Here is a 71,718-nt window from a genome sequence, read left to right on the forward strand (position 1 = left end):
GGCAAGTCCCACACATTTCCAGATTTTGTTGTGGGGCTACGTATCCCGGTGAGTGCAAAGATGTGTTGGGTAGTTTTGCATGTTTCTCTGACACAGTTCTGTTGCACTGACCTTGTAATGTCCTGTGGGTGCTTTACCTATGAGTTTAGCAAATGGAAGTCTAGGCACTGAGGTCAAAGGCAGTATGAACAAGAGAGTAAAAGCCATCAATGAAGCTAAGACAGGCTGTAGCAGTGGGGAGGGATTTGAATCACAGACATTCAGGCTGTCCGGCCTGTGCCTTCAGAAAACACTGTTGGGTGTCGTCCCTGTGCTGTGCGAAACTGACAGGTCCCACACAGGGTCAGCACAGGCTTTTGGGCAAAGCTGGAGCAAAGCTGTTGAGCACAGTTTCTGTGGGTAAGCTGATGACTTCGTAAACTGAAGTAAATTTTTATTTTATCAGAGCTTTTGTCTATACAGTACAGAGCATTTGTGGACTGAGGGAGCCTGATATCTGACCTGAGCCACAGTATGGATCAACATGATCCTAACATGCTGCTTCAAATGTCTCAGCTATTGCAGATACCTCCTCATGCTGTACACTGAAGATATATCCTTAGTTCTTCATGCTGCCACAATACTCCTGGAGGCATAGGCTTTCAGCACATATGTGTCTAGTGTTCTGTCTAACCCCCATTTGAGTGTACAGAAGTGGGGCTGACTAGTTTCAGTACCTGTTTGCTGCAACTTTCTGCACAAACATGTTTCAGTGAAACACCAATTTACATTTGCCAAACACTCTGCTCCTGTGCTCTAGCAGCAAAGCTAAGCAATTCTTACAAGTGTTTAATCATAACGTGGTAGGGTATTCCCAGGTACTCCTTTGGAAAATAGACATAACACATCAGCCACAATTGTAAATAAAATATTAAAATGTATGGTATAAAACTAATCAGATGCCTGTTCAGTAACTGGTAGTGTAGAGTTTTCATTTCTTGAAACTGCTAGGCAGAAGTTGAGGTGAAAAAGTTAATCTGAGTGAGCCCCTTAGTAATGAACCCCATTGCCATATTCTTTTTTATAATGCTGTCCCCTGATAGCCTTCAATGTCTGTGTATTTATACAATGCCTATCTAGAGAATCAGAGGGTGAGAGGAGTTTGAATTTAATCTGTTTTCTTTGATCTTCTTTGTGAAAGAAGCAAGACCATGGAGCTCTACACCCAGACTGGTGGCCTCCAAGGATCCTGGAGCCAGGGGCAGTATGAACAGTGGCAGGAGACCAAACACTTCACCTTCCCTCACACTCCCTCTTCCCTCTGCCTCGCAGAGAAACACAGCATCACAGATAAGGGCAAGTGACTGCTGGCTGCGTGGCTTCATGGTGGAAATCAATAGGAGTAAAAGATGCGGGTGAAAAAAAGAAATGTGTTGGTGAAAATAGCTTTAGTAAGGTATTTACTAATTGAAAAAATGGATGACCGCATTTCAGGAAATTTGTAGGGGACTGTACAAGAGCTAAAAGCTACTGTGATTTCCTTTAATAGTCTTAATGTTTTCTCCTTACTGGCTAAGAATTGCATTAAGAACTATTTCATAGCTTGTATATTCGGTATATGGTCATTTAAACTAGTATACGTGTTCTCTCGAATTTTGTGATGATACACTAAAATATTTTGCAGCTACGCTAGAAAAAACAGAGTGCGTGTTTTGAACTAATAGGCTAGCTCTGCTTTACTGGCACAACGGAGAAAGATTAAAAGTTATTAACTCTCAACAGTTACTATGGTTTCATGTGTATGTTCTTTATGGTTATTGTGCAACGTAACACATTTTTTATTACTATGCTTGCAGTACACAACATTACGTAGCCAGTGTAGCTATTGCAAATTCTTCTTCTGTGTTATTCAGGATCAGTGCCTGCAGGCTGACCTGCCAGGATGAATTCCAGGCAAGTCAACAGTTAAATATTTGGGAAGATCCATCCAGTCAGCAGTAGTTCAGTTAAATCTGAAAGTAGGACTTTTGCCATGACCTACTGATTCTGTGGTAATATCCATAGGCTTTGAAAGCCATTTCTTCAGTTCTCAGGCATAACCACGAGGCATATCCAACCCAACAGCTCATTCCTCTGCCTGCTGTAGCTCCTGTATCGCTATGTTAATCTAACAAAAAATTTGTGTTGAATCTGTTTCCTGTTCACACACAAAGACTTTGAGTTATTTGGCTTCAGTCAGAGTTAGTATTATCCTCTTAGGGGCTATGTGAATTTGGTATGAGTCATAGTTTGTTGACATATGGCATTGGAAAGAAAATCACTAAATGTCTAGCCAAATCTGCTGGTTATCAGGAAAAGTTTGTAAACTTGTGAGCATTGTTGGGAAGCTGTCTTCTCTTTTTATAGTGTGTCACGGTAACTATGTAAAAAGTGATGTATGATGTACACAAAAGGACTGTGAAATCTTATGCCTGCTCTTTGTAAAGATCAGCTGAACAAGTTAGGTTAGGAATAAAGAAAAAATTTTGATATCGTTCAGGAAAAAGACGCAGAAACTGCATTTCCAGCTACCTTTCACCTATTTTTCATTCAGGATAAAATGCCTGTCATTGCAACACTGCAGTGTAGAGGGAAGAATTAGATAACCACAAAACAGTTTTGAAGCAATGGCATAATTCACAGGACTGATTTTTATGGGGTGATCAATCCCCCTCAAAATGGGGCATCAGCAGATCTGAGGCAGCAGACATCACTGTGTAGGCTTGATACGATCCCTCCTGCTGTCATTAAGCTCAAGCCTTCTTCTGAATGTCATAAATTCTAAAGAAACAACCAAAGGGAAGAGGTTTTTCCATTTCCAGAGAAGAAGAGAACTTAGGCTTTCTGTACTTCTATGAAGTAAGAAGCCTTGCTTTATTTCTTTAGGAATTGCCATAAAACTCCCATTGCCTTCCTTGCATCCTCCAAGACACCCATGTTCCATGGCCAACACATGTGACTAGGAATTCTCAGTGGAACCACAACTGTGAAGATTAAACAATTAAATTACACTTCCAGTTATAAATAATCCTCATCTTGTCTACCAAGAGTTCTTACAGAAAAAAGAAAGACTTAAAGTATCTAATCTAGTTTTCCTACTTTATTTTACTGTCTACTCCTTGAATTTGATTAGAAATAGGTAATAAACTTTTCTTTCCCTTTAGTTTATAGACTTTTACTTGCAGTGCTACTTTTTATAAACAGATGTGCATAAATCTTCCATTTCTGGAGTCAAGTGATTTATCCAAGATTCTCAATTTATGGGTTTGTAGGCTCTGTGACTGTGATGAAAATCAGAGCATATTGACACGTAATTCAAAGCCTTAAGGAAAATAAAAGGATAAGAAATGTTTTTCAAGAGGCTTAATCCATTATTAGTGAATAGGCAGTATTTGGTTGTGACACAACAAAACAACTACTTCATGAAAGCTGAGGTTGATAAAGCTCCATTTTTCTAAAAGTGTAATATTTTTTCAAAGTCTTAAATTCTGGGGTTGTAAATTCTAGAAATGTCCTTTGAAATGTAACATTTATTCCTTATGGAGAATCTTCCTTTTTGGAGTTTTCATTGAAACAACTGAAGACAAGAAGAGTTCTTACATGCATCATGTCTCAAAGAGGCATTAAGGACCCAAGGAAGACAGAAAGACATATAGGGACACAAGGATTTTTGGAATAGGTAAGGTTGAACCTAAGAATTCTACTAACACTTTCAAAATCTCAGGATAGCAGATAATGAGAGATCCATTTACATTTATTAAAAAGGTTACTGAATTACTGGTCTTCCAGAGTAGACAGAAAATAGAAAAGTTTAGAAGTTTCATATTTCACAGTTCTTCACTAAGTTCTGAAGTGCTAGAGGTAATAGCTTTAAAAATAATAATATGAATACTAGTAATTTTAATAGCTACTAAGAATATTATTTACAGAAGCCTGAAAATAAGTTGTCACAGGCCATGGAAGTTCAGGTAGTAGCAGAAAGACAAATAGTTGTATCACTGAAATAATTGATAAACATATATGTGAATATATCAGGTGCTGAATATTGCCGTTGGCTACCCAGGCAGGGAAACCTGGCTCTTAGCAGTTCTGCATGGAAGTAGTAACAGGGCAAGTCAGAGCAGAAGACAAAGAAGAGTGGGAAAACCAGTTTCTCAGGGTGTGTGTTAGTCTATTTCAAATTTATGTTCACAGCCTTCAGCATCGGTGGATGAAGAAGTCATTAACACATACAGCATACAACTGCTGCTGCTCATGAAGGATAAATGCTGAATACGGCAGGACATGTGTCCAGTAAAGCAATTAACTGTATTTTTTGTTGGTCACTCAATTGTAGACTGGCACCAAAAAGACAGAACCTGGCAGAGTATGACAAAAAGTTTATGGGATAAAAACTCTAATTCTTTACTCTCAAGTAAATTCTCTCTAATACCTGTATTTGTACATCTTGACCCAGCTTGAGTGGGGAGCTTGGACATGGTGACCCCCAGAGGTCACTCCGCACCCCAACTGTCATCTCAGAGCCTTTCCCTTCAGTGACAAGAGGCAGGAACTTCTACCCCCAGTGAAGCCCTTGGAGGAGCTGAGTTGGGATGCTCCCTCCACTGGCACTCAAGAGCTCACTAGGGCTCCCCTGCTGTACTCTCGGGCTGCCTGTTTTCCAGTTTCCATCTTTAGTACACTGGCCCCTCATCACACATTGACCCTGAGATTCAAACCTACTTCCACCACTCCTTGCTCCTCTACCTGGTTATGCAGGCTGTGTAGAATCCTTGGTGCCTGCCCCAGGACCAGGCATACCACCAGAGAGCAAGGGATTTCAGCAGTGCCGAACATTTTCCAACCAGCTCCTGAAGGCATGTGCCCTGTGCTAATCCAGCTGGTGCCTGGTGAAGAGCACGGTGCTTTGGGGGCTCGGAGGCTCCAGCTCTTCTCTCAGGTCCCCCCAACAGCTCACCACAGTTTGCCCCAAGTGTCTCGCCCCAGGTGGCTTGAAAGCTGGGGAGGTGCTGAGGAGATCCATGTGGGCTTCCCCCACAGCTCTCTGGGCTTTTCTCTGCTCTTCTCAGCACCAGAAAAGCTCCAGCACTTTTCATGTCTCTCTTGGCAGGACATGGCATCAGCATCATCAAGCCAGACCTGCAGGAGAGCAGCTCTGCTGTGAGGGACAGCAGCATGAGCCAGCTGCCACGGGCAGGCCTGGAGGAGCCCATCAATGCCCCATCTACCTGGAACATGTTGAGGACTCAAACGATGTGCCCTTCTGCATCCACGGGTCCTGCTCTGCCTGCATCCAGCACTGGGCCAGACAGAGTGCGATGTGCCCACTCTGCAGGCAGCCTTTCCACCTGCTCCTGTGCTCGGTGCCAGCAGATGGCCACTACAAAGAGTACACGGTCCCCTCAAACAACCACTGCCACAGCACGAGGCCCAGAGGGGAGGCCTAGCGCCCAGCTGGCAGAGAAGCTGCATTGGCAGAGCACAGTGGCAGAGTGCTGAGGCCAGCTTGATGTTTTGCCGGCTCTTGCCCTTAATAAACATTTAGATGCTTTCCAGGGGCTGTTATTTTTTATTCCCAAACACCAGAGACCCATCCACTCTAGGCAATGCTTTCCGACACTGTGTGGCAGTGAGCTGCCCCAGGCTGTGTCCTGTGTATTTCGCAAATGGAGAACGAGCATTAGGAGCATTCTGCCCACCAGTGGAAACATACCGGGGGAGAGCACAGTGCATAGTTCTGACTGAACTTACTGGCTCCTTGAATTCCCTAAAGGTGTAATTCCCATAACTATGAGTGCTCTGGGGTCCTCTGCATCCAAAAAGATACAGCATTTTGTTGGGTTCTTCACTTCTTTACTGAGCTCCACTTCAGGGAATGGGCTATTTTGTATCTTGCAATATTTTTATGTTATCTCTAATAGCTTTGGACACAGAATGCCATGGAGCTAAAACTGACACTAAGACAAAAATCAGGTTTACTTAGATATCCTAGAAATACTATGGCATTTTAATTCTATCCCTAGAATCACTCTGAAATTAATGTGTAGTCCAAAGCAGTCACAGTATAACCCCTCTTTTTGCCACCACTCACCACAAGTCAGAAGATGCCTATAATGCTTTTTACAGCTTGAAAGAATGACCCAAAGCCACACTTAAGATTTTGTTGTGACAGACCAGGAGAGACAAAAAGTATGTCTCCAGCATCTTACTGCTACTGGATCCTCTCTGGTGTCATTTTCTGACACTTGTTTTATAGCTGTTTAGCACTTTTATTGCCCTACAATTCACAGGAAAGCTATTCCCTGTTGCTTGCTATAAATGCTGTAGGAAAGGGTGAGATGCTGGAGAAAGGCTATTTACAAGGCTCCAGAGGATTTCCTGCTGCCCAGCAGGACACCCACATGGATATGACCTGGCAGCATGGAGCATGGTCACCCTGGGGTGCCTGGGCTTGAGTGTCCCAAGGCATTTGATGGCTGCCCTGTCCCAGTTGCTGGGGAATAACCACAGGCAGAGGGCTTTGGCTTTGGTCTGTGCAAAGCAGACAAGTGCAACCATCACTTTTTTATTTATTGGAAAAGTTTGTTTGTTGGGAATAAAAGTGAAGATTTCTGCTGCACAAACTGCCTGCAGGAAAATCCAAAATCCCTACTTCAAATCTGAGGTTGCTGGAGCTGATAGAAGGTCTTTGTACTTTACATCAGGCAGAAGAAAAGCAGTGACACATTTTTTTCTTAGCCTTGGTCTCAGAAATGGGCAAACTATTGTGACTGAAGCTTTTGGAGTATGGGGGAAACTGATCTGATAACAGATGCTCATTGTGTAAAATTTAATTCCAAGTTGTTAAAGAACTGTAAACACAACTTTTCCAGCTTTTATAGCTGGCACCATTACTTTGTATTCATCAAACAATCATTGCTAATTCTGTGTGCCTTCTGTTCTCTCTGTATGCTTTTTGTTCTGTTCATATTTCTAGCAACACACAATGCCATCAAATTTGAAGTGCAGCAGCTGGAGACAAAGAGAGTGTCGTTAATGGAATGATTTTCATGCAAATACCATGCTCAGGAGCTAATTGTGAAGTTCACTTATCTGAAAGATGGAAAACTGCTAGGCAAACAAATGTCTTCACCAGGCCAGTACATTTAAGGTAGAAATATCTCACTGCTCACAATACTTTGACTTTCTCATCAGTCATTCATGAGAAGAGATGGACTATACTGAAGAAAAGCATTAAATCAAAGTGACTGAAGTCCATAACTCCTGCTCATGGGCAGCTCACAGATCCTTCTCCAGGTTCCTCTTTCACAATACTCCAGAGTCCCCAGGTGCTGCTGTTGTGTGGCCTCTGGCACTGCCAGCAATGCCAAGGGTGAAGGAAGATGAGGAGGAAGAAGGAGAAGTACTACCAGCCCAGGGCAGCTGACTACTTGGCTGGCTGTGCTTGCCAGAACTATGACTTTTGATGGACCGCAGTTGTAAGGGGCTTGTTATCTAGTGCTCTGAGATACCTGCTGGCTCACTTACAGAGCTAATGTTTTACAAAGAGAAGTCAGAGCCTACCAAAATCCTCTTAATGAACTGGGGATAAGTATTATGACTGGAAATTGCTATGATGCTTAAGTCCTCCCCATGGCTTTTCCGACTAAGCTACCTGTCCTCCACTGTGGCTGGTTTGGGTATGATACTGGAGAACCTCAGAGGGATTTTAGACATAATGATTGGTGTCTGAGAATGTCTGGACAGCCAGGGAATTACAGACAACTAAAACCAGTTTCCCTGCTGAATAGGAGTTAATCTGTTTACACTGGGCAAGTTTGTATAAAAATGAGTAGCTCCTGCAAAGGTAAATATCATATACAGTTGAAAGAATACTCTGATATAACACATTTTCTATGCAAACTCCAGGTGCAATTACAATAAAATTCAAATTTTAAGAGAAGCATCAAAAATATGTGCCATATGAGCACACAGTTGCACGTGTTCAAGCAGTTGCCTCTATCGAGCAGCAATGTCGGCAGAAATACTTGTATGATCCATTAACTGGGACAAAAATTAATATATATTTGTTTAGCATTGCACACTATCATGACACTCTTCTCAATAATGCATTTGGTGTTTGGTTTCTCAGGCCCACACTGGAAATGCAGCCCCAACAAACTAAAGATGTGAATTGAAAAGTCAAGAATTAAACTGCATTAAAGAGTACTATATGGACACTCCTAGCCAGAATTTCAGTTTCCTTAATTCAATCTGCTTTAGTTCTCCTTGAAAATTAAATAAACTAAATTAAGGCCACTTCAGGGTTTTTTTAAAATTCTGAATGAGAATATCCAGACAAAAGTGTAAAGAAATTAAACCAATACACCTTAAAACACTCATTCCATGCATTTTCTTGAGGTTGTGTCCAGAAACCTTACCTGATTCACATGTGGAGTTCAGAGATGATTTTAAAGGCTGACACCTACAGCTCCTTTCTTATAATCTACTTTTCTCTCTGTGTTGTTGCCCACAGTCAGCAGATGTTAAATGAGTGTCCATTCTTCAACTCACTGCCTTAATTAAAACTGCCATTATTTGCCACTGAGGTACCAATTTTGCAAAAGTAAGTGTGTGGTAAAAGGGTGGATATCTAGCAGGGAAAATGTTGCTTAATATGCAATATCATGGGGTTTTTTCTTCCCTCAAAGACACAAAAATGAGGGGTTGTTTTATATTCACAGCCAAATTACACTTGAGTGATTGTATAGGCAAAGAAATGAAGGAACAAAATACCAAAGAGGTCTCCCCCACATTAAAAGTGTTTTCTAGTTGGAGAACAAAGCGGAGAGGGAAGCAAAGGCTTAAGAGGGGATGCACCTTCAGTACCTAACACGGCAGTGAGTGGCTTAGCCACCGGACTGTCCCGAGAAACAAAGGGTGGATGCTGATGTGTCACCCAGAATTTTGTGACCACATCCTAGGGAGCACCTCCTGGGACTCTTTCATACAGTGCTGATGGGAAGCACCAAGCCAAGCACCAAGCACACAGACCTCTTGATTGTTTTCAGGGATCAATATGTGAGGATTTTGCAAAACAGGTCATGTCATGGTGGGTATTTTCAGCTTCTGGGTCACAAGATAAGGAGCTCAGCCTAGAAGGAGGTTTTGCAGGGGGTGACTGTAATTTTGTGATTAAGCTTATTCTTGGGTAGCTGACCCTAGACATGCCCCATGCAAGTGAGGGCATGCTGGGGAACACACAGAAAAGGAAAACTGAAGAATGAATTAAAAAAAAAATCATCATGCTTTGCAATAATTTTCTTTGAGGGATGAGTTTGTCTTTGACAGCAGTGCAGGTCAGTTACCTGTGGTGGCTGGTGAACATACATTACAAGGGAGAGACAGTTTTCAGTAAGACAAGTCCCTAGTATCACAAGAACCACTTCATGTTAGGGTGACCAAAAAGGCTTCTCCCAGGGTGCTTGTTCTGTTATGTTAATTTATCTCAGTTTGAATTCCCCGGTTGGCTGCCGGCCTCTACCCCTCGTCACCCCCCAGAGCTTCCCCACTGGTCCCCGTTCCCTACTCCTGTCTTTTCCCCGCCCCCAAATAAAAACCCTGAGTTCACCATTGTTCTCATACTTGCCTCTGCACCCTTTGACAGTGCAGAAGCAATAAATACTCCTGCCGGAACACACGCAAGTGCCCTTCTCGACTCTTTGCTACCGACTGTAATACTGAACCCACCCATGCGTCTGTGGGGGCACGTGGGACCCCACGGAGCTGGGACAGGGGACAGTATTAGTTACCCATATCACCTTTACCATTTTTCTTACCAACTCCTTGGATTATGGAAGAAAATATTTATATTTTGGACTATGACGCTACAGACTACCATTGCCAATTCTGTTTGTTTTTCAATGAGACATCGAAACTCTCTCCTTAACAGCCATTTACCATGAAGTACAGAAATTAGGTTGAAATTTGTTGGCTGTGAATGTTGAGTGAAAGTACCATGTTCACATCAAGTATTCACAAGCTCATTTTTAAATATTAAAATATTTAAATATTAAAATATGCCATATTCAGCATAAAATACAGTTTACATTAGAAACTTCAGTTTTCATGACTTGGAAACAAAAAGTGATGGGCCCTGAAATTGTGACAGCACAGAGCTACAGCTATAAAGCCCTAACTGAAGTGCTTACAGGGAGCACTAGTCTGTGGGATGGTTTCTGAAAACTGATGAGCTGCAAAAATTGCTGAGGACAGAGAATGCTATCTTGTTGTTAAAAAGGTCTAGTAATAAAAACAGGTAGGGAAATAACCACCTTTCTTTGCACTTCCCTTTTTGTTCTAAGGCTTTCAAGCCAAATGTTCTGGCAGTGCAAAGCTGCCATTCTTTGGTGTCTAGGAAGGTGGTGCTAAACTACAAATTATGGCAAAAGCTGTGGGAACTGCACTCTGCAGCGAAAGGACTTACTGAAGGTTGTTGCTGTTTCTTAAAATCCAGAAAGATTGTAGATGGAATGCTGTAGGAAGTAAAAAAAAAAGGTGAATAGGCTTAGGATACTATTATTTATCATCTCCTGATGAAGTTCCCAGTTCAGTGTTAGGAAAGCTCAATTCTTTCTGCAGCATCTCTCACTTTTGTCATGTGAGAATCAAGATCTGCTCTCAGCTTTGTGGCTTTTAGCCAAGCAGTTTATATTGTGGAGCGATGTATGTGCTCCCACTCACAGCACACAGTGCCATGGCTGCTGTCTGCATCATAAGAATGCTGTATCCAGCTCAGAGAAATGTATTTTATTCTTCATATGCGTAAAGAATTTCATACTGTCCTCGAGTCATGGATTTTGTTCTGCTATGCATAAAACTCTAGTTTGCTGGTTTTTAACTGGAGTTTAAAAGTGAGCTTCTGCTCCTGGTCATATTCTTCTGCAAGTCTGAAGATGTTTTCCACTAAAACTAGAGATTAATTGCAGTGCAGGCATGTGGGATGTCCAGGAATACCAGGCTTCAGCTACTGGACACTTTGACCCTTCATTATCAGCGCTAATATTATCAGTTTCCTATGAAACTTCTTATACAATCATGGATTTTTTAGAGGAATGGCCTGAGAGGAAGGTTAATAGTGTTTGTTTCCTTAATGTTGTGACATATTATCTAACAATATCTTTAGTCATCATTTTAATAGACAGAAGTGATGAGATCTTCCTCCTTTAAAAATGGTTTCAAGTACTTACTTGAAATGGGTTTAGAAATCAAGGATTTCTGAAAATGGATCCCTATGCGTTCTTCAAACTCATTGTTTTGTTCTGAAGGCTCCTGCTTACCTGCCCAGGCTGTCTGCAGCTTCAGTTCCTTACTCAATTCTCACAACATTTGGGACAGGTGATTATTATAGCAAAGAGAAAGACAAAAATACTCACTCCTGGTGCACAGAAGAGAAGGGTGGTAGAATTTATCATAGAATCAGTATTTTCTGAGTCCCAGCTCTGTGTTCATTACCCATTTGTGTGAGGAAAAAACATATCTGCATCATTACTAACATGTCCTTATTTCTACTAAGTAAATTATTTCAGTGTGAAAGTGTGATTTTCACATAACCCTGTATAAAGCAGTGGTAATGTACAGGCAGTTCCAAAAATATCCATGTTTTTTCTTGTCTTTAAAATCCCAGTGAGATCTGCATGGAGTTGCTGTAGAAGGCATGGCCTGAGGGACATGTGTGGTATGCAGAGGTCTAAAGGACCAGCCTGCAGTTGGCCTCCAGCAAACAGCCTCTTACTCCCTCAGAAGAGATGAATTAAGAGACAAGAACCTTCCTTGGGGCTCTAAGACTGAGTAGAATATATTTTTAGAAAGCCATCAGATGTCTGCCATTTGAAAGCTGGAGACTCCCACAAGCAGGACACCAGCTGGCACAGCAGGAGAACCCTTTATAAAAGTCATCACAATGACCTCAACAGGGATATGTATGTGCTGGTTGCTCCTGAACTCTGTGGCAAGGGACAGCAATGTAACCACATCCAAACGGGCACATAGCAGAGTATTTAATGCTCTCACACAGCAAGATCGCTCACTGGTTACAGCATTACCTGGCAATGTTCACAGAAGTGTGCTAAATCTAAAAACATTGATTTCAGTCCACGGAATACATATTGTTTTCTTGATGTTTCATTTTTCAGAGTATTAGTTTTTCCTTAATTTTGTGTATGTATTGATATTTATGTTGTGGTGGATAATTATTTTGGAGAGATTTTGAACACTTTGTTTAGGAAGCACGGAGCCAGTCCTCCATGAAAAGGAAGTCCCTATGTCACATCCCTTGTGTGAGTAGTACAGCATGACAGCCATAGCCTGTGAGTAAATGGGGCTGGCTGTGACACTGGTGGTTGCTTTAGGATTAATACTTCCCACATGAAAAATGCATGTTTTTACAAAACCAAAGCCATGTTCATATACTTCCACTTTTAATTCCATCCCAAAGGCTGACAACAACCAGCAAATGCAGGACTACTTTACTGGCCTTTACCATTACAATGCAGGATGGATTATAAAGAAGGAACTGCCATCATGATTCACTCAGTCCAGGAGAGATTAGAATTGACTGGCTCTAATCATAACACATTGCTTATCTGATTTCTTCATAATTCACCTTGAAGTATATGCCACTGAGAGATGTCTGGAGCTTTTGTACCCATCAGTCATCGAAGGTTTGGATGGGGTGTTGGGTATCAGTTAAAAATGAAGGTGTCAATCAGACTCAACACCTAGAATTCAAGACTTGTTAGTTCCATGTGGCTTACGAAGGATCACAGTGATCTCAGGAACATCCCTGGAGACCAGCTCTGCAACATGGCTTGGTCAGTAATGGGAGGTGTCTGCTTTGAAATGGCCCCAGAACCTGGTTTATTTTGATGTTACCTGAAAAGCTTTCAAGATGAAGTCAAGAACATAAATATATATATGTAGATAGGTATTACTTTGTCTACATAATATGCATTATATGACATATATGCTCCACATTACGTATTTATAGTGGTTTTATGCATAGGTCTATATGTGTATAAGGGCAATGACGCTGGTGAAGGGTCTAAAAAACATGTCTTATGATGAGAAATTGAGGGAGATTAGCTTTTTTTCTGCTAAATTAAATATAGGTAAAGAAGAGATGCAGACACAGATGTTAAGCACTGTATTTTGAAGAAAAAGAGAAATATATGCAGAAGCTGGCCAGACACCCCACAAAAAAGGTGTTAAAAGAGAAATTCGAGGAAAATAAATGTGTAGAATACAAAAAAATTAGCACAGGAGGACATTTTTCATGGATGTTTTCAGGGAAAAATAGTTGTGGCTTATTATGAGGCTTTTATGCTCAAGGCAGTTGACAGAAAGCTGCTGTTTTAAATCTTGAGATGTCTCAGATATTTCTCTCCACCACTATTATCCTCACCAGTGTCAGACCCCTGAATGTGGTGGCTTTGCAGCCACACAGAGGAGAGAAAGGCATCTGTACCTTGCCAGGTCTCACACCAAAAAGCTACTGGTGGCATTTTGCAAATCTGCACTCCAACACTGGGATTTGGCTTCATTTTATTAAAACATGGGATAATGCATGGCCTCAGACAGCGTACAAAATAGCAATTCACTTCCAGCTCCTCTATGGAGGTTGTAGCACTAATGAAGCAAATCACATCTCAGGGAATATAGCCATGATTTAGTATGCGCATAACTGTAATAAAATGTTGTTATGGCTGAGATTGTTAGGTTTTTAATGGAAAAAACAGGAATTAGGATTGAAATTGAAAAACAACCTAGTTCCCATAAAAGGTAAAAATGTGCTTGGATAAAAGGTTAATAGAGTTAATTGTGAGGAGTAATACAAGGCAGCAACTCATGTTAGAGAAGATAATTGTGATTCTGATAAAGGGGAATTGTAATTAAATAGAGGTTGGATAAACACGATTATCCTGGAAAGGTTTTCCAGCACAGTACCGGGAGGTTTTAAGATGTGGAGGCAGACGCCTGTACGTGATCTGGAAATAGAGACAACGCTGCTGCCAGCCCTGCTGGGTGCTCACCACTGCGGCACGCTGCCCACGCTGCTGCTCTGGCCAGCAGCACCAGCAAAAGGCAATAAATTGAGCTCATTCTGAAGTTTTGTTCACCTGCAACTCTAAGTGGCAAGTGATCTCCCTGTCTTCGTCACAACCCCCAATATTTCTCATTTCTGCTGGTCCCCATTTCCACCCTCATCCTGCCGTGGGGGGAGTAGCTCTGGGTGCTGGCCAAGGCTGATCTGCCACAGGATGGCTCTGGGCTGGAGCAGGTGAGGGCATCCCTCCCTTACTATGCTTTTTCCATAACATAATTTTTTTTACACGGGTATTAAAATGAAATGCAGTAGTTTGATACTCAACACTGAGAGGCAAACAAAGGCTTTCCACAGTGATCTATTTTACTAAAACAGGTATTTGTGCTTAATATTTTTATATGCTTAGTTACAAATGTTCCACAATAACCTATATGAGACGAAGAGAATCATATATAGCATATTCCTCCCAGGACAACCACAAGAATTCCAAAGAAGCTTTTTTGGTTGTGTTTCCTTTGTTTCCTTTAAATTGCAAAATATTTTTGCTACATTTTAAACTTTTAACTATACATCATTAAAAAAAGTATAAATATACTGAATTTGAATACAGGATGGTATTAATTCACATTTTTCTATAGTTCCTATATATTATTTTACATAACACATGCACATAAAAAACCCTGAGAACTTACTAAGAAAAACTATCAAATACTTCTGCTGTTCAATTATTTATAGTACTGTTTGGAATCACTGTATATCATGACGATATACATTCCCAGATGCCTAAGGAAAAATTCTACTGGAGTTCTATTATTCTCTATTTGGAGCACATGAATGTCTCTTGAGGGACTAAGCCTTTTCTCCCTTCTCAAAAAAAGAGGAAGAAGATCTTTTTGCTTTCAAATTTTTGTTTTTCCAGCACCAACTGTATTTCAGATCTTCAAGCAGACTTCACAGCCCCATATAGAGAGAGCAGTTATGAGCCCTTACTGTCACCTTTAATCTTGCCCCTTCAAAACTTTTCCCTTTAAATTTTCTCTCCAATCTCTGTGCTTGTGTATTTCCATCAGTTTACAAGCTGCAATGAATCCTAAAAGTGGGCTTGGACTCAAATGTGTCCTTAATGTTGCTTGGGCATAATCTCTAACAGGTTAGGTTGCTGACAATATCCATATTGGAATAATCCCGCCAAGTATTAGGGTGGATAGCATCCCTTGTCATAGTGAATGAGACTGAGAGCAAAGTGATTGAAATTACTTGGAAACTCCCAGCACATCTTCTTTGGCTTTTTCTCTCTGCAGTTGGCATGTGATGCAGTAATTGTCTTACTCCCATTCCTGTCTTCTCTGCTAGTTAAGTGAGTTTGTTGAAATCTCTTCTATCAGACACGCATTTATTTGCAGCTAAGATCATGACTCTATTGCCTAAATCAGTTGTTAAATTCTGTGCTGGAAATATTTAGGTATCAAGGTTATTTTTAAACCCAGTCATATACAACACCACTTTTCCTCCCCAGTCTAAAACTACACTTTCTTTGCAAGAGCTTCTGTTTATTGAAGCTTAGTAAAAGAGTAATCATTTTTTCGATATTTTAAAGTTTCCACTGAGTTCATTTCCTGGAGGGATATTTCTTTTTGTCACCATACAGCAAGCATAAACAGGACCTAGAATCAAACACAGGTCATGGAGATGACATAGTAACATTATTCCCACAAACCAGCTCTAAGGATATCAGCTGCCTATGCTACATACACAAGCTTTGGCAACCCACAAAAATCAGTGCTGGGATGGGAAAGTTAAAACAAAGTTGTACACCTACCTAAAACACATTTTGAGTAGTCTGCCACAGAGGGCTTCTGGAAAAACCACCTTTCACTGGTGACATATTTTCATTTCCCAAAGGAGAGGGGGGTTTCAAGAATATATACTTTTATTAATTCTGCAACAATCAAAACTGAACTCTGGAAAACGTTTAATTTCCATGAAAACGTCATTGCTTTGGCTCTGACTTAATGGCAGTGATTTTTTCCCAATGCTTTAGTAACAATACCATGAGACTTTTACATCAGAAAGTAACTGCCACATGCTGTAATTTTGTGTTTTCCCAAGAGAAGAAGAAGAGCTTTAAAAAGGAAAGAGTGAAATGGTTTCTGCTGCTGTTTACCAACAACTGAAGGAGAAGCTTTCAGTTACTTTGCTGTCTCCCCAGCCTAACATCCTCCAGTGAAAGGATAGAACACGGAGCTGCCTGCCATGGAGAAGGATCTCTGCCTGACTTATGGGTAGCACAATGATCCAGTGAAGCAGGGGCAGCTTCATAAGGAAAACTGAGGCTAACAGTCTTCAGAATTACAAAAGGGGTGTTCTAAAACACTATGTTTAAACTCAGTGAATGCAGCTGTTCCCCTTCAGTGCAAACTACCACCAGGAAAGGTGATACTGCAGAAGAGATCGATGTTCTCTATTCCAGACGTCTTGCTCAACTGATTGTCACCTCATTTTGATTAAGGTGTCTCCACATATGTGTTTGCATGAAACAGAATTTAAGAAAATTTTGCAAGCATGGATGCCAGCCTGGTTCATAAAGACCAACAGAACTTCAGCCTCAGAAGGAATATGGAAAGAAGTAATTAGTTCCCATAAGACTTCTGTTAGCAAAAAATGTTTTAACTTTTTTTTCTGCAGACAACCTACATCCCTATGAAGCTTTAATACTCCTGAAATTTCATGGGGCTTAAATAATCTTGCAGGTGATAGGTATCTAGCTAGTACAAAGGTGATAAATCAAGCTATGAAGTTCTTCTTTTCTTTCTTCACTGATGAGATATTCCTAGAAAAAGGATTCCAAAAAGCTTTCCTCCAGTGAGACTGGAAAGCATTTGAGCCTTGTATTTGTAATTTGTTCAAATTAAGAACACTAATATATCTAAGCTCAGATAAAGGTGGATTTCTTCTGCTACTTTTTGTCTTCATTTTATCAAGCATATTCTCAGCTTTTTCACAACACAGAGAAGTGGGGTCCTTTGGAGTTGCGTCCCCCATTCTTGAAATACAGAGAAGCATCCTGGTAAATCTGCTTAGCTAGAAAGGTGATGCAAGCAGTAAAAGAAAATAACATGGAGCACTTTATGGATGAAGGACACACCCTGATAAACCATGTGTGTTTATCACATGTAGATGCAGACAAAGTGGGAAAGAGAGAAGTTTAAATGGAATATTATGGTTTTCAAAGCATTTTGAAGGTGATGATATTTAGAGCTCGACAGTTTTCTTAAAGAGACACCAGTGAAGATCTCAATGACCATTTAGCTTTGTGAACATTTTCTTGTGTATGCCCATCTCTCTTACCACTGCATTTAGCCAGCGTTTTGGTGTCAGAGCTTAAAAAACAAAGTATGATGAAGTACCATAGTTCCTGGACACTTAGGTTATTCCACAAAAAAGGCAATTCCAAAGGAAATAACAAATGTTCTCCTGAACTTACCACTTTTAGAAATAAAAAGCCCCTCTATAAATATGGCTGTTTGCCAACAGGAGTAACTACCACTGCACAGTAAGAAGACCACCTGTGCTACACGATTCATCCAGGGGCACAGCCCATGTCACCAATCAGAAGTATGAAAAAGTCAGGACTTAATTACAGACACTGTGGTTTCTCTCTTTTCTCTGTGGAAGCGATGATGTTGAAGGAGGTGACCAAAAGGGAAGAACACTGTAAAGTACTGCAGCTATATTCACTGAATCACAGAATCATTAAGGCTGGAAAAGACTTCCAAGATCATTAAGTCCAACCAAATACCCCTATGTCAATTAAACCACAGCACTAAGTGCCATGTCCAGTTGATCCTTGAACACTTCCAGAGATGGTGACTCCACCACCTCCCTGGGCAGTCTGTCTGTTTCAATGCCTGACCACACTTTCAGTGAAGAAATTTTTCCTGATGTCCAACCCAAATCCCCCATGACACAGCTTGAGGCCATGTCCTCTTGTCCTGTCACTATGTGCCTGGGAGAAAAGGCCAACCCCCACCTTGCTACAAACATGCAGAGCAGCACAGCAAACACTGGAAAGAGCAGATGGTACTGATGTTCTGTTTGCTGGTAATTTATTGAGGAGACACCAATATTGAAGTCTTTATCTTCTGTTGTTTTTCATGGGTCTGTGTCTCCACCATTCCTACTCTTATATACCTAGATCTCTTTTGCATCACTAACATTCTTATTTTACCTTCTTACCTAAAAAGGTATCCAAAATGAAAACAGTAGAGTTCTGTCTACAGTTAAACTACCCCTTTCTTTATTGCAGTAGTAGGGGGAAATCCAAGCCAAGGAAGATAAAAAACTCCCAATCCAAACCTAAAACCTTGGAAAACTCAGGTTTTGGGTGTGCAGAAGCATTATTCAGCATTAAACTGTTTATTAGCAGGCATTATTTTCCTATGTCAAGAATGTCTGCCATGATAGCTCTGCTAGATTTCATTGGTTTCACTTTAAATCCCGTATCTGTTATTATCAAAAATCCTTAGAGGAGGCCCTGAGAGGCTACTTCCTGTAACACAGCCCTGAAGTTGCGGGACACAATTGGCAACACCACACAATCACGTGTAGACTGGCTACTCCAGCATTATCCAATGCTCAGTGAGATAAGGCAGCAGCTTTGATCGTTGGCTATCTGTTGTCCTCTATGACAATGGTTCTTCTCGGATAGGTCTCAACATCCACAAATATGTAGAGGGTCTCAAATTTTCCTGTTTCAAGATTCTGAAAAGAAAACAATTTAAGAGTGTTTTTTTCTCTTTGGTAGTTTAAGTTCAAGACTAAGTTTGTTAGGTGTATGAAGCAATTGTACATACCTCTTTGACTTCCACATGGACTGTTCCCTGTTTCCCTGATTCAGTGCCCTCAATATAAAACTTCAAACGCATATGTTTCAGTCCATCCTTTACGTATTCAATGTGACTAAAAACAGCAAAACAAAACAAAAACCCAACCACCCAGCAAAGATACAGATTATATGCTAGTTAAGACTTCAAATTAAAACTTACTTAGAGGAGTTGCTTACTTATTTTGTAAGAAAGTGTATTCCGGTGGTGTCCTTATGCTACCTTGGGTTCCTTCTCTACTGCTCCTCTCAAGCTTTACTGTGAGTGCCTAAGGACTAGTGGAGTTAGAAGAGCTAATTAGCTGCTGAGGATTAAGAGATGAAATGCTTAAATGTGCTCACCCCAGTCCTCCTCTCAAAACTGAAAAGCAATCCAGTGCTGAAGACTATGGAAATTCCTTGTATTTATTCTAAAAAAACCCCAGATTTGGAGCCTGACATCTAGAAAAGGACCCCACATCACCAAGACTTCCAGAGCTTTTTTAGGCACTTCAACAAAGTTATCAAGCCAAAACACACAAAGCATGTTTTTTCAAATTAATTACCAGGTTGGTTAAACCACATCAAAACAAACAGTTTACTATGTGCTTTACTTACTTTGGCAATAATTTTGTTCTGCTGAAATGGTGTAACTTTGGCACTGATATGAGATCTCCAACCTAAACGCTGGTATTTAGACTGGAGTTGGGTTATGCTTAAGTATTAAATAAATAGCACATCACTTTCAAAGTAACCACTTTGGGAAACTAATAGTCCGATGGGAGTTCTGGTGCCAGTTTTTGTTTCCTACTGAAATTACTAACTGCTGTTTACCACCAAACACTTATTTCCATCAGTCATGCCCAGGTACACACTGTGGATTAAACTTCCAATACAGTTTAAAGTGACTTGATGAGGTAGAGAGAGCAAATATGAATGAAGAGCCTTACTGCAGTAAATTTACATTCAAGGTGTTCATACACAAAAAAACCCTGTAGATTTTTGAGACATTTAAGATCATCCTTATACTGCAGATGCAAACTTTACAATCGTACACAGTTCTCAGCTCAAATATTTATTTAAAATACTATCAAAATCAAAATGATTGAAATTAAATACTAAGAAAGCTGATACATAATACATTTACTTATTTACAGAGAGGTGCTTAAAATGTTTGTGCACATCAATTTCATTTAGCAGCTTCACTTTAAACACTTTTTCAGAGTCTGGTGAAGAGATAAAGCTTCAATCAGTAAAAGTCTCTTTCCTCTAGACAAAATAAAAAATCTCAATTTCACGGTTCAACCTGTGTATCTGGGCCTATGTGTCTCATGCTATATGAAACCTCATTGAATATATTGCAGCCAAAGAGCGTAATAAAGGCAAAGCAGGGAGGTCTTACATTTTGTAAAAAATAGTTCTGTTGTTTCTTTCAAAAGGAAAGCAATGGACACACTCATGAAAGGTTTAGGTGACAGATGTTCTGTCAAAGGCACAGCAGAGATGTGGTCTCAAGTACCAAAAAGCATTCTGCATATCAGCTCAGAATAGTTTCAGACTGCAAACTTCAGCCAGATTCCTGCTCCACTCATGCATGCTTAGGCCTCTGTACTACTCTCCTCAGACTCATCCTATTTTTTGGGGAGACCAGGTACCGCAAAAAACTTCTATGTTCAATCAAAAGTGACAGGATACGTCACATACAGTTCGTCACTAGATCGAACTTGTGACCCAAAAATATCTTTGCTGTGCACAAACTAATGTCTTTATGGGGCAAGCACCAAGGGGTACCTGACATGCTGTCGTCTTCCTCTTCTTGTTGCCTCACCATAACCTTTGATAGAGTCACCAAAAACACCAATTATCTACAAGAGAAAAGAGGTTTGAGTTGTCAGAAGGGATCACACACAAACAGACATTCCAGTATCAGCTCACACCTCTGCTGTGAATGCATCTTCTTTTAACAAAATGCCCCTAGAGAATCTAACGCGTCGAGAATAGAAGAGTTTATGAAAGAGAACAGTTTAAGGAAAATTCCTCTGTATTCCAGCCCTTTTTTTTTACAGTCCCATATTAAATGTCTAAAATAAATCCTACTGATAGCTTCCATTTGTACTGTTCTCTGAGATGAAGACGTGTAAACTGACATATTGTGTAAAAAGGAGAAAAAACATGAAGTATTTGCTCATGGCTCCTTCAAGAAAATACGTTTTGAAGTTCAAAGTGCAAATGTATTCCCCTAGACATTCTCTAACAAACACTACTGAATAAGAAATCCAGTAATTTTTTTTCAGACCTATAAAGTCAGAGTGGATTAACTTAGTCTTAAACTTACTTTAAATTTGGTTAGAAAGGGAGGTTAAGTTTTACTGTGCAAGTACGGGAAAGAAGGTTTAATTCTACAAACTTGTTCCAAAGCAGTCTTCATTTTTATTCTAGCAACGACTTGTTGCTAGAATAAAGGCATTTGTGGTGACCTTGTTTGAAAGATTTTTCGTCTGAAGTAGTGTTTTTTAAAATCTGGTTTTACACTGATTTTCGTTTACACCTACTTATGATGACTGTGTGATCCCATGACTGTTCTCTGTCTCTTTTCCTGTTAGCCACAGGAATGCTAATTGTGCTTCAAACGAAGAATTTAAATTCCTGAACGTCAGTGCAGTGCTTCACAGAATGATAGAACCATAGTGAAGTCTCACAATAGAATGAGTGTGCTGAGAAAAGGCAGCAGGTTAGATCCACAGAACTTAGCGGGACCAGCTGCCTCTCTGACCTGCACAACTCAAGTGTTACATTTAGCAGACACTCAGGTATGTCCTTAAAACTTTCTGTATGGTGACACAAGCACATGCTCTGAAGGGCAGATTGTATTTCCATCAGTTTTTGTGCCGTGGCACGTTCACTTGGCTTCTAGCAGGCCAGTCCACGAAGGCTCAATGCTTGCAATGACTTCTCCTAATGCAGGCTCCGCTCTGGAGCTGACCATGCCAGCTAAAAGCACTGGCAAAACTGCTAAGCACCACGTGGGTCTTCACACAGCTTGTGAGATTCCTTGCGTGAAGTTTTGACTTGAAGAGAGACAGTAACTACTGAGAAACATAAACTTATGGCTAAAGTTTAAAAACCAACCTCAGGGTGAGATCTGCATTTCTCCAAGGCAGCTCCGTAGATCTTATTTGGACTAGAAGAAGAGAATAGCTCTTTAAAAATCACATAGAACAAACCACCTGTAACAGAAACAACAGCAGATGAAATGAAAATTTATCAAAACAGATGGAATTAAAGGAAAGTGTCTTCTGATAAAGAACATAATTTAAAAAAATAACCTGTAACACCAATTCCAACAAGCACCACAATAAAATAGGTAAAGTCTCTTCCAGCTTCTTTCACTGAAATTAAATAGAAAACAACACAGAAGTTACAACCTTGCATAATAAGACTTGTATGACTTTCTTACATAAATGCTTTTCTGTTAGTCTGCAGCTCAAATAACATTTTGGCAGAAGAAAAAATTCCAGTAAGTTTCCATAATGCCTCATCACTGTAAAAGAGATCATGGAACATCTCTTGTATTGTACAGGGCATGTTTACTCTCTGTGTTAAGCCTTATTAATTCCTGTTTGCTAGATGTTTTCAAGATCCAAAGTAGCAATTACTGCTACTTTTTTTTGGGTATATGAGAGCCAGATTTTTTAGGAACTAATGAGGTATTTAGCACTGCAGTATTTAAACTACCACCTCAACCCACAATCATTGCAATCCTTATGTAAAGAAAAGGAGAAGTAAAAATAAAAAAGTGAAAGCTTATAATTTGCACATACAAAAAAATAACTGATTTTATGAATTAGCAATCAATAGAACAATAAAAGGGGGAATAGTAGACCAAAGTATGTATTTTATTTATTAACATAATTAACTACTGTTTATCTGATTAGTTTTTATCTTTCAATTTTTATCTAAAGTACAAGTGTCAGTACACGCTGCAAAATACGTCATATAAAATTCTCTGTTTCAAAATATTTGAGTACTTGGAAAGAAACTACTATCTTTTAGTGATAAAGTGTGCATTTCAGTGGAGTACAAGTTATGGAGGAAATGTTAATAACTATTTCTCCTGCAATTTTCTAATCAGTTGAAGGTGTGTTTCATAAACCATTTCAAAGCATAACATTTCTGAGGCTAATTATGTAGTAACCACTTTTCACTGAAGTGAGTGAGACCAACCAAAGTGAAGGCAATCCATAAAGAAACTACTATCACATGTAGAGCTTTGACAATTTTTTTGGAGGTGAACTTGTTTCAACAGCCCTACAGACAGGCTGCATGTGATAGGTTTTCCTTCTGAAATGGAAAACTAGAGGCTATTACATCTTCTGCCTGATAATGACTTAAATCAACAGGCTGTTTAGAAAAAGTCACATAATTTGTTCTGATTGTGCAATGTACACGTAGAAATATAACAGCTGCTCCAAACAATACGATGTGAAAAGAAACCAACTTGGTGTGCTGAGTTTTTTTTTTCTAGATACTTGAGGTTTGAAGCTACAAAACGTCAGCTGCAGAAGGAACTGTCTCCAGCCCTTCTGAGCAGCACACAGCATCCCTCGCCTCACCTTTCTGAGCCGCCGACACCAGCGTTTCCTCGTTCAGCGCCCTTTGCACGGACACATCTTTGCTATTTTTGCCAGGTTTTTCAGCTCTGAGCCCTCCCGCCTGCGTCCCGATGCTCTGACGGGCGGCCCAGAGCAGTACCGGGGGCTGGTGCCGCCATCTCAGGCAGGACCCGGTCCCGGCCCCGGTCCCCGTGCCCAGGAGCGCCCACCCGCGACTGGCGAGCAGCCAGCGGCCCAGGCAGCTCCGCCCGAGGGAGGCGGGGATCGTCCCCGGCAGCATCCCAGGCACGGCTCCCGCCGCCCTTACAGGGGCACGGCCGGGGCAGCCGAGGCGAACGGAAAGTTTGTGCCGCTCGCCACCGCTCTCCCGGGGGACCTTCGGGGAAGTGCCCCCAGCGGCCGCTCCGCAGCTCAGGAACCCACCGGACCCTTTACCGCCGCTGGCCGCTGCCCCGGCGGAAATGTTTAGGACGGCGGAGCAGCGAGCGGCGGCGGCGGGCCCTGGGAGAGGTAGTTTGAGCGGGCGCCCTCTCCCGCCAGCCGCCGGGAGCGGCTCCCAGAGAGGTCACTACAGCGCCCGCCATGCCCAGCGCCGCCACTGCCACAGCCACAGCCCGCCCTCCGCTGGCGGGACTCCCGTCCCGTTTCACGGGGTGCGGCTGGGGGCTGCTAGCGGCGCCTGCGGTCCCTCTCACCCTTTTAAAGCCGTGTTTTTATACATACTTTTCTTGGTTTTGCACACATAGATGCGTTAAAGGGATGGAGCTGACGTTTCCACGGATGGAGACGGCAAGAGGGATCTGGGCAGGCTAAATCGATGGGCCGAGATCAACGGCTTAAGGTTCAACAAGGCCGAGTGCCGGGTCCTGTCCGCAACCCCAGGCAGCGCTCCAGGCTGGGGGCAGAGTGGCTGGAAAGCTGCTGGTGGAAAAGGACCTGGGGGTGCTGTTCGACAGCAGCAGAACATGAGGCAGTGTGTGCCCAGGTGGCCAAAGCCAATGGCTTCCTGGCAGGTATAAAGAACAGTGGGGTGAGCAGGACTAGGGAGGTGATTGTCCCACCGTACTTGGCACTGTTGAGACCACACCTTGAGTGCTGTGTTCAGTTTTGAGCCCCTCGATTTAAGAAGGACATTGAGGTGCTGGAGCGGGTTCAGAGAAGGGCAAAAAAGCTGGTGAAGGGTCTGGAGAACAAGTCTGATGATGAACGGCTGAGGGAACTGGGGATGTTTAGCCTGGAGAAAAGGAGGTGCAGGGAGACTTTATCACTCCCTACAAATCCCTGAAAGAAGGCTGTGGCCAGGTGGGGGTCGGCCTCTTCTCCCAATTAGTAAGTGATAAGACAAGAGGAAATGGCCTCAAGTTGCACTAGGGGAGGTTTAGGTTGGACATTAGTAAGAATTTCTTCACATAAAGGGTGATTGAGCACTGGAATGAATTGCCCAGAGTTGATGGAGTCACTGCCCCTGGAGGTGTTTAAGGAAAGACTGGACTAGGCACTTAGTGCCGTGGTGTAATTGACACCGTGGTGTTTGGTCATAGGTTGGACTAAATAATCTTAAGAGGTATTTTCCAAACTAATTCATTCTGTGATTCTGAGACCCGAGAACAGAGTGCCCGAGAGCCCCGGGCTCACGGTGGGGCGTGGGGCGGGGGAGCCGCCGGAATGCTCGTGGCGGCAGCGCTGCGGTTCCGCAGGGCGCTAACGCTTCCCGAGTGCCCCACACGGGCGTGCTCGGGAATCCAGCCCCGCCTTCCCCGAGCCAGCGCTCCCGGACACCGCCTCCTTCGGGCTGGCGCCGTCCCACCCCGCCCCAGGGCGTTCCACGGCGGGTGGCAGCGCCCACTCCTTCCTTCCCTTCCCTCCCTGGCGCCGGTGCGAAGCCGTCGCTGTGCCGCGGCGGAGCGGCCATGGCGACGGGCCGTGGCAGGTAACCGGGGGCGCGCCGAGTGGGGCTCTGCCGGCCCGGGGCTGCCTGCTCGGCCTTCTTCACCTCGTCCGGGGAGGGTGGTTTGTTGTTTTCCCTCAGCTCCCATTGGCTCCTCGGGGAAACCTCTTTCACCTGCTGCACGGCTCTGGTGTCTAGCTCTCCACCCTTAACGGCGAGGTCTGTGGCCATGGTGCTCTTGTCTCCCTGCCTCTGGCCCTGCGGAGGTGACACCTTGCAGTGGGAAAATGCTGGTGTTGCCAGGTGCACGGAGGCCTGGGTTTAACACTTCTTTTCCTGATTGGGAAGGGGAGCTTAAACATCGGTATGTCCTTCAGCTTGGAGAAGGTACTATAATGAGTATCCACAAAGTACTAGTTAGTTTAGTGGCTACTTTATGTGTGGTCAGGGTAGTTAGGCCTTTGTAATAAATAGGAGGGTTTCACTATGGAAGGTGTGATTACCTTAATTCTTACAGTACACGTTCGGCTTTCAAAATTTTAAAGCATTAGTCTTAGAGGCAGAGTTGAGAAAGCAGATTTTTGTGCTAACCCAGTTGAACAACCTTGGGTTTCACAGCAGTTTCGTTCCTCCTGCCGGCTTTTTTTTTTCTTTTTTTCTTTTTTTCTTCTTTTTGACCTGCAAATGGATTGGGCTAGTATGCACTTTTTAAAAACACTGAAATTGTTAGTTTAGGGCAAAAGAGAACCCCAACCAGCCCATGCCAATACATTATTGTAATTTCTGTTTATCGCCAGATATGCTTCAACAGTTGGAGGAGACAGGTTTTTTCACTACTTAAAACCTTGTATACATTATTTGAAATGTTACTCGAAAGACAATTGTTTGCTGACCGTCAAAAAACCAAGGCAGATTGCAAGTATTATAGGGTGTGAAAGTGAAAATACTGGTACAAAACTGAGCTCCACAGGCTGAAAGCTAATGAAAAAATCAGTTGAAGTTGTTGTGCCTCTTAGTTAAGAGCATCTCAGTTGTTCTAGAAGTTTCTAAAGAGGGGGTGTAACAGCTGTCATTCACTTTTTTCTTAGGCTTATCTGCCCCAGCTATGTCAATGTAATGTAAAGGCATTTTGTTAATGCTAATTTAAAATCTTAGCACACACAGTACTTGAAAAGTAATTTATGGATTGGGTTTGCTGTTTGTTTCTTCACACCTTGAAAATATTTTTGTTTTGAAAGATGCAAAAGTTCAGCAAGTTTTTTTTTTTAATTGAAGCTTTTAAAAAGAATAGCTATTACATTAAAGTTTTCAAGGCATGTGTGGGCAAAAGTTTTCTTTCCTCAGATATTTCTCCCTGGCGTGAAGAAGACTGGGGAGTGATGACATGAGCAAGAAGGACTGAATACAGGCAATGCAGGTTATGCTTGTCCAAGGTGGTGTGTTTTAAAATCCAAAATCCAGCTTCTTATATGAATTACTCCTCTGCCTGGAATCTGTGAAGTTGTGTCCCTGTGGAATATGCCCAAACTCTCTGCTTTCAGCATGGATTCAGGGCAGAATAGCCTGGGATGGGCTGCACTGGAACATACAGAAGTGATAGCTCTGCTGCTGTTGAACATGACTTGTGTCTCTAAATCCCTTTAATGGCTTTTGAAAAACACAGTCTGTAAGTGCCTCATCGTCTAAGTGTACTTGATAATGATACATGAGTAAAACCCTTGTTTGACATCCAGGTTGTGTTTGTTCTATGGCTACTTTTTTGTAGCTCTTTGTTTAGGTGGTCTATCAGTGGTTGGCACCCAAGCTGAACTGTGCATGTCTTTTTGTTAAGGTTGTAACAATTCTCAGTAAAATGTCTTGGAATTTTCTTTTTTTTACACATAGCACAGTTGACAATGTAGACCAGAGTTGTTAATTTCTTTCCATTTTATTTTTCTTTGAGCATAAATCAATCTTAAACCAAGAACAGTGTGTATTAAAGTACATGGTACCCATATATTTCAGTATATGGTACCCATATACTGAAAAATTAGCTATTCCCCCCCCCCCCCCCCCCCCCATATTGATTGGTTACCTAGAAACCCAGAGCTGGTTTGACCAGGTGTTGGAAAGTCTGCTGGCAATTTAAATCATGAGTAATGCAGTGAAAGGGGAGCTCTGCCTGCTCGGTGGCATCAGTGGGTATGAAGTGTAAGGTCCTGATTTAAGATTGAAACTTTGTCTCAATATTTCTGTGTGGTTTAATGATAGACTTTGCAATTTCAGTTTACACAATCCTTCCTATCAGAAAACTTGGAAAAATGTGTGACCAGTTGGATTGTAAGAAATTGTGTTAGAAATATGCCAAGTTTCTTTCTTTTCTATCTAAATTGTGATGTGCAAATGTTGCCAAAATAGGTTCTTTCACCCTGGTGTGCAGGAGGCCAATCCAGACACGGAGTTGAGGTATTTGATATATTTACAGTTCTGCACAGAAGGGGGTGCTGGGTGTCAAATCCACAAAGCCAGCACACCAACTATCAAAACCTTTTGCTATTTTATACATTTTTGCAAATGAAGGAATTAATTTTCATTGGCTACAAGTTACATAGTTCTCTAATTAATATTCTGTGTTCTATTAGGTTAGGGATTCTCTTGCTTTTCGTGCTAATTGGTCTGCATGCTCAGTCTTTCTCGAGTCAGTGGGTTTCTTGGGTCAGTGGTTGCAATCTCATACTTCTGGAAGCTGGAGCTGATTTCAGTGCAACTGCTGAGTTGGCTTCAATACTTTCTTCCTTATCTTAGGAGTTCTTCCAGGTATCCCTGTGGCCTGTAAATTCTGCATTCTTTGTGTCCACTATCAGTGGGCATCCTTCTTTCCAAGCTTTAACCTCCCCCTACGTCTGAAATATTATTGAAGCATGTCAAGACCTAAACCTTAACAAGTAATTCTACCAACAAATAATTTGTTTAACACCTGGACATCCCTTAGAGCTTCTTAGATGCTGTTTCATGGATTAAATCTCCTTTCTTGCTGCTTATGCTTGAAAGCGTAGAAAGATCAAAGAACATCCTTTCTTAAAAAAATTGTACGTACTCCACATTTTGCAACACTAATGAGCTATAAAAATATTGATATCCATTTTGCCTATTGAAATAACTCTTATCTCTCAGATTTGTGAGTATTTTAGCAGGGGAATATCTGAAATGAGACTTCAACTTTGTTTCACATATGATTCTGTTGTATATTCAAGGAGATTCTTTTTGAACCTCAGCAGTTTCTGAGGAAGTTTCAAGGCATTGTTTTTATCTGGTATCTTCTAATAGCTTAGCAAAGTTGAGCGGCTCAAAAATATCCCTGGACTAGTGTTGTGAAACAGAAGATTAATCAGTGAGTTTGACTTGCTGCTGGGGACTCTGGAGCTGGGTTGTGGTGGCCACATTGGTGCAGCTGTCTAAGGGTAATAGATCTCTACTGGATTCAAACTGATTGGGGGAGTGACACTATTGTCTCTGACTGCTGTGAGAGATTAATCACAGGAGTGACAGCTGTGAGTTTAAATCTGAATCTCCCTGATTTCAGGTATTTTAACTTGAGTGTAATTGTTCAAATCAGTGAACTGATACTAATGATTGCCATGTGATGTATTCCCTGAATCTTGCCTTGGTTGAAATGTTCTGTCTAGGTGTGTACAATATGTGTATTTCTTCATTTTGTGAATATGTGACTCTGAACAGCTTTTCCTTCTTACAAGTAGGTTAAGGACCCTTGCTGCCAGGCCTGGGCAATGTTCTGAAACTGTAAATGCTGGAATTAAAAGTCTGTATTTGACACCTCCCATAAAAACGAAACCAAATGTGTGCATTGAGAGGTGAGTATGTCTTTATGTTAGGGGTAAGAGTGGAAGACCCCCTGCAGACTCTAAGCCATCTTTTGACTGCTTGCAGTGGTTATATTCATACCTTGGAGATTTCTATGTCAAATGTTCTGAGTTAAAAAGATTCGATTTCCTGGTCTATTTTGGGATCCTGTGTTCACCTTCTAATGTTTTCTGGCATGGTTCTCCTTTGTGTTCTTTTCTAAGTTCCTAAGAAATGTGTAGGTTTTCCAAGTCAGGCAAAGCCTTCAGCAACTCCTTTGCAAGTTGTGGGCAGTGTTGTTCCTTGATAATAAAAATTGTGATTTTATTACTTCAGTGAAAGCCAGTTCTGAATTAAACTTCATATGTTTCTCTTGGTTATTGGTTGTCATCAAGTGTACCTTAGTGTATGGAGAGGCTGAGAATGGTGGATTGGGATGAGGGGGGAGGAATAAGTGGCTGCAGCATATTTGCTGCAAGGTAAATGTTTCCCTTCCTGTTTGATAGTGAAAGGGCACTTTCAATATAATTGGGAGTTGTTTTCTTTTTGAAAATTAGTTACATTTTTACAAAAAAAAAAAAAACCACCTAAGAATATGTTTCCTGAAAAAATAATTAGTTTTCTTTGTTTTATACATTTGATAGCTTCCTGTGTAATGATTGCTCTGTTTTGCATTGGACAGCCAGTTCAATACCTTTATGCTGTTAGACTGGTGTGAATGGTGAGAGAAAAAAGAAAAAAAAAAATCCTTTCAGCTTCCTTCAAGGAAGGAAGAATACCGTTGTAAAAACCGTTGTTGAAAATTCTGGATCAAGCGTGTTATTTTAGTTAATTTGGAGCTTTTTGAGGTATCACTTCTAAATTATCTCTGGCATGAGTGCTCTAACTGCTTTGGGCTTACAGTGCACGAGTTATTTCACATAATAACAGTGCAAGTTTTGGCATGCAGAAAGTTTTGGCATGTTGCCTCTATGTTAATGCAACTAAGATTCTGAGTTTAATACAAACATTGAGGTATTGGCATTATCATGCTACCCTTTAAAGCTCTCTGTTTCTGAAATAGTGTTATAAATCAACAAGTGTTGCAAATAACCCAGTAGTAAAATGACAAGAGGCACAGCTGGGGCGTTGACTTTCACGGCACCTTGTATTTTCAGTGGTGATTTTGATGTGGCCATACTCAATGCTCAAGAAAATTAGAGTATAAAATGTATGTATTTTAAACTCTGTGTAGTTATGAGGTACTGCTTGAATGGTATGAGGTTCCTGTTTGTTAATGGAAAAATCATGTTGGCTCATCTCCAGGGTATGTTCTGCTTGTCACGCTTAGACTGGCACCTGCATTTCAGGCAGCTTTCCAGATGCACAGAGACATTAATGTTTTCAAGATGCCATTTGGCTCTTACTTTGAAGTTCACATCTTTCTGTTGACATAAATGAGAACTGCACAAGACCCCTGAGCACATACAGTTTGAAGATTATGATGAGGTAGACAGGACATTTCTGTCCTGCTGCATCCTGAGACCTGATACTGCAGTCAAGAGGGAGAGTGAATGTATCTGCAGTTTTGCAGATGCTGGTGGTTATGGAATAAATGTTAAAATCATGGTACAAGCAGTAAGAAACTTAAGCTAAGTGAGGTATTTTCATGTCAAGCATAGTTAAAGTTAACAAAGCTTAATGAAAATGCAAACCTTTAACTTTTCATGTAATTATGCTGTGCCGCTTGAATAAGTTGTGATGAATTGTTTTAGGCAAATGCCACATACCAGAAAGTGAAATTAGAACCCAAATTCTGCAGTTTAACTCTTCAGGTGATTTTTGATTCATCTATTTACAACCTGCTGGTTTCCACCTCTTCTGTTTTTCTCTGGTTTGAAATTAAAATTCTCTGCCATTGTAGCTTCTGGAGTTTGCAGACAAATCTAACAGTATTCCTCTTTCTCTTTTCCAGCATGCCATCAGAAATGCTGCTGAAGATATTTTCCTATTTGGATGCTGTGTCCCTGTTGTCTGTTGGTTGCGTGAATAAGCGCTTCTATGAGCTGGCCAATGACAAGTAAGGAAGAGGGAAGGTCTCAGCCATGCTGCAGTTTTGTGTACCTGAGCTATGAGTTTTTTTAATTTCATTTCTCTGATGCCAGAGCACTGATGTGTGTACCTGTGGGTAGTTACTCTGCTGAAATTGCACTGAGTAGCCCACAGTCCATGTTGCATGGAATTCAAGCTGTGCAGACCCTGTTGTTTAATGGGAGTTATGAGACAAAAACTAAATCCAGTGATTTGAAATGTTGCTATTAGCACATTTTTGTTTCAAAATTTGCATATATTTGTTTGTATTTACATGCACCTGCACAAACTTTTCAGTTCAGGTGATCCTTAGTGGTGTGTTGCCAGTAGCTTTATGGAATTGTCATAGCTTTCACAATTTTGAAGTCCTACTTACTTAGTTCTTTCATCAGGTTTTTGTAGAGGGATTGATTCAATCAAATGATTCACTGGTGGTTTTTATCTGTTGCTCTATTTGTCAAGTTTTGGTGATGTGTAAATGAGAACAAAAGAGACAAACATAAATACTGGGACCTTTTTTTTATAAGGATTGCTTATACAGAGTTCACAAATTGCTCCTACCTATTGGAAAGGAAATTACCCTGATAATTTTTTGAAAGGGTAAAGAGGAGAGAACCAGGTTGGTATGTGATAACTAGGATCTGGGTATCCTTTTTTTTCTGGGATTTTACTGCATTAGTGTTATTTGAATGAGAAAATGTCTTCCTCAATAGGAAGTTGCTGCACCTGGTATGAATCTGTTTCTCCCTTTACAGTGAATTAATTGGTTTACATTTGCATTGATACCTTTAGAACTGATGAATTTAAAGGGAAGATCTGTAATCCAGATATAGGTTTTGAGGCTGTCAGCAGGTAAGGGTAGATAAAAATTGCATAGTTGACACAAATTACCTATCTTAGTACGCATTTTCCACTTCAGGATGGTAAGACAGGATAAAATCACTGTGGCTGTCCAGGGGAAGATGATTCATCCATCTCCATCTCAATGATGTCTGTTTCCATTTTCTAATCTCAACAGATATTAGTGTGTGCACAAATGGGACTTGGGGAAGAGATATTTCCCTTATCTAGGTCCTGACTGGTTCAGTGGGACCAGGTCATTTCTTTCTGATGGATTTCCATGGACCGTCTTAAGACCCTGAATCTTGCAATGAATGAACAGAAGTTTTAATTGAAGTCCATGCAGATTTCTATGACAAATCTGACCTTGCTTTTTAGACAGAATATTTATTTTAGGATATTTCTGCTGTCCTGGATGTACAGGGCAGCAGTCCTTGGTGCAACAAGACCATCAGTCTTTCATTGTGATATGTCTGTGCTGCCTAATGCAGTGATTTGTCTTTGGGCTGTTTAAATAATGTCTGCACTTGAACGGTTCTTGGCACTGATGTCTTCAATATAACTGTTGAAGACAAGAAAATGTTTATGACCCCCCCTTTCTGCATCCTCCTTGCACCAGCATGGGGTATTCCAGCCTTCCTATCATGCAGTGTGGGAAGTTCACATACATGGTCTGCCTGCAAAAGCCTGAGGATTCTCATCACCAGAGGAAGTGAGAGCACAGGGGAAGGTCTTTTTGCCATTGTGGTCAAGGGATGACTGATGATGATGTCTCTGATTCTGACATTTGAGTTAGCAGTAAAAGGTTTGTTTGGCTTGTTGTAGTAATGTCCAGTAAGAGGCCTTGAGATGGGTATTAACAATTTGAGACAAGAAGGGTGTGTATTCTGCTGTGAAAGAGGCAAACTTGTGCTTCTCTGTTGGATGCCTTTTTGATTTATCTGCTCTGAATTCTTCAGAAGTTGAGGATGAAGGGGCAGTGATACCTTCCTAAACACTTGTGATTCCAAGTCCTCCTTCATTTTCTCCTCTGTCTACCTGCCCTAACTGAATTTTTGAGTTTCTTGAACTAAATTCTTTGCTTGCACAATACTGTTTGGGAAAGGAAGGAGCAATATGTAACTGAGAGTGAGGATGAGGATGGTAGGTATTTGTGATTAGTCTGTCTTCAGTCAACTAAATTGCCTGAGTTCAAAATGCAGGAAATGCCTACTACTAAGCCCTGTCTTTTCCGTATCATACAGTAAGATGCGGAGTATCTCTCTCCATTGAAGAAAGGATGTCTCTCTTGGGAAGCGGTTTCTAGACTTTTATAGGAGATTATTTTATTGGACCTTTTAGGCTGATTAAGACCAATTGGATGATACACAGCTCAGTTTCCCCTGATGATGTAATGTTAAGGACATCTCTTCTTTGTTTTCATCACCAGACAATTCTAAACTGCTTTGGAGTTAAAAAAAAAATTCCCCCCTCCATCAGAAATGTTTTATGCTATCTATAACTTGGCTGCCTCTTATTGTCTTTAAATAGAAGTGTCTTAAATCTTTGTTTTAGTTATGGGATTGTTCTTCATGTTACCCCTCCCACCCTGCTTTTGGGGAAAGGAAGGTTGGAAACTCATGTTGACTGGGAACCCACCTTTATCAGTCATGGTAGCTTATTGGTCTATGTGTTTCAAACACTTCTGTCTCAAAAAATGGCAGTGGGGAATTCTGGATGTATCTGCAGAGCAGGAGCTGGAAGGTTTTTGCAAAATTGCTGCGTATGTTTGCATCAATAACCAGAGCCTGGCTCTCAGCATGTGGGGACTTATTCTCAGCAGCTGATGAATTGAGAATGGTTTTGATGGGTAGGAGGCAGTGTGGGATGGATTTAGTCCTTGAGTGCTTTAAGGAGGGGGGGAAAATGCAATACAAAATATGCCAGTGTAAGTTTGCCTGAGGATAAGTGAGGACTGGTAAAGGTAATCTTGCTGATAAATGGTAGAAAATGTCTCTTAAGAATTTGTTGCTCTTGCTATTCATTTTCCTTAGTGCAGTTATGTAGACTGTGTGTCTAGCACTTTAAAATTAGAAAACTTATTGGCTACCTGTATTCACAGGTTATTGTATGAATTCTTGTAGGTTCCTGTACTCAATATTCTGTGAACTGTCCTAGAGATACTGCTGTGTGAGGGGCTGAAGTGTGAGCTCATAGTTTTCCTGGCATGAAAGAGATGAAACCATCGTTATGGTCATGTATTTCTTTGTCTTCAGAAAGTCATGTCTTCTCTGAGCTTTTCCAGAGAGAGTGCAGAAGGGATTGACATGACATTGGTACCACCAAACAAAGGTGATTCTGATGGTCCTTCTCCACCCCACTTTCAGCTGGATTTGTGTGAGAAACTTGAAGCATACAGGTTATTTTTGTTGAATAAGAAGTATTAAAATGCTTTTTCCACTAGCTGATTTTCTGTGAGAAGGATGCATCATTGTTTTGGGGTGGAATTTTCAAAATTTTCTGCTTAACCTTCATCGGTTTTCACTTATGTTGCTGACTGTGGCTATGCTGTTGCTGAGTTTCATCCTGGATCCTGTATTTTTAGGAAGACAGACAAGACTTTTTTTTGCTAACATTATGCTCAGTGGTAGCTGAGATGTACGTATAAAAAATAAAGTGACTATTCTTCCTCTTTATTCTGTTTTCAGTGGAATTTGGCTGAAACTCTATTCCAGTTCTTTGCAACCAAAATGGACAATTTGGAAAATGAAGTCTAAACAAACAGAAACTGTTTCTTTGGGCTGTGCTGCTCTACATGATAAAAAGCCTGGGTACTGGAAGAAAGAATACATCTTCAAACAAACGTCTGCCTTCAAAACCAGAGTAATGCGGCTCGTTAAACTTCTAGATCCTTATACTGGTCTTCCATGTAAAAACAAAGAAGCTATGAAGTAAGCAATGCCTTGTCATAAAGAGATTTACTTGAGAACAATGTACAAAATATTAATGGCTGGGGGGGTATAGAAATAGAGGTATAAAACGTACATCATAATTGGAAGATACGACGATAATCAGTAAATGACTGAAACTGAGGAACATAAGTAGAAGTTAGTAGAAATTTAAAAATTCTGTTGAAAGCATAGTTTAAGTTCTGTCACTTTGGGAACTTTTTTTTAAACGCTCCTCTCCCCTCTCAATTCCTAAATAACAGAGTCTCTGGCTTGAGTTGGATAATTGTTCTAAAGGACAAAAATGGAAAAGAACATGTAATAGAGAAGCCAAACCTATCATTTAAGGACACATCTGTTACCGTACTTTGGTATGGTACACACTGGCCGTCCTTAAATGTCCTGTCAACCCTGAAACTGTTTGGAGTTACACCATTGCTTCCTTACCAAAGCAGCCCTCCTAACAAGAATGGGTAAGTTTTAATATAGGGTTTTTGAGGATTTTTTGGGTGTAATTGGTTGATAATGTATCTGTAGGAGCTATCTGACATTGGTTTGACTCAACAAGTTAACTCTTTGCTAGAAAGCCTCCCTGTAGCATTTCTTCTTATGTTCTTCTCCTCATTGGTAGAGCTTTTTAGCAAGAAATAGTATAATCCAACAAGCTATGACATTAATTCATAGGTTAATTTAGCTATTGGCATGTGATATGCAAACTGATAGGTCCTGACTTGGATAGCTGAATTTAAGGCATAGACACAAATGAGCATGAAAGAAACACGTAAATCTAGGAGAATTTATTGTGAGAAATTTAGCTTGGAAAGGTTCATCAGTATTTCTGTGGTTACAATCAAGTAATGTTAAAATTTATTTTCTGACTGGTAGGTATCTATGTGAATTTAGGGAACTTGATGTTTAACTATGTGTGCAATTTTCAGTACCTGTATATAAAAACATCAGTCCACAGCATATCTGTTGCTTTTTAACTTAAATGTATACAGTGGTTTTTGTCATTATATTCTGAGAAGATATTTAAATGAAAAGTGTCTATTTGAGGTATTTGGTTGCTGTCAGGGAGTTTTGCACACATCTGGGCCTATGTGTATAATAGGTGCACTGTCAGCCACATGCTCCTTACACAAAGCCCCTAGCCATAGAGCTCTGAAAAGAGAGAATTGTTCACCTACAAAACACCTGGTTCTTCAACCAGAAGCATAGTATTTGCTTAAAAAAGAAATAAATCAAGAGAAGCCTTTTGTATAAAGTTAGCTGAACAAGTCTTGCAGTCAAATTATGTAGGAAGTGTAATTGTTTTACCAAGATGATGGTTCAAATGTAGAAAATAAAAAGGAAAGCTTGCAGGCAGTTGGTGTATTTATTTCACAGAATTGCAAGTTTTTAAAGATTGTGAATATAGATGAAGGCAGTGGTTTCACCAATTTCAGTATGTCAGTGTTAAGACTATAAGGCAGTAGCGCAGGGACAAGCCTGACTGACTTAAAGATGGAAAGGATTGATGTTAATTAGGAAGAAATTTTTTACTGTGACGGTGATGAGACACTGGAACAGGCTGTCCGGGGAGGTTGTGGATGCCCCATCCCCAGCAGTGTTCAGTGTGTAGTTGTAGGTGTGATGTAGTAATACAGTGATGCTGTATTACTGCAACCCTAGGGTATTTTACCGTGTCCCGCAGCTGTAGGGAAGAGGAGAGAAGATCCAGCAGGCAGGAATTGTGCAGCAAGATTGATTTATTGAATTATTTTACAAACTCTTTTATAGACTTTTTTCTTCATAGTCTAATTGGGCAAAGGATCAGCCACCCCTTGGGGTGATTGGCTAAAATCCTAAACATCCATTGTCAAAATATTTTTCTACTATACCATAAACAAGACTTCTCAAGGCTGCAGGTGTCTGGTTGTTTGCATAACTCTGCTACCTCTTCTGTGAGAGAGAAAAGTCTCCCATGGACTTAGAAAACAGCAAGAAAATCCTTGCTAGCAGCATTTTTGTATCTACAATGCTATGCGGAAATCTAGGACCTGTTTTGAATATAATAAGAGCCTAAGTCTGAAAAGGGTTTTAGAAAGACTTCTTTCTTCATTCTGAATAGGTAATGCGAACTCTACTTTCTGCTCTTTTTTTTTTTTTTTTTTTTTTGATGCATCACTAGTTAATAAGAATGTTTGTGAACTTTTAATAAAAAGTGTTTTGGAGCTAATGGCTTTAATTATAGGGAAATTATAGAAAAAAAATCTAAAAAAGGAAAGCTTCCTCTAACGCAGACTTTTAATTTATTATGTGTACAATTTGATCCTTTCCTTTGAATTTTGCTTCCGGGGAGGAAAAATTCACCTTAGTAGCTTGCTTCACACTGACATATATTCAGTGGTTCCATCTAGTACCAATATAGTATCAAAATCAAAGTATAGAGTAATTTTGTTGTATTTTGAAAAATTGGGCAAGCATGTAAGTTCTTCTTTTTTCAAGAGTGTATTAGAACCATTTTATTTCTTTTCTTGTTAGGGGTTGAGATCCTGCTAGTACACTGTAGTTGTTCAAATGTATAGTTTATGGCTCTGCGTGCCAAATGCTTTCAAAACCATTTTCATTATGTGCTGCTGGTCAGACTCCAGAGTTAAAAATGAAATTAGACTGAACTTCTACATGGACAAGGAGACATAGCCTTTTCACTGCATTCTGTATCTTCTTTTCAAAGACCTCGTCGATTTTCCTTGATTGCTGAATACCATGTTGCTAACCTGACTGAAAGTAGTGTAGCAATTGGTGCTGATGAGCTTGTCCAGCTCTTCAGTCTGAGTCCAGGACTGTTAGTAGGAATTTGGAAGGTAAGATAACCTTTTATTTCAGTATTTTATTATCACTTGAAGGAAAAGATTTTTTTTTTGCCCGGTAGTTTGGGATTTGAGGAGTATTTTTTTTTATCTTCCTTTTTTTTTTCCCTTTGGATTTTGAAAGATCTTGTCTAAACTAGTAACCACAAAACTCATGTAGGAACAGTAAGTGGATGATTTATTGTATCCTAAAGAGCTGTCACAGGAATGTATATACTTAAAAAAGAAAAAAATCTAGTTTTAATTAGAAGATCAGTTATGTATCATTCTATATTAGATAGTTTGTTCAATTTTATTTGTTTTGCAGTTCTTCACATGCCCAAGTTTGATATCCTAGAGGAACTTTAAATAGAATGGTTTGAGAAGTGCTTCTTCCTCTGGTTCATACCATGTCCTGTCCACATCACTCAGAGTGATGAGTTCCCAAATAGCAGCTTAGTTTTAATCTACATCACCAGGTAGCTGTATCCTGCTCCAGCAGTAGGAATGCTGTAAATCGTGACCTTTTGGGGGTATTGAATTCTTGGTATTAAGAGTCTTAACCAGCTTGCTTCTGTAGGGTGGGCGTAGAGATGAATGTCCTTAGAGGGCAGTGCTGAGCATCTGAAGTAGATTTCTATGCAAAAGGAATCTGCATCTTTGCACGGAATGCACTAGGACAGTGTCTGCCTGTAGCTACGTAGGGGTGGGTGCTATGGAAGCCTGTCTCAGGTGTTCTGCTCTTGCTCTGAATTCAGAACCCTTTCTTCCTCCCCTCAGCCATGTTATTGACGTAGGCTTGGGCTATTTGGCACTGGCGAGGAACTTTCCTTAGGGAGCCTGTGAACAATTCCTCAAAGTTGTGTCTAATTTCCAGCTGCAAACATGCTGCCTCAAATATGCACAATCACCAGAGGCAATGTTTAAAACCACAGAAGGACTATTCATTTCACTCTTACTTAAAGGTAAGAGTGAAAGTTCATTTCCTAGAAAACTTGAGACTGCCTGACCTGCATGAACCTGTTACAGGTTGTTTCAATCTGTGAAAAACTCTGCTAAATGAACAGCCTTTTCTCTTGCATCTTCAGAAGTTTTGTAGACTGGTGTCCCTGTATTGTTGGCTCTGTGGTCTTGCTTATGCATTGGCCCCTCCAAAGCTTGGAAAGAGAACTCTTTCAGCACCTGGAAATGGTTCAATTATAACTAAGTTCCACATAGTTGTTAAGAACTGAGTGCCTCACTCTAGTATATTTTCCCTGCTTGCTTTTCTGAACAGCAGTTCTTATTCTCTGTGTAGGCAGAGTAATACGAGGTAGTTAACTGTCAGTGGGTGTAGTAATTCTAAATGCCACACATCCTGTTTTTTTGCATGTAGCTGTGTAACAGAAACCAAGGGCAGGTTATGTGGGCCTCTTGGTATTTGGATAGAGAAAGACTGAGAAATTATGTGATTGATAAATCGCCCTAGTTATATCTTTTATAGCTGTAATTTTGCACTACAAAAATACAGGAGTAGTTAAAAAGCCAAAAGTTTGAATAGCGAATGTCATTTTCTGGTAACCCAGAGAGACGAGCACAGTAGTCGCCCACATTTAAGGAGAGTAATAGACTTCTGGCAGTGAATAATTTTCCTATTGACTTAGGTGTTCGTAAATGTAGGATTTAAAAAATGCATTTAAAGAAAAAAAGCTGACATCCTAGCATTCTGTGTTCTTGAAGTAAATACATACCTCTGTCTCTATTTAGTTTTCACATTGATGTTTTCTTTGACTATATACGCATCTGCAGAAGGTTATGTTTTTAATGTTTTCCCAGGAGTAAATAATCTGGTGAAGACAAGATTTTTACTTAGAAATTCACCATTTCTATTGAATAATTCTGTATTCCTCACTGATGTTAGCCCTCTTTGGAAATAGTTCCTTGCATATGAATATAAACCTGATGCTTCAGTAGTTGGGAGTAAGTGCCGTTTGATTCTGTTTAGGTATCTATTTTAAAGTGGTAAGTAGAAGCTAGGAAAGTACAATTCTTGGATTGCTCGCATAATTTTTGCCTTGGCATAGCTAGTTTCCTTCTCTTCCCCATAATATAGAAATGCTGTAATCTTTTATATATATATTCTGTACTCTTGTGAAAAGAGTAAAGGTTTTAGGAGTCCAAGTGTTAAAAAAAGCCATTACTAACATTATTACAGTAATTGGCAGAGTAATAAGCAGCAGCATTTATCCATGAATTTTAATGCTCAGAAAGACCTTGTGAAAAAAAGAATTTCCAGATGAAAATACATCTACTTTAATTAACTTTTCAGGAGAAAAATGAAATTGCTTTTGTTATGGCAAGTCTTCATTATAATCAACTTCTTGAGAGAAGCATTTTGGGCTCTGCTACTGTGTAAGTTTGGTTTTCCTTTGTGGGTAATAAAGATAACCTTTTGAATAAAGCTTTGAGTTTAACAGTTAAAATTGGCTGCTTGTAAGAGGTTTATATTTAGGCAGTAATTATCTATTCTTGTTTAATATAAGCAACAGTTACAGCAACTATATACAAAACTTTAGAAGCATTTTCATACTAAAATATTGCCATTTTTATGCTATTAAGGAGATAATTTACTTATATAAGTGTACTAGTACTTGCTGTATTGAGAAAGTTAGAAATACACTGCCCATACTTTCTCCCTTTTCACAAGCAGTCTTTTTATTTCCTCTTCCTGTCTGAAACAGCGAAAGAAAAGAGAGAGACATTTCAGGAAGTAGGGAAGTAATCTTTGGCTGTGTAAGGGCGGGGGGGGAAATTCTGGTAAACTGGTGAGGTACCTTATCTTTTAGTCCTATTGAGAAAGTAGCTGGGCTTCCTGTGAAGTGTTTGTATATGTGTATATTGCAGTGTATAATATAATACCTATTTATACACCGTAAACTGTTTTAAAAAATGGAGTTTTTAGCTTTAGAACAGTATTTGGGGAATTTATATCCCCCTCAGCTTTCTGGTTAGATACTGCTGTATCTACCAGTAGTCTTAAATGCGCACTATAACTTAGTGTGGCTCTTCTCACATAGAAGGTAAGATTTAACACCATCTCCCTTAGTATCAAATTGGATCCTATGTAGAAGTTGCTCAGTTGCCTCTGGCACTTGGTCTCTTCAGGTCATTTGTGTGCAATAGTTTCTTATTTAGTTAGGCACAGGCAAAATTATTTCAATATTTGCTATTTAAGAGAAGTCTCTAGCTAGTGGGCTTTTAGATTTGTAATTAAGCTGATGCTTTTTTCTTTTTCGTAGAGAAGTCTATGTTTTGAAGTTTAGCAGATGTACCTTTTAAAGTTGACTGCCATATTTTCTGCTTTTGGCTGGGCTGAACAACTGATCAGCAGTATTAGACACTGTATTAGCTTAAAAGAAGCATGATGAACTAGAGATGTTTGATTTCAAAACTGTCTTAAGATGACAGTCTCAGTGTAAGGCTATGTATTATATCTCTCTCTATTAAGTCTCTGTTACCCCCCCTTCCCTTGCTAAATTTGCTAAATTTTTTTTTTTTTTTAAAGTCAATATGCTCCTCCACCTAATAAACCTTTGCTGGATGATATTGACCCAGAATATGGACTGCATGACTATAGCCTGCATCTTGATCTGCATGGCAGAAGCTGCATGTACCTGTGTGGATCATTTAAGGGCCTCTTCTGCAGAAAAGGTAAAGTTGATGGAACAATAATGTGTGTTTTAAAAATGATCCCTGCTGTTATGTCTTTCCTTCTTGTATCCAGTTTCTCTGTTTTAAGGGGAGAAACTGAAATGGAATTTTAAGAGTAAGCTTTTTGTTCATTGTGTGGTTTCTTTCTATCTGCATGGTGCTTTGTGTGGCGTCCTAAGCCTGCTCTGTAGGAAGTCTGCCCACTGTTACATTGACACAGTGTAAGGCCTGGGACACAAATTCTGCAGATTGTCAGGGTCTTTTCTTTTAGTTCCGTGCTGCATTAATAATGCAGTGGCACTGCTCTTGGTGCAGGTCGATGTTTCTTTCACTTGTATTTTATAAAGGAGACACAGTTTGTCCTCATACATTTTGGAGGCTTGTTTCTGTAGAAGTCTCCTCAAGTATACTTTGGATGCACAGACAGACTCAATACATAAATAGATTTGTAGAAGTTACTCTGAACTTTAAGAGTTACAGTTTTTATTTCGGTGAGCTTAGGTTGCCTGTTCTGACATCCTTTCATTGTGTGGTAAACACAATGTTTTGTCATTGTTTTTAATTGCTGCTTCATTCTTTTCTCAGCACTTCTTTCCATGAGACATGATTTACCATCCCTGTTGTTCTCATACAGTCCAAATTCATAAATGTACTGGGGTTTCGGAAAATATATGGGTGATTTCTCCTTTGACATAACTTCAGCATAACTTCCTACAGCTACAAAGCTGTCTTTCTGTAAGCAGAGACAGATTAAAATATTAAAATTAAGCACTTTAATTTATTTAATTTAAAATTAAGTACTGTAAATTAATTATTGCTCCCACTATTTTTTTTAATACCGGCACTCCTGAGCGTTCTGTTGATTTCAGAAAATATTGGTTTTAGTCAGTAGAGGGCGCTGTTGCCAGGCGTGAGTGCTTTTACAGGGCTACAGCATTTCCCCGTGATTTGGTTTATCTCATTTGTATTTGGTGATTCCAAGAACTATTATTTAAACTGCATCCTTGTGCAGTGTGGAGTGTTGTAGTCCTTGAACCTGAAATATACATTTTTTCAGATTCCAGAAAAGCTCTAAGCTTGAATTAAAGGAATAGTTCTAAGGCTAAAACTTCAGTGAAAGTCTATGCTTGTAGCAAGAAACCTTACCTGAAGTGTTGTGCAATACAGGAAGTCCTCTTTATATTCTCAAAAAAAAAATCTTCTCAAAATCGGCCAGAGGGTTGGGTTTTTGGGATTGTGTTGGGTTTTGTTTTTTCTCGCTTAGCTGAGTATCGTGTTTTGTTTTCTAAAATTAAAATATTATGCTCTTAGCAATACAGTTGCACAAGAAGTATTATGTAGCACACTTTCTTTCTTGGTATCACTTTTTTCCTTCTTGGAAGCTACTTCCACAAAAGATTAAGCTGATGTTAATGCAAATTGTTGCAAACGTCCCTGAGCTACAGTTGTGATGCCATCTCACTTTGCAAGTTACAGAATCTGTTTTATGCTCACAAGTGTTTTCTGAATTGCTTTGTTTTTGTGACCTTCAGCAGTATGACAGCCACCACATTCTGGTCTCACAGGACATCAGACAGCTGAAGACATGGTTCTGCAGGCAATAACCTCATTTGTCATCTAGTCCCTTCCATGTGCTTGCACAGTAATTCCTCTTGGAAAATGCTTGACTTCCTCCAAAAATGGTGTAGTGAGGCAGCTTATGGCTGTCTGCTGTCACATTTTTCATTGTAATTTGTTGTTCAATTTGCTCTTTTTGGTGAACATGGTATTGCTGAATGTGCCCAGCTTTGTCCAAGCTGGTTGTGTTTGATGGTTTGTGCTTTGTTTTTAGGCTCCATTCTAATAAAACTCTTTGTCTCATCCTCTGGGAGGACTCTGAAGCATGGAGGTCTGCAACATACTAAGAAGTCGTACTATTTCTTTACATTCTCTACCCAATCCAGTTTTATTTTAAATTATGGATGTGAAATGCCCATGGGAGTTTCCACAACTTGAAACACAGATCAGTTGTCAGCTATTATACTGTTGTTTTATTTATTTACTCGTTTTCATTAGGAAGCTCTAGATATTCCTAGGTTACCAGAGAATGCCCATTTGTATTCTGCGGAATAACTGATTTATTTGCTCAAGTTTAATTTTTGTCTGCTTTTTGTTAGTGTCTATTAATACTGGGCTTAATTTTGCTACTCTTTTTCAATTATTTTTGCAGAATTCTTAGTATTAAATTAAAAAAGGTTATATCACACTTCATTGAACCAAGCAGATGGAGTGTATACAGCTTCAGATTTTTTTTCTGTTTTTAATATTAGCATTACAGTAACTAGCTGTTTTGCCACGGTTTTGGTTGGGTTTTAGCATTTTATTTTATGCTCCCTTTCATGTAAGCAGAATTGGTAATATGGTCTTACTGACAGATACTGTGGGGTGAATATGCTAAATACTTTGTAACTGAATTGAAAATATTTAGAAAAATTTCCTTGTCTTCAAGAAGTTTTGAAAGGCTTTTCATATGACTCCCAGAAGCCGTCAATCTAGCTTCTTAATAAACAGTCTTGAAATGTATTTACTAGGTTTTCAACTTTTTAAGCATAGCTTTGTAGCCACATGGTGTCGCTGTTACTCCCCAGAGAACGGCGAATCACGACACAAGTCCAGGTTGCAAGGTATGGCCGAAGCGACCTCGTTTAATCACGCATAACCTTTATAACATGGTTCGCAAAAGAGAAATTACATGATTGGCTTATTCACCCACCACCTCTGAAGGTGACAGGCTGAGCAGTAAGACACCCATTTCCACATATTATTCTCACAAGACTGAAAACAATTCTAGTGTTCTCACAACAACCTGCAGGTGCAGAAATGGTTTACATTCTCACAAACTGTTGTCCATCCAGTTCTCATGAGAACGAAAGCTTTCACAGAGAAGCTGTGAGAAGCTGGATTTCTCTAACTGCTTTCTTATGAGAAAGGAAAGTGTCACAGGAAAAATCCTCTGTCAGGCCTTGCTAGCACTACAACATGGTAATTTAAGCTTTGGCTTTTCAATGTCATTTCTTGTTGATGTAATTTGAAGTGTTGTGCTTGCAGAATGTACGGGGTGATTTTTGTGTATTTAGAGAGCTTTTAAGATTTGTTTGTGAAATTTCGTATCAGGCATTTGAAATGTTTTGCATGACCTTGAAGAATGCTTTGCAAGTTTAAATAACCATTTCAGTGGGGGTTAGGCTTGTTGTTGGCACCAGAATTAGTGTTAACCACAGATTTTCCTCTGAAAATACTAATCAAATTACAACTTGCAACAAAGGCTTGGTTAGCAAAACAAACTTCCTTGGCTTTTAGCTAAAATAAGTGCTTTGGAACTATTGGTCTATTTGTTTCCTTCCCCTGAGGTTTGTCTACATGATGTATGTTCTCTTTGTTGGTATTACCTTTATTTGGAAATATTTGTTCCCTATAACTTAACTCTGCTGCTTTGCTGCTCTAAGTGTCTTGCATAAACCAAGGACTAGAGAGATTATAAGGGAACAATGAAACAAAGTCTAGATCTGGCTGAAGAAAGCCCTGTCCAGTTTGTGTCCTCTGTGTTTTTCTTGGTATGTTTAATGTAGCTTGTTCTGCCCTTTAATTTCATTTTCTCATCTGACTGGGGTGAGGAAGGGGAGATTTCAGGATATCCTGAAATCTCTTAGCCTTACATACTTAGCCTTCAGCTTCTTGCTCTTTTCTAGGCAGACTTTTCCTTCCATCTGAATGTGAGGACTGCAATGGAGCTTTTATATTTAAAAAAAATACATAAAGACTGGATTAACTAACCCATGAATAATTAGCCTTCAGATTCCTGATCTGTTGCCTATTCACATTCTTGCTAAAGTTAAGAAGTAACTGCAACACACCTTAGCCAGCTGATCTATCTAGCAGTGCTGTATTAATGCCATGCAATAGTAGTGATGTCCTGGGGTTCATTAATTTATTAGCAGAATGCTTTTTCAATCAGTTTTTATTCCGTTCAAACTTTATTTGGCTTGAATGAGTAAGAGAAATAGCCACTGCCATTCAGATTGGAATTGTGGACAACCAAATAGTCCTTTGGGAAAAATGCTTGTTGGCTGATGTTTTCAAGTCTCCTGTATAAAAGCTCAGCTGTAAATGTGGACTTTTTGGTGCTTAGTCAGTAAACTATTTAGCTAAGATATTTTTACCTGGAATGAAATTTTGTCATTTAATTTGATTTACTGAGGTTTTGGAACGGAACCATTTGGGCAGGTATCAACGGCCTTTTTCTCCTTGGAGATGGATCGTGGAAATTAATTCTGCTTACATTTTCCTCACTGATTTCTTTTGGATTTCACTGCAAGGACAGTGGGTATCACGGTGTGGAGGATTGCATTTTCTTGCAACCATACAAAATATTTCCTACAAAATATGTCCTGGGCATAGTCATGTTGGTTTCACTGTATTCACACTCCTATTCCAGTGTCTGTATTGAAAAACCTGCAGCTGTTCTGTCATGTGTTGGGCTGCTTCCTCCCCAGAGTAAGTATTCTTTGGACTCCCCACTGGTGAGTGATGCCTTTCCAGTATTGGTTTGTGGCCAGCTGTATCTTGGGAGTTGCTTGGCCCTACAGTGCCAATTCAGAGAAGTTTCTGGCTTCTGTGGTAAAATGTGGGCTTTCTTTCTCCATCACTGCCTTCAGCTGTCTGCTTCAAGCAGAGGTTTTGCTGCCACTGCATGCAGGCTGCAGCCATTTAACTCACAGCCAGCTTTTCTGATGTTGCTTCTTCTGTCTGTAGCCTCGTGCTGCTACTTGAGCTTGACTGAAGGAGAATCACAGGCAAAGCACTTTGGTCTTTTTTCACTTCTGTCACTTGCATCTTAAACCTCTGCAAGCCCCTTCACTTCTTACCTTACCATCCAGGGCCTGCTCCTGGATGCTGACAAGCATTATGTTCCTGGCATTCCTTCTCTCCCTTCCTATGTGTCTCCTTCAAGTGCTAGATACTTTCTTTTTTTGTATTGAGGTCTCTAGTGCTTTTGTTTTGAGAGAGTATCTCTTGTTCAAGGAAACTTGTTTAAGGGATGTCTTACTAAGAAATCTGCTTGTGTCATGATGTGATGCTTTTATTTTCACTTTTCTTTGTAGTCAGTTCATTATGATGTACCCCAGGTTATAATTAGACTGTTGGACTCCCTGGTTAATTTTCCTTCTCTGATAGCAAGGGAAAAAAGAACAATTAAAAAAAGCGCTGATCTCTTCTCAGAGGAGAGATACTGAAGAAATACGGTTATATATAGTAATAAAAAAACCCCCCACAAATAATAATAATTCTGTGGGAAAAAAAAAAAACCTGAGCCCTTGGAAAGCTATTTTAAAAATGAACAAATCCATAATTTAAAAACTTGATTCAAATCAAAGCATACTGCATGTCAATTTAAAATGATGCAATATCTTTTCCAAGGAGGAATAGTTACTGTATACCCTTTGTATTGGGTTATTTGAGTTTCCAGTTAGAGCTGAGAGATTTAAATAATTTGAAAGAAAAAGGTTGGGGGAGATAGATACCTCATCATTTATTTTGTGTGTTAGTGTTGAGCTTGACTTCTGGGGAATGGGCAGTGATGGAGGCACTGGGGGCATGAAATTGAAACGTTGAATGTGGAATTTACTTCTTGCATCCTTGTGTAAGTTCTTTAGGTGGCATTCCTATTTTTATACTAAAAAATACAAAAGAATTTTTTAGCTGCTGTTTCTATTGTGGATCACAGAATCAAAGCTCAAAACTGCAACTCAATTCCTCTATAATGTGCTTGATATCTAGCTGTTGGTGTATGTCAAGGTTTGTTATTGGTGAGTGGGAAGAAAAAGGCATGGAGAGAAGATAAGAAAACATTTACAGTGTACTTGGGCTGAATTTGATTTACACTGCTATAATGTTGTATATTGTTTGTATTTTCAGGTGACATTGAAAATGGATACCTGAGGCTCTCAGTTGTAAGCTTAAAGGATAATAGGAAGCACTTTCCTATTATTGGGACACTTGGCATATGCTGGGAAACAGATGCGTTTAAAGGCAATGTAAAGGTCAGAAATAGTTTTTGTTTCTGGAAATGCTTATCTCAAAACAGAATTGTGTTTGTGCATCCTAAATATGCTAAATTTTAAACAATCTTTTGATTTGTAGAAGGTGTCTGTAACTAGACAAAAACCTCTCTTCCAATATTCCAAAAAATATGTGCATTTTGAGGAAAAAAGTTTTTTTCTTTTCTCTCATAGCATCTGGATTGCATGATACACTCATTATGCGTGTGTTACTACTCCAGTGCTTTCCATTCAGCAAAGATGCTGTGACCAACCAGCCCTGCTTGGAAATGCTGGACAAAAAAAATGTACTGCAGATGTACTTTTTGTGACGGTTTTTTTTGGTTCGGTGTGAGGGGGTTTTTTTGTTGTTGTTTTGTGGGTTCATTTTTGGGTTTTTTTTTGTTTTTGTTTTGTTGGTTGGTTGGGTTTTTTTGTGAGCAATAAGCCTTGAACCTATGGGGAAATACGCTGCAGTTCTGTGCTGTATATGCAGGAACTGCTGGGGAATGTTAAAATGCCAGTGGGCACAGGCAGAAACTACAGTCAGCACCTAGCTCGGGTCAGGTACGTCGGTCAGCTGGATTAACTCTTTGTATTTTAGAGGAGTGCTCACACATTCTATTGGATAAAATTCCTAAAAGAACTATTTCAAACAAAGTTTCAGAGTAGTTCTCTAGATTTTTCATGAATATTTCAGAAGTCCCAAAAATTCTGATAAATGTTATTTAAGCACTACTGAAAAATTAACTAGTTCAACACTTGATTTCAATTTTGGCACTTCTTTTGAAAAAAAACCCCTCAAAATTAATAAAACTGTTGTTTCTGCCAATCCTGTATAAATGTGGGATGGAATACTGTTTGATAACATAAATGGGAGAGACTTTTTTACTAAAGCTGGTAGTGATGAAACAAGGGATAATGTTTTTAAACTGAAAAAGGGTAAATTTAAATTGGACATCAGAAAAAAAAAAAGTAAAAAATTCTCCATGCTGAGCATGGTGAGACTGGGGAGTTGGAATCAGACGACATTTAAAAGTCCTTTCCAACCCAGACCATTCTATGACTCTATAGGATTAACAGCTGCTTGGCAGATATTTCTTTTTCCATGAAAATAATCATGAGTAGCACATAAGAATTTGGGAAGTTATCTGTCAGAGGAAGCAGAGAGCTATGGCTCTAGTCTTCAGTTTTTTAGTTTTAGTCTCTCTCCTATGTGCTTACAGCATAAGTTATACTGAATATTTATTTCTAGGACAATAAAGAATATAAATTTTTTTAAACTCCTACTTTTGTGGTGACAGACTGAACATGTCAACACATAGCTGTGGCTTGAATTCAGTGTGGTTTTTAACATAAGACTCTAAAATTCTTAAAACATGTGAAGGCCAAATGACATCAGCCACAGAAGCAGGACATTCCACTACTTTGAATTTATTTGAATTTTGTTTAATACTCTAAGGAAAACCAAAAAACCCAAAAGCTTCTTGGCACTTCTGGGTTTTTTTAATAAAAAAATTTAATTGCTGAAGTAGATATAGTTAGAAATAGTCATGGCTTAGGAATGGTATTCTCCAATTTAGTGTTCTCACTGTAACCACTCCAAATCACACTCTGCTGGCTTTCTTCCCCTTTCCTCTCCCCTTTGCTGCGCTGGAGAGGTGAACTGGAGGCACAAAAGGTAAAGATCACAGGTTAAGATAAGAACAGTTTACTGGAAACAGCAATGAGATAAGAAAATTGAGAGTAGCCACAACAATATTAATAACAAGAATGTATGAGAGAGGTGAGTGATTCACATGCAAATGCTCACTGTGGAGCCCAACCTGACCATGCCTTTCCCCACCCCTGGAAATGAGGTGACTGTGGTATAGAACAAACTCCATGTTTTAGCCATGCTCCCTCCTGGCTACTGCAAAAATTAACCCTGTCCTGGCCAGAACCAGGACAGAAATGCATGGGAAGACCCCCACCATCCCGCCACTCAACACCACCTTGCTTTACTTTTCATAATTGGCCTTGTATGTGCAAGTTGTCAGACCAAAAAACAGTGATTCTTTCTTGTTTCCAGTGATTTTGTAGCTCATGTAAGTTTATTATATCATCATTAGGTTTGGTTTGAATTTTTTATTTTCAGCATAGTCTACTGTAAAAAGCTTAGGGAGACTGTATGTATCATATTGCCTCATGTTTGTGCCATCTGCTCTTGTATTGTTTGATTGAAGTAAAGTAATAGTGAAAGCAATGTTAGAGCAACAGAAGCACAGCTATGTAGTACAGAGAAATAAAACATTTCAAATGAATTTTTTTGGCATGGAGTATGTGGTGTTGGTTTGTTTATGCTTTTGGAGTATAGATACAACATAATTAAGAGAATTTGATTCATTTAGTGATTCAGAACTCAAGAGAATAAGTAACAGCTGATACTAACAATGATACACAACTCCTATGGTTTTGAGGGATATGCAAAACAATCATTTTGCAAAGACCCGAGAATTGGCATTAACATTTTAAAATTACGTAGTTGTGTAATCTTGTAAAGAAATATTTTCAAGAATCTGTAAAAGGAAGAATTACATGAGGATTATTAATACTACCTTTCTGGGAACTGAAGCTGTGAGCCATTCAAAAAGTGCAATGTACAGCTGGCATGGAAGGGTAATTGTGTGTGCACTGCCTTGGGTGGTCCCTGAGTATCTTTGCAAACATTGCTGCGTTCACCCAAGTTTAGCAGCTGAGTTTGAATTTAGGTTGCTTTCTCATATTGAAAAGACTATTATTATTTGAATGGTAAAGTAATAATTGAGAAAAACATGTTAAGGGTTTAAAAATGTTCAAGAAATAATGTTCTGATTTGGGTTGGCAGTGGTACCTTCTGTAGCACAGCCTTTGATGTCTGTAGTTTGCAATTTTGATTTCTTTAGGAAACTTCTAGGTAAGTATTTGTTGCAGTAGGCAGTGAAGCACTATCACTTATATTTTGAGTTTTTAGCCTTCATATAAAACTCTCTGAACTCTTAATATTTCTTCTAAAATCAGGGACAGATCTGTGCCATGACATAGGGAAGTAATCTCTTCTGCTTGTGTTTGTAGGACTGCTTTGTGATGGATCTGACTCTCCTGGATGGAACTGGAAAGCCCTTCTGGTGTTTTAGTGCTCCAGTCTACATGGAATTGTCTTCCAAGGCATCCGGCCTTTATGACTACATGGGTCATATCTATACTGCAGACTATGTAGATTCAGAGGGTAAAGTCTGTGTTGAGTTTGTATGGTTGGAAGAAACCAAGGAATATATTACAGTCAGTTTGGTGCTTTATGTAAGCACCAAAAAGGTAAATAGCTGGTATGGAACAAACTACTGACTTAATTAGGTCACTAATTTCCTTGCTTGAAAAACCAAACCAAACCACCCTCCCACAACAAAAACCACAATAAACGTTTGATGCTTAAGATTGACAACAACAAGCAAGACTGTTCCTGCAAGTTTTCCAGTAACAAGTGCAATTGCCTAATTTTTTTTAATAGGCAATTGGGGGATCAAAGAGACATATTGATATAAATGAGTTTTTCTTCTCTGTTGAACATCCCATGGTTAGTCTGTTTCTGATACTGGGTATATTGAAATTATTTTTAGGAAGATTTCTCCTTATAGACACTTGTTACTATGGTTAAGGAATTGCTTCTTTTGAGAGCCATACTGTGAAGATGCCTTATGTTACATAAGCTAGACTGGTTTTGAGAACATTGACTTTTATGCTTAGTAATAAAACAGCATGTGTGCTGTTCCCTCCAGGTTTGTCAGAGTGTTATTGGTAAATGACAGGTTTTATTAAATGCATTTTGTTAAACACTTCTTCCAGAAAAACTTCACTTAAATATATTTTAGTGAAGGATTGAAAGGGTAGATGGGAAGTCATATCTGAAAAATGTCAGTCAAGGCATTTGTTAAGAAAGTAATGTGTAAAATCTATTTATGACATTTTTTCAAATTCCTGTTTGTTCTGTTTTCCCATGTTCTAACCTTCTGTCTGATTTGAGCCTAGATACTTGCCTCACATACTGGCCTATGAATAAGTGTCCCAATTATCAGCCAACCTGAGCTTATGTCTGTTCTTACTGAATGTATGTAACATTCAGTTATTCTGGAAACAATGCATATCTGATACTGTTTATCTAACAATGTGGATTCATTTAAAAATTGAATATATGTGCCTGATCTTTCCAGTTCCTTAGAGTAACTTTAGAATCACATCTTCCACTCCCTGTATTAAAAAAAAAAAAAATTACATGGTATTGTGAGTCCAGTGTCATTACCTAGTAAGGACAGTTATGTTGTTGACTGCTCTGCTGTTCCTATGCTAGTGATTTCCTTAAAAATAAATTCTCTCTTTTCTTTATTTGTTTACATATATTAATTGGTTTGTGCAAACAATGTTCATATGTAAGCACTTGTCTTCTGTGCTATAGAGGCAGCAGGAGATAGATACTACAGCCAGAGAGTTTTCTTAATGTAACTTTCAAAGACCTTAAGCTGAGGCTGATACAGGTCTAGTTCACCTTGTTAACCTTGCCTAAAGAAGCAGAGGAAATGTTTCTGTGTTTGGTCGTTAGCCAGACTTACAAGAACAATCAGCTGCGTTTTGTCTCCTTTCTTACTGACTGCTGATGGGGACAGGGATCCCTTGAAGTGATATAAAGGTTTTAACACGTGGACTCGGTGTGATGAATGGCAGAACAACAGACACTGAAATTGATCTGCACAGACAAGTGGCCAACCTAGATTTTTTTTTTGCCCAAATTTAGTCTTTGAGATACCAGCTTTAGCAAGGAAATGGTAGCTCAGTCCCAAAGTCTTCCTGGTGATTAGCCTTACTGCTAAACCTGTAAACAAAAATGTAGAATTATTCTGGCTACATTGTTCCTTTGAAATTTGCAAGTATGTTCTCTGCCCTGCTATGAATCTACTAAAGTCAATGAGCACCCAGCAGCCATCAAATGGTAAAAGATCTGTCACTGTTCATTCTAGCTGAATTTTTATTGTATTTCCAATGTTTCTGGTTTTAGGGGGTTTTAAAATAAAAATAAAGTACTTACTTTAATAAACAATTTCAATTTCTAAAATATTTGATTATTTTATACAACTGAATGTTTTATAGAAAATTCTGGTGTCATTGTTGGAAATGAAACAAGAGAGTATGCTCTCCCTACCCCTGACAGGCTCATCTAGTAGCCTGAAAGTTTACTAACTGAATTGATGAGGATGAGAGTAAGCCTTTAGCAGCATTGTCAACCTAAAAGGTGTTACAAGGCAGAACAGTTTCCTCAGGTTATTGCTGACTTACTTCTGTTGTTCATAAACAATATGTGTATTCAGCAAACCCAAGCAAACTGTTCCAAGATCTTAAAAAACGGACGGAACTGTTGCAGAACTTTTCTCCTGTATCTTCACTGACCATAATTTTTCTGGATCCTGAAATAGGCCTTAGATGGATGTAAACTTGAATTAGTATTATGCCACTCCTTTGATTTCAGCTGACAGTTGCTTTTAACTTGCACAACAGAAGCAAATTCAGTAGGTGCCACCTGTATGATCAAATCTGGTAAGTTACAAATGCCTTAAATCAAGCTTCCATTTCTTCAACTCACATCCTCCCTTCTTTGTATAAGTAAGGATGTACACTGAACTTCCACAGAGGAAAGGGTTTACATTAGGTAAACTGCACTGGCCCATTCCATGAAAGAAAGCATCTGTTCTAAAAACTCATCATGCTTTGGTTAACATCTTCATCTAATCTTCTAAGTCCCCTTTTACACACCTGGTGCAAAAGGTGGTCGGGTGAGTTGCATGTAGCACTCTACAGTAAAAGATTCTTGCTGTATAAAAGACAATTATTAGAACAAACGGGAAAGATGGAGGCACCAGTCGAAATCTGGTCATGTGGCAACTGGTCGTGACACTAAGCCTTCCAGCACATTTTTCCTTTAAAGCCTCAGGATTTCTTGCAGCTGCTTTTAATAATTTTGTATTACATACTGAAGACAGAAAAATGTGTTTGTTGTAATTTTATCATTTATACAAGTAGTAAGACAATTTCTGTGAGCTGAAGTAGAAACACTTTTAAGTCAAAGATTTTACTTGTATTTGTGTGCTTTAGGTACCAACTCATCCAATTAAAAATAGAGCAGCCCCTACCAACTTCTAAATGTGTATGTTTAAGTACTCTGCAATAGACAGAATGGTAGGATTTTTTAAAGGGTGATTTACATGGTAGGCAAGCATAAAAACAGTACTTAGTTTATTTTAGTGCTATTATAATAGTGCTCATTTAACATGAGTTTAAATTGCATTGAAAAGGAATCAGTGTGAAAGAGTGCTTTAATGAAAGGGCTTTCATGAGATTATTCCAACAGTGGAGTTGTCATCTAATAGAACTACATGTAAATGTTAATTCTGCCATTTATCCTTGTTTTGCCAGATATCTGCTGGGTACCTAAATGCTTCTGTATTCTGTGTTCTTGAATTTTTTAAAAATTTTTTAAGAGGTATTTTTGAAGGGAAAATGTCTTCAATGAGCAATTTATTCATATTTTTTGGCATTTAATGTGATCTTCCATTGATACAAGCTGGAACTGTTGGTTTGTATTATCTGAGCAATTGTCTTTAATTTTAACACTGCCCTTCTGGAATCATTGCTCTTTACTGCAGTTGGCTTACTATAGTGGGAAGCTAATGGCAGCTGTATATTCTGAAGTCTTTGTAGCACAGGTGAGTAATGACAGTATTTTTCTTCCAAATGCCCTTTCAATTGTTTTGGTTTTTCTTCCCTTCTTTTTGCAATTGCTTTTATAATACATTTCAGTTCCAATGTGCTTTTTGGTACATTTGATTTAATATGGAAAGCAGTTGTATGGTGGGTAGTCTCATTGACTCTTCTTTTCCCTGCCTGGCCTCTCTCCCTATTTAGCAGGTATGTTTTGATTTGTATTCATCCATATGGCGGTTTGACGCTGGTTAAGCACCAAGCACCATGAAAAATTATTCACTTATTTTCCTCTGCTATAGCTGAGCAGAGGAGGGGGAATTGAAACTTCATTTTCATGAACTGAAATAAGGATTATTGAGGAAAAAAGTTCAAGGCAAAACAAGTTCAAAACTTAAAGAGTCTGAAGAAGATTTATTATTGACAGAATTAAAAGTAAAAAGGCTAATGAGAACTAAAGCAGACTCTCAGAGCACCTTTCTTCTCCCAGTACCTCCCTCTTTCCATCAACCGCACAAAGAAGCAAACATGGGGTTTTGGTCAGTATTTCATTTCTTAAGAGTCTTTCTTTAAGGAGAAGAGTTTCTTTTGTGCCGTGGGATCCTTCCCACGGGAGATAGTTCTCCGCAAACTTTTCTAGCGTGGTTTCAACTTGGACAAGCAACAGCCCGCCTAAATCTGCGGCAGTGAAAATCCCTCCCATGACTCCCGCAGTATTCCTACAACTGCCAGCATGGGTTATGGGGTTAAGTCTTTTAAGGATGAGCTCTTCTAGCCTGGAAGCAAAGGTTCTCTTCTTCAATCTTTAAAAGCCTCTCAGCATCTGTGCGCCCGAGTGTGACTACTCCTCTTCACGGGCTGTGCGTGGGTCTCTGCACCCCCCCATGTACATCATGAATTGTATGGAAAACAGATTGTTGTATTATAGTCCCCACCACAGCTTGCAGGAGAATTTCAGCTCTGGCACTGGGAGCGCCTCCGCCCTCTCCATTCCCCCCCTGACCTCACTGCCACCATGTTGGCCTTCCTTCACGTGGCCTCACTTTTCCTTTTTCTCTGACTTGGAAAAAAGTCAGTGTCTGTAAGCTGCAGCTGAGAAGTTGGTCTTGTCCGGGCTCTGCATCGGGGAAAGACTTGCCCTGTCTCTCGCTGCCGGCACTGTGGTGTTTTTTGTCCGGTTCGGTGCGAGCCATGCTGACCTCAGGGGCCCGCTGGCACCGTGCCGGCCACGGCGGCTTCAGAAGAATCTCAGCCCCGCCGTCCTGGCCTCAGTTGGGGATTTTCCAGCCGTGTGGCTGTTCGTGGCGCCGGGGTGGCTCCTCTCGGTGGCCCAGCCTCGGCCGCCGCGCCGGGAAGGCCCGGGGACCCCGGCCCCTTGCCACCCCTTGTAGGGAAACAAGGGAAAAAGGAGCTTCTGGCGGTCTCTCTTAAATATGTCCCTCACAGAGGCGTTTCCAGCTTGTCCAATTGGTCTAGCAACCTGCCCATCAGCTATTGGCTCTGTGCCTGTCACAGAAGTTTCAAGCAGTTGTTTTTCCTTTTTTTTCTTTGCCCCCACAAATCAAGTTTTGCTAAACCACCACAATCCATTAGGTATTTAGGTATGGTCTTGATTTTGTTGAAATTGATCTCATTGTCATGTGCTTGCTTTTTGAGACAAGAACTGTCTTCCTTTTTTTCTTTTCCTATTTTTTTTTTTTCCCAGGTACATGGCTACCTGATGCTAGGGATTGAGTGCTTAGCAGAAATATATGTATAGTATAATAAGGATACTGTCAGCTGAAATATATTAATTCTGTTTCAGATTAAGAATCTAGGCAAGTGATCCAGTTTTATATGTTAGGTATATCTGAATGTTTTACTGCCTGGCAACAGTTATGTAGTAGCCTACATTGTATTTACCAGACTGTTCAACGTATTCAAACAATTAGAAGGAGATTTAGGTAAAAGCATTTGCTCTTCTGCCTTTGTCATGTATTACTACAGGTCAGAGGATCTGCTGTGTCTAACTAAGTTGTGATAACTGAATCTGAGCTCAAACATAATTGCATTAGAAACTGCACAGAAAAAATGGTGTTTCAGGAAGTTAAAATGAGAACAAGAAATGGGTTTCAATCTCTGTTTGTGTGTAGTGAGTTGGAAGGACATTATTATGAAAAGTTAAATCCTTTTCTTGTTTCCCGTCTCTTGCATCCATCATAAATCAGAGGGGGAAATGGTGGCAACAAAGATAACTAGGGAGTTGAGTGTGGTGAGGAAGTTACCATTCTGAATGTCAAAGCACTGCTTATTCTATTCTTTCTCAGACTCTTAAATGGCTTAAAATTTTTTCTCATGCTGTGCCTCTTAAAATGTTAGTGAAAAAGGAGTAATGATACTTTGTATTAATGCTACTTCAGTTGTAGAAGGGTTTATAATGAAGTTGAAAACTGTAAGGCTTTTAAATGTATTGAAGAAAATTAAAATGGGAGTTATTCTTTCTGGCTTTAAGTTGTTTATCTCCTTTTGAAGAGAGATGAACCTTTTGAAGGGAAATGCGCTTATCAGTTAGACACTGATCATCTGTTGATAGGTAAAATTACTTTTGTTCTGCATAGAGACCACTTAGAATACATGCTAACAATCATTTCCCTCCTGAATCAGTCATAAAGTTAAATTCAGCTGTCTTGATGAAATCTTACCCCCAAAAAAATGCAAGGTAGGGAAAAATGTGTAACAGCTATGTTATGTCCTGTTTATTCCCTGAAATACTATAAATCAGTTTAATCTGCAGGGGTTGGAAAGTATTTAACCATTAAACAAAAAATACCACCACCAAACCCCTTAAGCTAATGCAAATGCTTAGCATATCAGAGCTCAGGATCATCAATATCTCTTCTGTACCAAAGAAACAATATACTAACAAATAGGGCAAAAAAACCCCCTCCTGATATTTTGAAGAACCTGAAAATAAAGATTTTAGCTTAAAAAAAACCAAAACAAAACCCAAAATCCTTAGAAAATATACTGAAAACTCTCCATGTTTGGCAAAACCTGGAAATAATGAATAAAGTTATTTGTGATTATCAGTACTCTTGGTTGCAGTGGGGATCCTGCAACAATCAGTGGCTCTTTGTTAATTGTTATCTCATTTGTTTGTTAATTGTTATCTCATTTGTTTTTAACACCTTGGTTTACAACTTTTCCTTTTCTGATAGAAAGGTGCAAAGAGAGGTACCTGTGTGTACCTTGTGAAAACGTTTAACAAAAACCTTGAAAGAGAGGTAAAGTGCTCTGGAACAGAATAATTTCATTCCAGGCTTGGTACCTGTATGAGATGGTAAGTAAAAGAGTATTTTTGAGGAAAAAACCTCATCATAGTAACTATATCACATGTCCACCGTGTTTTATTCTAATGACACATATATATAAGGATCTTAAAATTTCAGTTTTAATTCTATTGTAAATTAACGGAATATTTGTCTGGGAGGAAAGGCACAACTTTGTAAGACTAGTGTTCTGCTATCCTGAAAAGACATTTAATGAACAAGTAATGGTGTAATACAATTACTGAGTAATTTTTAAATTTCAAGTTTTGCATCTCCTTTCACATATTGTAGGACATATGGTAAAGACTGAATTGGAAATAACACTGTCTTTAGGAAGTAGTAGAGGTAATTGACAGTGTGCTCTTTTTTAAAAAGCTCAACATTTCATGTTTACAACTTATATATTCAAAACATGAGCAGAATGCAGTTATTTTGGCCTTCAATTTTCACTGTATTTTGTAACTGTGTAGGAATTTGTGGAGCACAAGGATTCTTGCCCATATTTCTCAGTATTTCTGAAGCATTGGAAGTCCAGTTTCATGCAGCTGGAGACCTCTCTCTGTGAGTTGGTTTAGGGTGCTCTTTCAGATTGAAGTGGTAGTTAGCCTGTTTGTTGTTGAACAGTATGTGAAAAAGTTTGCATTGTTTTATGCAGCTCTTTTCTGTTAAGAGCCAACCTGCAGTTGATTCTTTCTAAAAAACATGAATTCAGAATGTATCCATTACTGATAAGTACATTGCCTCATTCTCATTAGCTAGCAAGCAGAACTGGAAAAAAACTGCCACGTTTATCTCTTTCAAGAGACGGAGGCATTTTCCTGGCATCTCCCCACAATCACTGTTTGCAAGTACTGCGTAATTGCTAATGACTTGGGGCTTCCATTACAGCTACTCGGTGCACTTATATATGGAACTGTAATTTAGTGTCACAGAGCACTCTTTCATTTTTTCTGCTATGCCTTGGTCCCTCATTTTGCACCTGCAGTAATTTTGTGCAAATTGTGTGCACTGCAAAGAGGAAAATGTCTGCAAATTTTGAAATCCAAAGAGAGTTCCATCTCCAAATCAGACTGCACATCCATATTTGTTTACATGGGACATTTATTCCAGGATTTATTAAAACTGGAGTTTTGGTTGGAGCTTTAGCTCAGCTCTTTATGTTTATTCCTTCTAGTTCAGCAGTAAGGATTTCCAGTATCGATGTCCTTTATAATCTCCTATCTCTGTGAGAGCTCAAATAAATTGTCTTTCAGTGAAACTGGACAGAATTACATTCAGTAAGAAGAAGTTTTGAATTTTTTGATTTGTGTTGATAGTTTTGTCTTGACTATTGAAGATTCTCTTTAAGCAAATGAGTTGTTTCCAACTAATACTTGGGTAGTTACATAAAAACAGTCTTGATTCTCACCCTTTTTTTTGCCAGAATTTATATAGAAACTTACCAGACTGCCTCAAATTTATGACTTAGTCAACTGAAAGCTTTGCATACCATCCAAATGTTGTAGCAGCTACTGTAGCTTTCTCGGAGATTCCTCTTCAAAAAAGCAATTTATTCTGTTTTAAAGAGAAGAATAGCAGAAGTTGATTTACCCCTAATTAATAATTATAAAATATTTTTTGTCAAGCTCTTGTTTACATTTATGTTCTCACAGCATAGACATTCTTACCTAGGTAGAGCATATGTCTGCATCTGTCTGTGAAAACTGATGAACAGGTAATCACAACTTTTTCTATCTGTAAAGAATTTGCTGCCTCCTTTAAATCTGCAATTCGAATCTTTTCCCGAGGACTGAGTTTTTGGAAGTTGTTTTTTTTCAAGACCCCAATGTGATTTTAAGCTACCAGATGTCTATGTCTCCTACCTACTGCCACTTTTTGTTGTTGTTGTTCCCTTTCTGGAGACCTATGCCATGTCATTGTAGCAGATTCTTGGTTTATTCCCTTAATGATTTCTTCTTCTAATGCACCAAGCATTAGACATTCCCAGCACGTCCTGTGTAGAGCAGTCTCATTCCTTTCATTTCCTTTTTCTTGTTTCAATGTGATGCATAACACACACTATCTTGCACACAAAGCCTTGCTCATAGAGAATGGCCCATGACAGTTCACTCTGTTTCTGTCACAGGCAGCAGCTAGCACCTGTGCAAGGTCACCTGCAGTTTAAGCATTCATTTTTTCTACTGTTAGGGTGCTTTGTAAGACACGTAAATAGTTGGTCTAAGCTAAGATGGTCTGGCCATCTTTGCAATGTCTTTCCATTGAATGACTTTGTCTTGCAGATGTTTGCCTGCTACTTTTGTTTCCTGCTATTTTTGTTTCCTGTAAAGATGTTGGTATGAGAACATCTTTATTACTAAGGGGTTATAGTGTAGGCAAAACCTAATAACATTTAGGCACAGGTCGCTACCAATGTTTCCTATTTGGCAGGCTAAGACTTTGTCTGAAGAGCTCAAGTTCCAAAGTTCCTCTCTTGGAGGAAAATGAATGTTTCCCCTTCCTTGGCTTCCTTCAGGTATCTCTTTCTTTCCCATGAAGGTAGCAAATGACTGTAGTAACAGGGAACTTGCTAAGGTGCATGGAAACCGGTGAGATAAATCTAAGGCCTTTGAGCCTTAGACGTGAACTTTGCTGGACCAAGGTAGAGTAAAGAGCTTGTCATGGGACAAGTCCCAAAACAGTGATGGAGTTGGGGTGGAAGCAGAAAGTCATTGTGGATGGCCCGTGGAACACACTGGTCTGCTGTAATCCTGACAAAGACGTGAATTTCTTTTATTTCCAGCATATCTCTCAGAATGCAAAGTTTGCCCATAAGAAGTTTGCTGAGCAGTAATTTGCTGGAGTTTTTCGAGTAGCCTTTCTGTGATTTAATTGTGTTACTGACGATACCTGTCTGCTGTGGACCATTGTTGAGGATTCGGGTAATAATGTGGTGTAGGACTGCTATAACAAATGTAGCCAACAAATGCTACTCTGTGCAGCTTGGAAACTGCAGCAGGAATCTGCAAGATACAGGTCACTGTATGTAACAACATGGATAAGGGTTGCAGCTGAAGGTGGAAAAAAGTTTTGAACTTCAATCTACAGTCTCTACCTCTTTTTTCTTATTTTACTCTACTGCTTTTGCTTCTTTATCTGTTTCTTCCCACACTTACATCAGATTCTGCCTTTGTTTTACCATAATCCTAGTGGTATTCATACAGGGGATCATAGAGGGATTCATTTAACTGCTGAATTATTTGGCAGGTTTGCTGCTGGGAGCTGCCTTATCTTTTTTAGCCTCATCAGTGTCAGGCAAATTGTCTTGCCACATAGTAACTACCATAAATCTTGTTTGATCTCTTCCCACAGGCATGGAACTATTTTAAGCAGTTGTGGGGGCAATTCCTGATGTCCTTGATGAAAACAACAGTAGCTGCCCAGAGGATTACAGCAACTGAGAGACAGAAGATTGCACTGTAATATAAACTTGTAAAACAGTAAAGTTTATACAGAGCATGTCACTGGGTAGCATCTTTTTACTACTGGCAGAGTTGGACAGGTAATAGAACTGAATATGTGAACTGAAGCATTAATTTAATATGTACCTGCAGTCTGGCACCAGGGACTTAGTGAACTTTCTAGTCATCTCATCTCTAAAGGACATAAATCATAAACCAGCACTTTTCCCCTGAAACTTTCACTAATGCTCATTTTCACATTGGACTCCAGAGTTTTGAGAAGCAGCAAGAGAAGTCACACAGGCATGTGAGATTTATCTCATCTAGCAAAACTTTCAGGGTGTAAAATAAGGAGGGGGGAAAAGATGGGATGTTTTTGTGAAGAAGTTCAATTGAACTTCTGTGGCACCTTCCTGATTGTCATGGAGGTACACAAAAGCAACAACACCCCCCTTCCCCAAGCCCCTCTCGGGGGGTGCCTGGGTTTGCTTTACCCCGAAGTGTCACTAAAGGGTATTCAGCAGAAAAATCATTCCCACAAGAGGAGTGTTGAGGGCACTCAGCCCCCAGAAGTGTCCTTGCCTGGCATTCCAGCCCCAAGGGAAAGGCATCCCCTCATAGACCCACTACTCCCAGGAAAACCTCACTTTAGGAGGGTTTCTGGCAGGGTGTGTATAACCTGGTTGGTTTGGGGCTTGTGGTCATGCATTGGTAACAGTCCAGAAAATTCTCTGAGCCTCAGTGCATCTGTGTGTGTGTGTTCCTGCCACTAAAGAATGTTAGCACAAAGGGGAATTTAATGAGAGCACATAAGTGAGCTTGATGAGTTAGTTTAAAAGGAATTTTGTAATTGACACAAATTGGTTAAAATTATTCATTGGATTTAGAAAACTCCTGTTGATATTTTAGGTGATGCTTTTCCTAGTTTGCATTTTAAGCAAATTTAAGGCTGTGGGAAGTACCTCCTTTAGGCAGAGATATTCTAAGTGCATCAAGAATGGTGCAGGGTGCATCAGCAGCTTCGCCCTGAGCGTCACCTCCAGACAGGCAAGTAGCTTCGCAGTCATGTCCTTTCAGCTTTGCTTCTTCTAGAGATAGTAAGGATGATGCAGTAAATTAGCATCATCATCATCCAGAAATTCCACCCACAGTAGCATAAACCTTCAGTTTCATTACTTTCACATTTCTTCAGTTAACTGTGGGGAGAAATAGGTTTTGACATGCAAGCAGTTCATGCCTATGTTGCCTGCTTTTCAGTTATGTGGCCAATCTTATCCTGCTGCCTTGAAGTCTGTAAAGGTAGCCTATCTTATCTGATAATGAAAGAAATCTATGTTGAATTTCTTTGACTGAATTTTAACCAGTGACTTGAAAGGTGTTTTCTACAAAATATCTTTGAGTATCTATGCATACATCTTGTTTAGATTTTTGTGAATGAATTCACCAACTGCTATTCCCCAGGTCCCAGGGGTTTTTTTCAGTGACAATATTGGCAGAAGAATATCTGTGGGAAAGGGTTTGATCCCAGCAGGACTTAAGCGATAAGCATAGTTAAACATGTGAGCATACATTTGAAATGTCTGAAGTTCAGTCAATACATAATTTAAGTTCTGTGTTCACATTTCCCTCAATGACTTTTTGAGAAGGTGTATCCTTAAGCTTATTGGAAAATTTCTTTATCGTTGTAGCATTATATAGGAAGCACTGATCTTAAAGCACCTGCAGTCATGTAATATAATGAATGGCAAAATACAGCTCCTTGTAATGGTTCATAATCAGATTATTGTGAGAAGGGTAATTTTGCAAGGTCTCTCTGAAAAACACTTTTTTTTTTTTCTAAGAAATGAAGTTTAATGATTGGAAATAGATGCTGAGAGGAATTCTAAAGGTAGCTGAACTACTGCTCCAATATTGCTGGGTTAGCTGAGCAAAGTGAAGCGGTCATGTCCTTTTCCATTTTCCCTTTTCCAGCCAGTGTATCCTGAAACTGTGGCAGTAAACCCAGGGGTAGTCAGGCAAATGTCCTTTCTGGTTATCTGCTCTCCCCGTGCATTACATAACTGCTCTCCCCATAGGGTTGCACTGATGAACAATCTTTAGTTTGTAGGTCAGGATTCATTTGGTGATAATGATGCCATGAAGATTTTTTGCCTTTTCTTTTATACCCCTGTTATACCTTTTTACAACTTCTGTATTCCTAGTGCTTTTTGCCTACATTCTTGGACTTGTTTGTCAAGCTAAGAGACTAAACGTTTTAGAAGCTTCGTAGGTAGAGGATAGTGTGCCCCAGACCCCAAGGTCCTCTCCAGAACACATTCCGTAAACTAAGATAGAACCATCCAGGAGAAGGCTCCTTGGGGAGGGGGACTCACTTGGGCCTCTCATTGGGGAATTTTTGATAGATATGCTAATTAGTAAAACCTATAATGTTATACCCGATATTTTGGGGGGGGGGAGGGGGGGGTCAGGGGGCATTGTGGTGTGCATTTCGGTTCATTTGACCTGGACGTGTGCACCTAAGAATCCTTAAAATAAATACCAATGTAAAATCCCTTTTCCCCTTTTAACCGTGTATGACTCTTGATTTTAAGACCAGGAAAGGCATCAATACATGCTTGGTTATCACTGCCCTAGAGTCACTCATTGAAGAGCCAGTTACTGAGTGTGCAGTTCTAGTTCATGCTCATTATTGACCTTGGGGCTTCTGCACTTTCTGTCTTGAATAATGTTTTCACAGATTTCACAGTACATTCTGAGTTGGAAGGGACCCACAAGGATCATCGAGTCCAACTCTTAAGTGAATGGCCTGTACGGGGATTGAACAGGGATCAAACCTGTGACCTTGGTGTTACTAGCACCATGGTCTGAACAGCTTTTTCAGTAGCAATCCAGCTACCCTCTAGCAGTTCCTCTCTCCTCAGTGAATTCTTTTCTAGGCTCCTTGTTTTCATTATATCTGAGCCAATCCCAGTGTTTCTATATTCTGCTGCATTAATTTTTGTAGGATATATAAAGAAACTTTCTTTGGGTGGAAGAGTCGGGATGGTTCCACTGTAAAATGTGCAAGTGGGGTCAGAGTTGGACTTTGCTTCTTAGGATTGCAAAGAAAATAGTTTGTATTTCACTTCCTTGTATTTAATTACTATGGTTGAAAGAATTGCTGAGCTAATTTGAAGCAAGAGATTGCTTTGAAATGTTTCTTTTGCCAGCAGATCTTCCTCAGTGAACCAACAATTTGTATAGATTTTAAAACTCCTCATTGTCCCTGCTTGCAAATGACTTAGATATTTGTCTTTGATATCATCATGTTTTTGTCTAGTTCTCCCTTAGAACTGCTCAGTTTTCTGTACCACATGAAGCTGGATAGATTCAGAAAATGTTCTGCTTTACTTAAAAACCTCAAAAAGGCAAAGTCTGGGGGGAGTAATCCCAAGTATTATTTTTATAGGGTTTGGAAAATCTCGTAATTAGTATTAAGCTTTTGGAAATGCAATCTTTGGCAAAGTGGTTCCTTAGTGTGGATTTGTAGAACTGTATGCAGGCTCGAGGAAAAGTATAGCTACGGCATCACAGGGCTAATGTGTTTGTACAGGACTGTGTTGATACAATTCGGGAACTGGAAGCGAACTGTTAGCTTGAGTATTCTTCTGAACTATTCTGCACAGCACACAATGGAATGTTACATAATTTGATTTAAAGAAGAAAAAAAAAAGCAGCCCCAAGGCTGAAAAATTTTAAGTATTCTGAGTTATTAGAAAGTCCTCCTCTGGAATTTAAAAAAAAAAAAAAATTAAATCTACAGGCTACACTGCTTCTGAAATTGATGTGCAGCATCTGAAGGTAGCCAAGATGCTATTACATCTATTATGTATGTGATGTCTGTTATGTATGTGATGAGGTTAAATGAGACACAATTGTAATATGATACAATTGTACAATATTTCTTATACCTGATGGACAAGAATAGTTCAGGTGATGTTGAAGCCAAATAATATGGCACAAGGATGTAACTTGCAGTAAGAAGATTAAGGTTAAGTAGGATGCAATGCCAGTGACAGCATAAAGATGATTCTAGCAGGTAGTAAGAAATAAATGCTTTTCTGTAATAAAAGCAAGATGTGCATTGTAGCAGCAAACTTCTGATAAGCTGAAAACATGATAATTCATTATGGTGCTACAGAAAATGCTCTGAAAAACAGATTATAAATATTATTATAAACATTATTATTATAAATATTAGTAGTAGTAGTAGTAGTAGTATTACTAAATTATGATCGTTGTTTGGCTGCACTGCTTCCAAAAAATGACACACACAATGTTGCAGTGTTAGGGAGTCATTGCATGCTGTTTACTTCACTCAATCAGGCATTCTCATGGCTTGATTTGTTTCAGATGTTCTCTGTTGAGCACATGAGAGTAATTTATTTTAGCAGCTGGAAAATACACTTAAATCTGTGGTATACATTGATTTGTAATTTTCTGTTTTCTTGCATGCTGATAGTATTTAAAGATTTTGAATTGTTCACAGCAGTAGATGTTTATTCTAGGGGAGGTAGAATAACATTCTTACACACTCAGTTGGATCTTGTTAGAGCACCCTACTGGTTGTGGTATGTATTTGAATAAATGGATAGATTTGGACAATACAGACTCGTGCAAACTCATAATTATCTGCACTACGTGAGACATTTTAAACAATATTGTCTCAAAACCCCATTGTCAGGCACTGCAGGGAATAAAGATAAAACTCCAGCACAAAGCAGACTGCCTTTGCCCAGCAAGGCAAAGGTGTATTTGTGGAGAACAAAAAACTGCATCAGAGTTAGGGGGACGACTCAATGGAAATACAGTCATCTGTCAGTCAAAAATTACTGCTCTAAAGGAGATAATCTAATAATGGAAGTCTCGCACGGCCCGCTGTGACTGAGAAAGGAACAGCGCTGCACCTCCCTGAGTGTCCACCATAGGTCTGGAAGCCTCTGGGGTTCCAATCTAGGGTTAAAGATCCTCAGGAGGGCCTGTTAGGCCACCAAGCACATGCCTGCTATTCCCAGAGTGATGTTAGGCAGGATCACAAGCGATTAAGTCCTCAGTGCGCTGACCGAAGGCAAAGAGATAGAGAGGGGTCCTTTGTATGGGTTCTGAAGGTTTAATTCCTCAGAGGGTCCAGGGACAAAAGATGTTCACAAGGGAAGGTCCAAGGGTTTTATAGGGATACAGTCCACCAATCAGGTTCAGGCAAAGGGGAGGAGAGAATGCAAACTGACTAATCCGGGGGAAGGTGGGAGGGAGCAGGGAGAGAGGGACCAATGGGGCATCGAAGAACAAAGAACTTTCTAGAACATACACGTATTCAATGGGGTGATACATATTAAAGGCCATATATATATCCATAAAACAGGGAGGGGAAACAACAATTGACAGTCTATATAACAGGGCAAAGGACTGGGAGTGCCCATCATAGCCTGGGGAGAGTTTAAACTTCTGAGCCAGCCCATCAGGTATTCAAGGCTGCATTCCGTCCCTGTGGCTCACCTACCACCTGCGTGGTAGCGGCTACCACTGCCACAGAAGTCTCCTATGGAGTCATCATGTTTTAGAATGTGACTGCATAGTGCATCTCCTCAGTGACTTCGTAGTGTTTTCCCTACCTGGCAAAAACTAGAGAGGAGAAGAGGAACTGCCTTCTCATTTTACACTAATAATATCCCATTCCCACGTTCTGGAAGGCTTTATTTACCTAGGTAGCTGTGTTTAGCAATGTTTACCTCTAAAAGAATAGTGAATATCCTGTTATGTCACATGTTGTGTACAGATAATTCTTCATTTTGCCACCTGCCTGAGGTATATCTCTGTCCATGGGAGGAAATCATCCCTTTAAAAGGAATGATGAAGCTGGAGATAATTGGAAATTGTTTTATAGAAGCTGATCTGAAGTTAACTCTTAAGAAAGTAGTGATGCATGGTTCTAAAAGGCAGTTGGTTCAAGGCTGTGATAACTGCAGTGCTTACATCCAGTCACTCTATCAAGCTGCCAGGCTCTGTTGTAAGCTAACTTTTCCTGTGTTATCGTGCTTCTGATGCTGATGGCTTCAGGATGTTAGTGTCCTCACAGAAAATACTTGAGTTATCCTAAATCTTTCAAATAGGTACCTTTGTAAAAAGTAGTTGGGGGTGATGGTTGTCACTTCTTAAAACTTGCCATTTTCTGAAATGTCAAGATAGAATTTTATATTACAGAGTTTCATTTAACATTTTTCAACCCTGTCTTTTTGTTTTTGTAAGCTACTGCTTTACATTAAAATGACTAAAATAATTGCTCTTCCGCCTATCAGAAAAGAAAAGCCATTGCCATGCAGGTACTTCGTGACATTTTGAAAATATGAGTGATCGGAATAAAAAAATACCTTGATGTAAGTAGATCAACTTAATTAAGGCTGTTCAGCTATTAAAATCTGCCTTGGCAAGATGAATAGATTCTAAGGAGTCTGACTTGAAGGGGGAAAAAACATGTCTGTGTCTAGTACGCTGTACACAACATGAGTACAACTAATCTTTTCTTAGTGCTTGTATTTGTGACCCTCACTACCCTATTTGGATGGCCGATAGTTCTCTCCAATTAAAATGAGTATTTTAGCATGGGCAGGGAATAAAATCATTGTATTGAGGTAGATTCTTGTAGTGCTTAATAGCTTGTGGTTTTAGAACCTAATTGCAGGAGTGGTGTGTTGACAGACAGGTGACAGATGTATTCTTCTGTTTGTCGTGCCTGTGTTGTTGGGCAAAAAGAGTGAACTTGTGGAAATGCTCATTGATAAGAGGTACATATTTTAGTCCCAGTATTTTGTGCAAAGCCTTTTAGAATGCAAATATATTAAAAGTAGCTGCAATGATTAAAAGTGGTTGTGCCAATCTTCCTCTTTATAGCAATTACTCACCTTTTCAGAATGACTTCCATGACTTTCACCTCAGCATTAATACTTTAGCTGGGGGATATTTTATACTACATTTCCCAGAACACTTATGTGGCTCACATCTGAATATTCTCCAAATAAATCATAATATCTCATTTTGATGCCAGATTGATGGCTTATGACTTTCTCATGTAGTGTCATAATCAATTCTTCTACAAAGTGCCTTATTGTACAAAGCTCCATAATAATGTATAAAAACTGTGTATTATTTATTATTTCCATCCTGAGGCCGTATTATTTCATTAACTCCCTGACCTTTCCTGTCAGATCTTATTGTTTCGGCAGAATCTTTCTGCAGAATTAGAATTTTGATCTCAATATTGATATGTGTTCCTGCATTATCTTATTTATATGCAAATGGAGTTTTCTTCAATGTTTTTGGTACAGACTACTTTTTTTTTTGCAGTTCTTTCAATTTCTGATAGTATTCCCTTGGTCACTTATACCACCAAGACTGACAGAAGCTTTGATGTTTAACAAACAAAAGTTCTTGCTAAGTATCAGCAAGAAGTGAAGATCTGCTTGAAGTTTGTCTTTAACAAGACAAGCAAAGTAAAATTATTGTAGTTTAGGACTCAAAATCTTCCAGTGCAAACCAGGATTTTAGTCTCAAAAACTGCTGTGCTAATTCTAAAAGTTTTGATTTCTGAACAGGTTCATTATTTAGGCATCATGACCTTTTGCTTCAATAATTCTTAGGTTATACTAAAAATACAGTAATTTGAGTAGGAATGTTTTAAGGTGGCACTGATATATCATTACTTAGGGCAATCTAGATAATCCTGATAATATAATAGTCTCAGTATGTCAGGGAAATGAAATGCTAGACCACTGTATTCTTGAGTTCATATACTGCACAAAAGTACTGATCTTACATGTGCTAAATTGTCCTTCAGCCTTAAATTACAGCTATGATCTGCACGATTCGTTGGATGAGCACTTCAAACACCTGCTTCTCTGTGTTGTATTTTAATCTGTACAGTCACTTCTGGAAATATTTGAAGGCTTTCAGCTGGACCTGAGGTTCACTGAAGACCAAATCTGTGACAAATGTCAGCGTTTGTCATGAACCTACAGAATGAAGAAAAGTGTTGTGATGATCCTTGTATCATGTTACTCTTCTCCATGCTTGATTTCCCTCTTTCTCCTCAGCTGTTGCGGTGGTCAAGGCCACTGCAGAAGTGACCAAGGAGCCACAAGGCCCAAGAACAGCGGAAGTCCGCTGGTGGGCAGGTACTAATGTACAGAAGTGCCTCTGCTCATGGCAAGTTCCCACAGTCCTTTGTTTTGGTATGCAGATTACTCCCAGTTAGTTGGCCCTTTGGCCTACCGCCCCCTTTCTTCCCTATAAGACTTAGTTCCAGAATGTTCTCCTCTCCTCGACACCCCATTGGTTGTTGAATCCCAACTCTTCCCTCCATGTTTCCCTATTGGTTTGTGTACCCTGGCCCTGCCTATGCTCCTCCCCTCGGCTCTCTCTCCATTGGTCCCTTCTCCGCGCCTTCTCCTCCCTGTATTTAATCCCTGAACCCCCTGCAATCTGTGCTCTTTGCCCCTGGACCTCTTCACGTATAGATAAACCCTGTCCATGGAACTGCACACAAAGAGCCCCTCCAGCCTCTTTGTTCTTGGTGTGATTCAACAAAGTGCTTGTGTGTGTGTGTTCACTTGCCCCGAGTGCTGTGTGAGTGTGCCAGAGCAGTTTAGGCCCGGACTCTCGTAGGACGCTTTGGGAATGGTCGTGCTGTCTTCGCACCCGAGCCACGCATAAGCATGACACTCACAGCCTTCTTTATATCTCTCTCCTTACAGTAGCTCTCCACAGTCTCTATCTGTCAGGTATCTGAAAGTTGTTTCATCTATCTTTCTTGATTGCATTCTTGAATGCAAATAGGGTTTTGCACTGGGATCGCTGCAATTTCAGTTAAAAAATGTGAAGTTAAAGGAAAGCTTTTTTTTATGTTTTGTTCCTTTTAGTTTGATAGCAAGCTTTTTGTCCCTTGTTCGGTGGTTTTCCCATCCTTCTTTCTTGGTTGCCTTCTGTGTTTTTAATTTCAGCACTGAAAGGGTGCCTTTTTCAGTGAGGATTTCACCAGAGGACTGCTTTTATTTCAGATCTTTCCTTCACAGTCCCTTTTTCCGCTAAAAGTTTGGACGAAGATTTTTTCTTCATGTGTGTCCTCCCTCCACAATGTTCTCTCTTATTCAAATTTTTCTATGTTCTTTCTTATTCAGAATTCAAATATTTATAAATAGCTGGACAAAATTTGACAATAATGGAGCTTATCCCAGTTATGTATGGTTGTCCTAGGTTCTCCTTTTCTTTTTTTCATCTTAGATTGATTATGAATATATGGGACTGCAAGGTCCTTTCCTCTGTTGAGGGATTAGAGTAGGCTGCTTTTTTGTCTTTTAACATTTTGTGATTATTTATTATTGCCACCTTTATTTAAACCGTGTGAAATTCTTATGGCTGTTGGTTCTCTTTAAAAATCCTTCTGAAGGGCTTTTAGCAGTATGAGTAGACTGTTATCAGCTGGATCTTCTTTATTCTTTTTAAAATGTAGAAATCTGGGAGCTGTGACTCCCCTTGATAAAAGCTTTGCTGATTCTTCCTTGGTGGGTCCTGCCCACCTAATGTTGTTCTGAAGAATTGTGATTGTCAGGTTTATTTGCCTGTAGTTCCTGAATGTCACTTGGAAGACTTTAAAATTTTCAAAATGATTTCAACTCTTCTTTTCTTCTGGTATAGAGGCATTTTAAGGATTGAGAGTTTGAGGACTATTTGCTACAATTATTATCTCTCATGCCATTTATATTGTTGGGTAGCCAAGGGGTGGGAGGTACATTGTGAGTGAAACAAGGATCTCGGTGCTTGTATTCCTGCTCGCCTAGAGAAAAATAAGACGACTTCCTATTCTCACTCAGAAAATTTGTGCTTTTTTTTGCCAGGTATTTACTTGGTAGCTCACAGAGGCCACACAAACACTCCTGAAATTTCAAGTAAATTTTTAGGTATATATCCACTTACACCACTTGTATTTCCAAGCTACAGGCTAAATTAAAACTTTGACTCTTGAAACCATTCTTGTTTCCCAATATCCCCTCCTTCCCTCCTCTCCTTCCCAATTAAAACACTGCAATAGATAAGAGGATTGCTGCCCTTTCTAAGTTGGTGTTTATTACTTCTTCTAATTTGCAGTTATAGCACATTTAAAAGTGTCTCCTGTGGGGAGAGCTGCTGCTTCCACATTCGTGCTTTTTTACTTGGTTGGCTAATACAACATATTTGATCTCACTTGAAGGATGATTTTCCAGTTTACAGAAGAGCTGATGTGAAATCTCACAAATAAGATTTACCTGGGATTTAAAAAAAAAGCTGTACTGCAATCAGGGTCTGCAGTGCCATAGTATTTGCAACATTCCTTGTGAATCAGATTCTATAAAAAACAGGGTCCAGTCACAGCTGATAATACAGAAGCTACAGTTGCTTACTTTG

General features: G+C 39.6%; 2 protein-coding genes across 4 annotated transcripts; one reads left to right on the forward strand and one right to left on the reverse strand.

Moving 5' to 3' along the window:
• Window positions 1–18,185: 18,185 nt before the first annotated feature.
• TIMM21 (translocase of inner mitochondrial membrane 21) lies at window positions 18,186–25,487 on the reverse strand. Its single transcript, XM_048289164.1, has 7 exons — window positions 25,211–25,487; window positions 23,576–24,076; window positions 22,289–22,351; window positions 22,092–22,189; window positions 20,754–20,827; window positions 18,955–19,060; window positions 18,186–18,862 (listed from the first exon to the last, which is right to left on the reverse strand). Exons 1-7 carry the CDS (start codon window positions 25,485–25,487, stop codon window positions 18,770–18,772), a joined length of 1,212 nt encoding a protein of 403 aa, XP_048145121.1. The 3' UTR covers window positions 18,186–18,769.
• On the forward strand, window positions 25,360–52,562 carry FBXO15 (F-box protein 15). Of its 3 annotated transcripts, none has more exons than XM_048289571.1 (10): window positions 25,360–25,505; window positions 29,198–29,314; window positions 31,258–31,362; window positions 34,901–35,143; window positions 35,404–35,613; window positions 37,857–37,986; window positions 40,280–40,362; window positions 41,516–41,661; window positions 47,617–47,741; window positions 50,832–52,562. In XM_048289571.1, exons 1-10 carry the CDS (start codon window positions 25,486–25,488, stop codon window positions 51,099–51,101), a joined length of 1,449 nt encoding a protein of 482 aa, XP_048145528.1. In that variant the 5' UTR covers window positions 25,360–25,485; the 3' UTR covers window positions 51,102–52,562. The 3 variants fall into 3 exon arrangements, with proteins under 3 accessions (XP_048145528.1, XP_048145529.1, XP_048145530.1); XM_048289572.1 differs by having other exon boundaries at window positions 29,201–29,314; XM_048289573.1 differs by lacking the exon at window positions 25,360–25,505 and adding an exon at window positions 25,795–25,850 and having other exon boundaries at window positions 29,201–29,314.
• Window positions 52,563–71,718: the final 19,156 nt, after the last annotated feature.

Source organism: Corvus hawaiiensis, chromosome 30 (assembly GCF_020740725.1).
Source record: "Corvus hawaiiensis isolate bCorHaw1 chromosome 30, bCorHaw1.pri.cur, whole genome shotgun sequence".
Taxonomy (NCBI): Eukaryota; Metazoa; Chordata; class Aves; order Passeriformes; family Corvidae; genus Corvus; species Corvus hawaiiensis.

Bases quoted from the DNA above. Each gene is read 5' to 3' on its own strand.
- FBXO15 (XM_048289571.1), top strand. From the start codon at position 25,486: ATGGCGACGGGCCGTGGCAG. The intron at 31,363-34,900 runs GTAAGGAAGAGG...TTCTGTTTTCAG, and splicing joins TATGAGCTGGCCAATGACAA to TGGAATTTGGCTGAAACTCT. The intron at 35,614-37,856 runs GTAAGTTTTAAT...TTCTTTTCAAAG, and splicing joins AGCCCTCCTAACAAGAATGG to ACCTCGTCGATTTTCCTTGA.
- TIMM21 (XM_048289164.1), bottom strand. From the start codon at position 25,487: ATGGCCGCTCCGCCGCGGCACAGCGACGGCTTCGCACCGGCGCCAGGG. The intron at 24,077-25,210 runs GTGAGCCCGGGG...TACCTCTCCCAG, and splicing joins CCCCCGCCCCACGCCCCACC to GGCCCGCCGCCGCCGCTCGC. The intron at 22,190-22,288 runs GTTATTTTTTTA...TTTCTGTTACAG, and splicing joins TGTTGGAATTGGTGTTACAG to GTGGTTTGTTCTATGTGATT.